At 43.7% G+C, this 72,089-nt stretch overlaps 2 protein-coding genes across 2 annotated transcripts; one reads left to right on the forward strand and one right to left on the reverse strand.

Annotated features, from left to right (window-relative positions):
* Positions 1-20,644: 20,644 nt before the first annotated feature.
* Positions 20,645-39,679, forward strand: LOC124033488 (eukaryotic translation initiation factor 4 gamma 2-like). Its single transcript, XM_046345507.1, has 22 exons — positions 20,645-20,883; positions 22,742-22,762; positions 33,581-33,658; positions 33,823-33,888; positions 33,971-34,096; positions 34,349-34,451; positions 34,549-34,680; positions 34,824-34,890; positions 34,976-35,127; positions 35,210-35,320; positions 35,400-35,582; positions 35,676-35,811; positions 35,898-36,061; positions 36,192-36,278; positions 36,396-36,524; positions 36,626-36,730; positions 36,833-37,048; positions 37,151-37,409; positions 37,505-37,709; positions 37,800-38,008; positions 38,108-38,229; positions 38,380-39,679. The coding sequence occupies exons 1-22, from the start codon at positions 20,645-20,647 to the stop codon at positions 38,443-38,445; spliced, it is 2,976 nt and encodes a 991-aa protein (XP_046201463.1). The 3' UTR covers positions 38,446-39,679.
* Positions 39,680-41,271: 1,592 nt separating this feature from the next.
* Positions 41,272-50,898, reverse strand: LOC124033787 (RNA polymerase-associated protein CTR9 homolog). The gene is made up of 22 exons (XM_046346082.1): positions 50,703-50,898; positions 50,152-50,250; positions 49,090-49,329; positions 48,880-48,997; positions 48,698-48,787; positions 48,218-48,474; positions 48,020-48,127; positions 47,695-47,931; positions 47,327-47,545; positions 45,426-45,609; positions 45,061-45,335; positions 44,872-44,959; positions 44,609-44,757; positions 44,405-44,521; positions 43,697-43,842; positions 43,540-43,611; positions 43,201-43,336; positions 42,850-42,993; positions 42,577-42,704; positions 42,393-42,492; positions 42,178-42,284; positions 41,272-42,080 (listed from the first exon to the last, which is right to left on the reverse strand). Exons 1-22 carry the CDS (start codon positions 50,745-50,747, stop codon positions 41,675-41,677), a joined length of 3,465 nt encoding a protein of 1,154 aa, XP_046202038.1. The 5' UTR covers positions 50,748-50,898; the 3' UTR covers positions 41,272-41,674.
* Positions 50,899-72,089: the final 21,191 nt, after the last annotated feature.

The following is a 72,089-nucleotide window of genomic DNA, read 5'->3' on the forward strand; positions in this document are numbered from 1 at the left end:
GTTGTCAATGCCAGGAGGTTTGTCATTATTGATCAATAACAATAATTTTTCCACCTCTTCCACACTAACTTTACAACTTGCAAACTTACACTGCTTTACTTTCATTATTTGTTTTTTTTTAATGCATAAATACAATTGCTCACTGTTCATTGTGGGCATTTCCTGCTTAAATTTGCCCACTTTGCCACTGAAATAATAATTGAAATAATTGGCAAAAATCAAATGGTTTTGTGATGAATAAGCCATCTGATTCGATGAGAGATGAGTTGAGTTTGTCTTTCTGCCCATAATTTCATTTAAAGTACTCCAAAGTTTTTTTTCCATCATTCTTTATACCATTGATCTTGGCTTCATAATAAAGTTTCTTCTTCTTTTTGTTGAGTTTAGTCACATCATTTCTCAATTTGCAGTAAGTAAGCCAGCCAGACTTATTAGCCGCTAATTTTGCTAATTTTGCTAACTTATTAGCCGCTAATTTAATCTCTTTCAACCATACAGTTTTTCAATTCCTCATCAATCCATGGAGCCTTAACAGTTCTAACAGTCAGTTTCTTAACAGGTGCATGTTTGTCAATAATTGGAAGACGCAATTTCATAAATTCATCAAGTGCAGCATCTGTCTGTTCCTCATTAATCACATTCCTGTGACTCACATCCACATAAGAGTCACTGGAAAATATTTTGTATGATCTTTTATACAGTATTTTAGGCCTAGCTGTTGGAACTTTGGCTTTCCTGGATATAGCAACAATATTGTGATCACTGCATCCAATGGGTAGGGATATAGCTTTAGAACAAAGTTCTACAGCATTAGTAAAGTTCTACAGCATTAGTAAAAATGTGATCAATACATGTGGATGATCTTGTTCCTGTAGTGTTTGTAAACATCCTGATAGGTTGATTAATAACTTGAACCAGATTACAGGCACTGGTTACAGTAAGAAACTTCCTGTTGAGCGGACAGCTTGATGAAAACCAGTCAATATTCAGGCCCCCAAGAAAGTAAACCATCACATACACTATCAAGCATTTCACACATATTATTTAGATACAGACTGTTAGCACTTGGTGGTCTATAGCAACACCCCAAAAGAAAAGGCTTTAGATGTACCAAGTGAACCTGCAACCACAACACTTCAATAACACTTGACATGAGATCAAATCAAATCAAAATCAAATTTATTTATATAGCCCTTTGTACATCAGCTGATATCTCAAAGTGATGTACAGAAACCCAGCCTAAACCCCCAAACAGCAAGCAATGCAGGTGTAGAAGCACGGTGGCTAGGAAAAACTCCCTAGAAAGGCCAAAACCTAGGAAGAAACCTAGAGAGGAACCAGGCTATGTTTTTTTTATTTTATTTTTATTTCACCTTTATTTAACCAGGTAGGCTAGTTGAGAACAAGTTCTCATTTGCAACTGCGACCTGGCCAAGATAAAGCATAGCAGTGTGAACAGACAACACAGAGTTACACATGGAGTAAACAATTAACAAGTCAATAACACAGTAGAAAAAAAGGGAGTCTATATACATTGTGTGCAAAAGGCATGAGAAGGTAGGCGAATAATTACAATTTTGCAGATTAACACTGGAGTGGTAAATGATCAGATGGTCATGTACAGGTAGAGATATTGGTGTGCAAAAGAGCAGAAAAGTAAATAAATAAAAACAGTATGGGGATGAGGTAGGTAAAAATGGGTGGGCTATTTACCGATAGACTATGTACAGCTGCAGCGATCGGTTAGCTGCTCCGATTAGCAGATGTTTGAAGTTGGTGAGGGAGACAAAAGTCTCCAACTTCAGCAATTTTTGCAATTCGTCACAGGCAGCAGAGAACTGGAACGAAAGGCGGCCAAATGAGGTGTTGGCTTTAGGGATGATCAGTGAGATACACCTGCTGGAGCGCGTGCTACGGGTGGGTGTTGCCATCGTGACCAGTGAACTGAGATAAGGCGGAGCTTTACCTAAGCATGGACTTGTAGATGACCTGGAGCCAGTGGGTCTGGCGACGAATATGTAGCGAGGGCCAGCTGACTAGAGCATACAGGTCGCAGTGGTGGGTGGTATAAGGTGCTTTAGTGACAAAACGGATGGCACTGTGATAAACTGCATCCAGTTTGCTGAGTAGAGTGTTGGAAGAAATTTTGCAGATGACATCGCCGAAGTCGAGGAACGGTTTTACTAGGGTAAGTTTGGCGGCGTGAGTGAAGGAGGCTTTGTTGCGGAATAGAAAGCCGACTCTAGATTTGATTTTCGATTGGAGATGTTTGCTATGAGTCTGGAAGGAGAGTTTACAGTCTAGCCAGACACCTAGGTACTTATAGATGTCCACATATTCAAGGTCGGAACCATCCAGGGTACTGATGCTAGTCAGGCGTGCGGGTGCAGGCAGCGAACGGTTGAAAAGCATGCTATTTGGTTTTACTAGCGTTTAAGAGCAGTTGGAGGCCACGGAATGAGTGTTGTATGGCATTGAAGCTCGTTTGGAGGTTAGATAGCACAGTGTCCAAGGACGGGCCGGAAGTATATAGAATGGTGTCGTCTGCGAAGAGGTGGATCAGGGAATCGCCCGCAGCAAGAGCAACATCATTGATATACACAGAAAAAGAGTCGGCCCGAGAATTGAACCCTGTGGCATCCCCATAGAGACTGCCAGAGGACCGGACAGCATGCCCTCCGATTTGACACACTGAACTCTGTCTGCAAAGTAGTTGGTGAACCAGGCAAGACAGTCATCAGAAAACCGAGGCTACTGAGTCTGACAATAATAATATGGTGATTGACAGAGTCGAAAGCCTTGGCAAGGTCGATGAAGATGGCTGCACAGTACTGTCTTTAATCGATGGCGGTTATGATATTGTTTAGTACCTTGAGCGTGGCTGAGGTGCACCCGTGACCGGCTCGGAAACCAGATTGCACAGCGGAGAAGGTACGGTGGGATTCGAGATGGTCAGTGACCTGTTTGTTGACTTGGCTTTCGAAGACCTTAGATAGGCAGGGCAGGATGGATATAGGTCTGTAACAGTTTGGGTCCAGGGTGTCTCCCCCTTTGAAGAGGGGGATGACTGCGGCAGCTTTCCAATTCTTGGGGATCTCAGACGATATGAAAGAGAGATTGAACAAGCTGGTAATAGGGGTTGCAACAATGGCGGCGGATAGTTTCAGAAATAGAGGGTCCAGATTGTCAAGCCCAGCTGATTTGTACGGGTCCAGGTTTTGCAGCTCTTTCAGAACATCTGCTATCTGGATTTGGGTAAAGGAGAACCTGGAGAGGCTTTGGCGAGTAGCTGTGGGTGGGGGGGGCGAAGCTGTTGGCCGAGGTTGGAGTAGCCAGGCGGAAGGCATGGCCAGCCATTGAGAAATGCTTGTTGAAGTTTTCGATAATCATGGATTTATCGGTGGTGACCGTGTTACCTAGCCTCAGTGCAGTGGGCAGCTGGGAGGAGGTGCTCTTGTTCTCCATGGACTTCACAGTGTCCCAGAACTTTTGGAGTTGGAGCTACAGGATGCAAATTTCTGCCTGAAGAAGCTGGCCTTAGCTTTCCTGACTGACTGTGTGTATTGGTTCCTGACTTCCCTGAACAGTTGCATATCGCGGGGACTATTCGATGCTATTGCAGTCCGCCACAGGATGTTTTTGTGCTGGTCGAGGACAGTCAGGTCTGGAGTGAACCAAGGGCTATATCTGTTCTTAGTTCTGCATTTTTTGAACGGAGCATGCTTATCTAAAATGGTGAGGCAGTGATCGCTGAGATCCTGGTTGAAGACAGCGGAGGTGTATTTGGAGGGCCAGTTGGTCAGGATGACGTCTGTGAGGGTGCCCTTGTTTATGTGGGGTGGCCAGTCCTCTTCTGGCTGTGCCGGGTGGAGATTATAACAGAACATGGCCAAGATGTTCAAATGTTCATAAATGACCAGCATGGTCGAATAATAATAAGGCAGAAGAGTTGAAACTGGAGCAGCAGTACGGCCAGGTGGACTGGGGACAGCAAGCAAGCGAGTCATCATGTAAGGTAGTCCTGGGGCATGGTCCTAGGGCTCAGGTCCTCCGAGAGAGAGAAAGAAAGAGAGAAGGAGAGAATTAGAGAACGCACACTTAGATTCGCACAGGACACTGAATAGGACAGGAGAAGTACTCCAGATTTAACAAACTGACCCTAGCCCCCCGACACATAAACTACTGCAGCATAAATACTGGAGGCTGAGACAGGAGGGGTCAGGAGACACTGTGGCCCCATCCGAGGACACCCCCGGACAGGGCCAAAAAAGGAAGGATATAACCCCACCCACTTTGCCAAAGCACAGCCCCCACACCACTAGAGGGATATCTTCAACCACCAACTTACCATCCTGAGACAAGGCTGAGTATAGCCCACAAAGATCTCTGCCATAGCACAACCCAAGGAGGGGGGGCGCCAACCCAGACAGGATGACCACATCAGTGAATCAACCCACTCAGGTGACGCACCCCTTCCAGGGACGGCATGAGAGAGCCCCAGCAAGCCAGTGACTCAGCCCCTGTAATAGGGTTAGAGGCAGAGAATCCCAGTGGAAAGAGGGGAACCGGCCAGGCAGAGACAGCAAGGGCGGTTCGTTGCTCCAGAGCCTTTCCATTCACCTTCCCACTCCTGGGCCAGACTACACTCAATCATATGACCCACTGAAGAGATGAATCTTCAGTAAAGACTTAAAGGTTGAGACCGAGTTTGCGTCTCTGACATGGGTAGGCAGACCGTTCCATAAAAATTGAGCTCTATAGGAGAAAGCCCTGCCTCCAGCTGTTTGCTTAGAAATTCTAGGGCCAATTAGGAGGCCTGCGTCTTGTGACCGTAGCGTACGTGTAGGTATGTACGGAAGGACCAAATCAGAGAGATAAGTAGGAGCAAGCCTATGTAATGCTATGTAGGTTAGCAGTAAAATCTTGAAATCAGCCCTTGCTTTGACAGGAAGCCAGTGTAGAGAGGCTAGCACTGGAGTAATATGATCTATTTTTTTGGTTCTAGTCAGGATTCTAGCAGCAGTATTTAGCACTAACTGAAGTTTATTTAGTGCTTTATCCGGGTAGCCAGAAAGTAGAGCATTGCAGTAGTCTAACCTAGAAGTGACAAAAGCATGGATTAATTTTTCTGCATCATTTTTGGACAGAAAGTTTCTGATTTTTGCAATTTTACGTAGATGGAAAAAAGCTGTCCTTGAAATGGTCTTGATATGTTCTTCAAAAGAGAGATCAGGGTCCAGAGTAACGCCGAGGTCCTTCACAGTTTTATTTGAGACGACTGTACAACCATTAAGATTAATTGTCAGAATCAACAGAAGATCTCTTTGTTTCTTGGGACCTAGAACTGTCACGCCTTGGTCATTGTATTTTGTGTTTTTGTTATATGTTTGGGTAGGCCAGGGTGTGACATGGGTTTATATGTTGTGATTCGTATTGGGGTCTGTATACTTGGGATCGCGGCTGATTAGGGGTGTTGTTAGGCTTGGCTGCCTGAGGCGATTCTCAATCATAGTCAGGTGCTTGTCGTTGTCTCTGATTGGGAACCGTATTTAGGTAGCCTGGGTTCGCTTTGTATTTTGTGGGTGTTTGTTCCTGTCTCTGTGTAGTAGTCACCAGATAGGCTGTAATTAGTTTCACGTTCCGTTCTGTTGTTTTTGTATTTCAGTTATTTCATGTACCGCTATTCTGTTCATTAAAGTCATGAGTAACCTACACGCTGCATTTCGGTCCAACTTTCTTCATTCAACAGACGAACGTCGTTACAAGAACAAGCATCTCTGTTTTGTCCGAGTTTAAAAGTAGAAAGTTTGCAGCCATCCACTTCCTTATGTCTGAAACACATGCTTCTAACAAGGGCAATTTTGGGGCTTCACCATGTTTCATTGAAATGTACAGCTGTGTGTCATCCGCATAGCAGTGAAAGTTAACATTATGTTTTCGTATAACATCCCCAAGAGGTAAAATATATAGTGAAAACAATAGTGGTCCTAAAACGGAACCTTGAGGAACACCGAAATTTACAATTGATTTGTCAGAGGACAAACCATTCACAGAGACAAACTGATATCTTTCCGACAGATAAGATCTAAACCAGGCCAGAACTTGTCCGTGTAGACCAATTTGGGTTTCCAATCTCTCCAAAAGAATGTGGTGATCGATGATATCAAAAGCAGCACTAAGGTCTAGGAGCATGAGGACAGATGCAGAGCCTCGGTCCGATGTCATTAAAATGTAATTTACCACCTTCACAAGTGCCGTCTCAGTGCTATGATGGGGTCTAAAACCAGACTGAAGCATTTCGTATACATTGTTTGTCTTCAGGAAGGCAATGAGTTGCTGCGCAACAGCCTTTTCTAAAATTTTTGAGAGGAATGGAAGATTCGATATAGGCCGATAGTTTTTTATATTTTCTGGGTCAAGGTTTGGCTTTTTCAAGAGAGGCTTTATTACTGCGACTTTATTACTGCCAATAAGATCTTCTTTAAGCGTTATAGGGATCTGGCTCTGAATATATACAGCAACACCTCCCCCATAAGCATTTCTGTCTCTTCTATGAATGTTATATCCTTGTATTCCTACTGATGTATCATCAAATGAATGATCTAAGTGAGTCTCAGAAATGGCTAATATGTGAATGTTATCTGATATTAGCAAGTTACTGATTTCATGAATAATTTCAATGTGGGTGAACGAGGAAGAAATTATCATGTGATTATCATAGGTTTAAATGATTTGCGGGATCTGTATTCTAGAACTAATATGGCATTTTGGCAGACAATAGTCAAGGCAGCTGTAAAGCATTTTATTCCATATCATCATGTTGTTTATTTCTAGCAAACACAACTGAATGACCAATTATGCATTCATAACCATAATGACAGCTGGCCTTTGACAATTATACATTGATATCCATACTGACAGCTGGCCTTTGACAATTATACATTCATAACCATACTGACAGCTGGCCTTTGACAATTATACATTGATATCCATACTGACAGCTGGCCTTTGACAATTATACATTCATAACCATACTGACAGCTGGCCTTTGACAATTATACATTCATAACCATACTGACAGCTGGCCTTTGACAATTATACATTCATAACCATACTGACAGCTGGCCTTTGACAATTATACATTCATAACCATAATGACAGCTGGCCTTTGACAATTATACATTCATAACCATACTGACAGCTGGCCTTTGACAATTATACATTCATAACCATACTGACAGCTGGCCTTTGACAATTATACATTCGTAACCATACTGACAGCTGGCCTTTGACAATTATACATTCATAACCATACTGACAGCTGGCCTTTGACAATTATACATTCATAACCATACTGACAGCTGGCCTTTGACAATTATACATTCATAACCATACTGACAGCTGGCCTTTGACAATTATACATTCATAACCATACTGACAGCTGGCCTTTGACAATTATACATTCGTAACCATAATGACAGCTGGCCTTTGACAATTATACATTCATAACCATACTGACAGCTGGCCTTTGACAATTATACATTCGTAACCATAATGACAGCTGGCCTTTGACAATTATACATTCATAACCATACTGACAGCTGGCCTTTGACAATTATACATTCATAACCATACTGACAGCTGGCCTTTGACAATTATACATTCATAACCATAATGACAGCTGGCCTTTGACAATTATACATTCATAACCATAATGACAGCTGGCCTTTGACAATTATACATTCATAACCATAATGACAGCTGGCCTTTGACAATTATACATTCATAACCATAATGACAGCTGGCCTTTGACAATTATACATTCATAACCATAATGACAGCTGGCCTTTGACAATTATACATTCATAACCATAATGACAGCTGGCCTTTGACAATTATACATTCGTAACCATAATGACAGCTGGCCTTTGACAATTATACATTCGTAACCATAATGACAGCTGGCCTTTGACAATTATACATTCGTAACCATACTGACAGCTGGCCTTTGACAATTATACATTCATAACCATAATGACAGCTGGCCTTTGACAATTATACATTCATAACCATACTGACAGCTGGCCTTTGACAATTATACATTCATAACCATACTGACAGCTGGCCTTTGACAATTATACATTCGTAACCATACTGACAGCTGGCCTTTGACAATTATACATTCATAACCATACTGACAGCTGGCCTTTGACAATTATACATTCGTAACCATACTGACAGCTGGCCTTTGACAATTATACATTCGTAACCATACTGACAGCTGGCCTTTGACAATTATACATTGATATCCATACTGACAGCTGGCCTTTGACAATTATACATTCGTAACCATACTGACAGCTGGCCTTTGACAATTATACATTGATATCCATACTGACAGCTGGCCTTTGACAATTATACATTCGTAACCATAATGACAGCTGGCCTTTGACAATTATACATTCGTAACCATACTCACCGCTGGCCTTTGACAATTATACATTGATATCCATAATGACAGCTGGCCTTTGACAATTATACATTGATATCCATACTGACAGCTGGCCTTTGACAATTATACATTGATAACCATACTGACAGCTGGCCTTTGACAATTATACATTGATATCCATGCTGACAGCTGGCCTTTGACAATTATACATTCGTAACCATACTCACCGCTGGCCTTTGACAATTATACATTGATATCCATAATGACAGCTGGCCTTTGACAATTATACATTGATATCCATACTGACAGCTGGCCTTTGACAATTATACATGCATAACCATACTCACCGCTGGCCTTTGACAATTATACATTGATATCCATACTGACAGCTGGCCTTTGACAATTACACATTCATAATCAAACTCACAGCTGCCCTTTGACAACTTTACAGATGTACCTCATACACCTGGACCTACATTGAACAAAAATATTAACGTAACATGCAACATTTTTGAAGATTTTACTGAGTTACATTTCATAGAAGGAAATCAGTCAATTGAAATGAACTCATTAGGTCCTAATCTATGGATTTCACATGACTGGGAATACAGATATGCATCTGTTGGTCACAGATACCTTAAAAAAGGTAGGGGCGTGGATCAGAAAACCAGTCAGTGTCACCTTCCCATAGAGTTAATCAGGCTGTTGATTGTAGCTTGTGGAAAGTTATCCCGCTCTTCTTCATTGGCTGTGCGAAGTTGCTAGATATTGGTGGGAACTGGAACACGCTTTTATACATGTAAATTCAGAGCATCCCAAACATGCTCAGTGGGTGACATGACTTTTGAGCATGCAGGCCATGGAAGAACTGGGACATTTTCAACTTCCTGGAATTGTGTACAGATCCTTGCAACATGGGACTGTGCATTATCATGCTGAAACATGAGGTGATGGCGCCGGTTGAATGGCACGACAATGGGCCTGAGGATCTCGTCACTGTATCTCTGTGTATTCAAATTGCCATCGATAAAATGCAACTGTGTTCGTTGTCTTTAGCTTATGCCTGCCCATACCATAACCCCACCACCACCACCACCACCACCACCACCATGGGGCACTCTGTTCACAACGTTGACATTAGCAAACCACTTGCCCACACGACACCATGCACACTGTCTGCCCTCTGCCCGGTCCAGTTGAAACCAGGATTCATTTGTGAAAAGCACACTTCTCCAGCATGCCAGTGGGCATCAAAAGTGAGCATTTACCTACTGAAGTCAGTTACGACGTTGAACTGCAGTCAGGTCAGGACCCTGGTGAGGACAACAAGCACTCACATGAGCTTCCCTGAGATGGTTTCAGAAAGTTTGTGCAGAAATTCTTTGGTGGTGCATACCCACAGTTTCATCAGCTGTCCAGGTGGCTGGTCTCAGACGATCCCGCAGGTGAATAAGCCGGATGTGGAGGTCCTGGGCTGGCGTGGTTACATGTGGTCTGCGGTTGTGAGGCCAGTTGGACAAACTGCCAAATTCTCAAAAATTACTTTGGAGGTGGCTTATGGTAGAGAAATTAACATTCAATTATCTGGCAACAGCTGTGTTGGAAATTCCTGCAGTCAGCATGCCAAAACATGAGACATCTGTGGCTTTGTGTTGTGTGACAAAACTGCTAATTTTAGAGTGGTCTTTTAGAGTGGTCCCTAGCACAAGTTGCACCTGTGTAAAGATCATGCTGTTTAATCAGCTTCTTGATATACCACACCTGCCAGATGGATGGATTATCTTTTCATGGCAAAGGAGAAATCCTCACTAACAGGGATGTAAACAAATGTGTGCACAAAATTTGACAGAAATTGTCAAGGCTGTGGGTAACTGGTGAAAGGAGTCAGGCGCAGGAGAGCTGAGATGCGTGGACAAGGTATTTAATTCAAGAAACCACCAGTACAAACACAATACTATGGTGCAGGGAAAATACCGGTACCATGAATAAACGGCCATAACAACAAAACCCGGCAAAAATAATACCAGCCATCAGATACAGCCTAACAATAAAAAAACACGCTCACAAACATGGGGGAAACCAGAGGGTTAAATAATGAACATGTAATGGGGGGAATTGAAACCAGGTGCGTAGAAAACAAAGACAGAACAAATGGAAAATGAAAAGTGGATCGATGATGGCTAGAAGGCCGGTGACGTCGACCGCTGAATGCCGCCCGGACAAGGAGATGGACCGACTTTGGCGGAAGTCGTGACAGAAATAAGCTTTGAGTGTGGAACTTTTCTGGGATCTTTTATTTCAGCTCATGAAACATGGGACCAACACTTTACATGTTGCATTTATATTTTTGTTCCGTATAGTTTAAAATCTAGGTGTCACGCCTTGGTCTTACTATTTTGTGTTTTCGTTAATTATTTGGTCAGGCCAGGGTGTGACATGGGTTTATGTTGTTGTATTTCGTATTGGGGTTTTGTAATTATTGGGATTGCGGCTGAGTAGGGGTGTTGTATGGGCTTGGCTGCCTGAGGCGGTTCTCAATCAGAGTCAGGTGATTCTCGTTGTCTCTGATTGGGAACCGTATTTAGGTAGCCTGGGTTTCGCTTTGTATTTCGTGGGTGATTGTTCCTGTCTCTGTGTAGTTTCACCAGATAGGCTGTAATTAGGTTTCACATTCCGTTTGTTGTTTTTGTATTTATTAGTTATTTAATGTATCGTCATTTCTCTTAATTAAAGACACGAGTAACCACCACGCTGCATTTCGGTCCGACTCTCTTTCGACAAACGAAGAACGCCGTTACACTAGGAAGAATAACAAAAATATATTTTACATTTACACTATATTTTAGTAATTTAGCAGCAAGCGCTCTTGTCCAGAGTGACTTAAAATAATTGCACTTAAAAGTTTTCTGTCTGTACTTGTTCTCTAATAGATTCAGTCTAACTATAAAACATGAACCACTCCGACACCTCTTCCCTCAAATGATACCCCTCTTTTGTATGAGTCACCAGTGTTGGCATTTAAGGAGTTGCCTGGATGGTGAGAAGTGCAACCGGTGGTCATGTGTTCATTTCATAACTCTGAGTCCTATGTATGCAATACCTCCTGCCAATCATCACTGGAGTGCTTTGGTGGGCTCAAAGGATGGAAAGGGGATTTCAGTGAAAGGCAGGTAATGATTTATGTGTCCTTGAAATGAAAAACACCAGCATGAGCTTTAGCACACTGAATACTCACCACTCGCTAAAATGTCTCTCTGGAGAACCACTATAAAAGTGACTGGCACATACAAATGCCATCAAGAGAATGACAGCTTTCCTCCCTTGGACCAAGTGTGGAATTGCATATGAAAGAGTAAATAACACCCGTGGCTTGAAGAGAAATGTGTGTTTGTGTGGCAGTCAGCTGTCATACCATTCCTCTGTTGACTTTATGTTAAATTAAGCTGGGTTAGGCCTGGTGGGTACCTTAATGAGAGATCATCCAAGTGGTGGAGGCCAAGCCAATGCCCAAGGACAATGGCAGGGATGTAAAAAACCCCACTTGCTTCTTTGCATTGGAAGCTGATGTGAGGCTGACATGTATTACCCAGGTGGGTGCTACCCATACAATGTTAAACATTTTGAGACGAGTGAAAGCGTAATAGAAAATGTAATCCATTATTATGATTATTAATGACATTTTGAAAAATGTAGTTCCTCTAAATTACACATATGCAGGCTTTTCAAACGGTTGGGATTGAACGATGAGAATTGTTTTCAAGACATTTGGTTATACACTGAACAAGTTAAATGAGGGGTGGGTTTTCAACAGAGAAAATAATTAACAGCAAGTATTTTTTCATCAATTGAATTCAATGCTACTGAGTTCCATTGCTCAAATACTGTACATATCCAGTCTGCATTGACATAGGGCAGCTGCACAATATCATTCAAGAGCTCTGTTTTGTCTTGATTTGCCCCACTTTGAGACACAGTTCCCATTTAATTTTAAGTAATTTAGCAGACACTCTTATCCAGAGCAATTAAGGTTAAGTGCCTTGCTTAAGGGCACAAAAACAGATTTTAACAGTTGACTCAAACCAGCAACCTTTGGGTTACTGGCCCAACGCTTTTAACCACTAGGCTACCTGCTGTCACACCCTTATCTGTTTCACCTGTCTTTGTCATTGTCTCCACCCCCCTCCAGGTGTCGCCCATCTTCCCCATTATCCCCTTTGTATTTATACCTGAGTTCTCTGTTTGTCTGTTGCCAGTTCGTTTTGTTTCATCATGCCTACCAGCGGTTTTCCCTCTGTTCCTGTCTCTCGATTGTTCCTGTTTTCTAGTTTTCCCGGTTCGGATCTTTTCTGCCTGCCCTGACCCTGAGCTTGCCTGCCGTCCTGTACCTTTGCCCCACATATCTGGATTTACTGACCTCTGCGTACCCTGACCCTGAGCCTGCCTACCGTCTTGTACCTTAACCCCACCTATCTGGATTACTGACCCCTGCCTGCCCTTGACCTGTCTTTTGCCTGCCCCTGTTGGATTAATAAACTGTTGTTAATTCGACGTTGTCTGCATCTGGGTCTTACCTGAAACATGATAGTACGAATTGGTATCTACTTACACAGCAGACCCGGGCCAGCTGTGCAATGCCATCTCCTCTCAAGGAGCCACCATCGGTAGGCACGCTCAGTGTGCCCTCGTCTTCGAGCTTCAGCCTTCCTCCTTCCCCTCGGATCGCTCCAAGATAGCCTACCTCACCACGCTGATGTCCGGGAGGGCTCTCACCTGGGCTACTGTTGTATGGGAACAACAGCCGACCATATGTGTTAGTCTGGAGGGGTTCGTGGGAGAGGTGAAGAAGGTTTTTGATGCCCCATTCTCCGGGAGAGTAGCTGTAAGGAAGCTAACCCAGGAAGCGCTGTTTGATATGTTCCTGCACGGCGTCTCGGAGGAGGTCAAATACGAGCTTGCTGCTCGGGAGTTACCTACCTATCTCGATTCCCTCATCACATTGACCATCCGTATCGATGGGCAATTACAGGAACAATTGAGGGAGAGGAAATTTGATTTTGCTCGCACGTCCAGAGATTCCACCTTGCCTCCAAGTCATCCCGGAACTCCCCGATGGTCTCGTTGCCGAGAGAACCCGAGGATTCCTGACCTTCCCGAGAGTCACCGCTTCCCGAGCCTATGAAACTAGGCAGAACTGGGCTGTCACCAGCGGAATGGCAATACAGAATCAACACGAAGAGTTGTCTGTGTTGCGGGACTCTTGGTCATTTTGTGTCCTCTTGTCCTTTAAAAAGACCAGGCTCACCAGTAGGAGCGAGTACTCTGGTGGGCCATATGGAGAGCTTTTCTGTTTCCCTTGCTCGCACCCCTTTTCATGCTAGTCTAAATCTCTCCGGGTCCTCATTGACTCTGGGGCCGATGAGAGCTTTTTGGACGCTACCCTGGCTTCCTAGCTGAACATCCACACTAAGCACCTCTCCATTAGAGTGCTGGATGGGCTCTCTATAGACTGGGTCACTCATAATACCACTCCCATCAACCTACAGGTGTCAGGGAATCACAGAGAGACTATTCAATTTCTGCTCATCAAGTCTCCTCAGATTCACATGGTTTTGGGATTCTCCTCGCTCCAGCGAACACAATTCCCTCATCAACTGGTCTACAGGTGCCATCATGGGCTGGAGTCCGTTCTGCAACGCCATTGTCTGAAGTCAGCGCAACCTGCCCTGGGACGTCTTCCTGGGTGCTCGGAAGGTGCCCCGGATCTCTTCGCCATCCCTGCAGAGTACCAGGACCTCTGAGAAGTGTTTAGCAAGGCCCAGGCCATGTCGCTTCCGCCGCACCAACCCTATGACTGCGGGATTGACCGTCTCCCTAACACCACACCACCCCGGGGACCTCTGTACTCTCTGTCGGGACCGGACACCAAGGCTATGGAGACCTACATTGGGGACTCCCTAGCTGCAGGATTTATCCGTCCCTCATCCTCTCCCACCTGCGCAGGGTTCTTCTTCGGGAGGTAAAGGACAAGACCCTGTGCCAGTGCATTGACTACCTGGGACTCAATGACATTACTGTTAAGAACCGTTACCCGCTACCACTAATTTCCTCTTCCTTTAAGTCGCTCCAGGGGGCCATTGCATTTTCCAAGCTGGATCTACGGAACGCCTACCACCTGGTGCGGATACGAGAGGGGGACGTGTGGAAGACTGCCTTCAACATGGCCAGTGGCCACTACTGTAACGGCGTTTGTTTGTTGAAAGAAGAGAGTCGGACCGAAATGCAGCGTGTAGGTTACTCATGACTTTAATGAAATTAATCGCGGTACATGAAATAACTGAATACTAAATACAAAAACAACAGAACGGAACGTGAAACTAATTACAGCCTATCTGGTGACTACAACACAGAGACAGGAACAAACACCTACGAAATACAAAGCGAACTCAGGCTGCCTAAATACGGTTCCCAATCAGAGACAACGATAAGCACCTGACTCTAATTGAGAATCGCCTCAGGCAACCAAGCCTATACCACACCCCTAATCAGCCGCGATCCCAAATAATACAAACCCCAATACGAAACCCAACATATAAACCCATGTCACACCCTGGCCTACCCAAACATATAACAAAAACACAAAATACAATGACCAAGGCGTGACAACTACAAGTATCTGGTCATGTCTTTTGGTCTCACCATTTACATTTACATTTAAGTCATTTAGCAGACGCTCTTATCCAGAGCGACTTACAAATTGGTGCATTCACCTTATGACATCCAGTGGGACAGTCACTTAACAATAGTGCATCTAAAACTTAGGGGGGGGGTGGGGTGAGAGGGATTACTTAACCTATCCTAGGTATTCCTTAAAGAGGTGGGGTTTCAGGTGTCTCCGGAAGGTGGTGATTGACTCCGCTGTCCTGGCGTCGTGAGGGAGTTTGTTCCACCATTGGGGGGGCCAGGGCAGCGAACAGTTTTGACTGGGCTGAGCGGGAGCTGTACTTCCTCAGTGGTAGGGAGGCGAGCAGGCCAGAGGTGGATGAACGCAGTGCCCTTGTTTGGGTGTAGGGCCTGATCAGAGCCTGGAGGTACTGAGGTGCCGTTCCCCTCACAGCTCCGTAGGCAAGCACCATGGTCTTGTAGCGGATGCGAGCTTCAACTGGAAGCCAGTGGAGAGAACGGAGGAGCGGGGTGACGTGAGAGAACTTGGGAAGGTTGAACACCAGACGGGCTGCGGCGTTCTGGATGAGTTGAAGGGGTTTAATGGCACAGGTAGGGAGCCCAGCCAACAGCGAGTTGCAGTAATCCAGACGGGAGATGACAAGTGCCTGGATTAGGACCTGCGCCGCTTCCTGTGTGAGGCAGGGTCGTACTCTGCGGATGTTGTAGAGCATGAACCTACAGGAATGGGCCACCGCCTTGATGTTAGTTGAGAACGACAGGGTGTTGTCCAGGATCACACCAAGGTTCTTGGCGCTCTGGGAGGAGGACACAATGGAGTTGTCAACCGTGATGGCGAGATCATGGAACGGGCAGTCCTTCCCCGGGAGGAAGAGCAGCTCCGTCTTGCCGAGGTTCAGCTTGAGGTGGTGATCCGTCATCCACACTGATATGTCTGCCAGACATGCAGAGATGCGATTCGCCACCTGGTCATCAGAAGGGGGAAAGGAGAAGATTAATTGTGTGTCGTCTGAATAGCAATGATAAGAGAGACCATGTGAGGTTATGACAGAGCCAAGTGACTTGGTGTATAGCGAGAATAGGAGAGGGCCAAGAACAGAGCCCTGGGGGACACCAGTGGTGAGAGCGCGTGGTGAGGAGACAGATTCTCGCCACGCCACCTGGTAGGAGCGACCTGTCAGGTAGGACGCAATCCAAGCGTGGGCCGCGCCGGAGATGCCCAACTCGGAGAGGGTGGAGAGGAGGATCTGATGGTTCACAGTATCGAAGGCAGCCAACGCCCCTGCTGTCTTCCAGGCTCTGGTAAATGATGTTCTCCATGACATGTTGAACCGGTTCATCTTCGTCTACATTGATGACATCCTTGTCTTCTCCCGTTCCCCCCAAGAACACGTGCTCCATGTCCAGCAGGTTCTTCAACCCCTTTCTGGAGAATCAGCTGTTTGCGAAGGCGGACAAGTGAGAGTTCCATCACTCCACTATCCCATTTCTGGGTTGCATCATCTCTGCTGGGAGTGTCCAGATGGATCCCAGGAAAGTGAGAGCAGTGGTGGATTGGCCTCAGCCTACGTCCAGGGTGCTCCAGGGTGCAGCTGCAACATTTCCTGGGTTTTCCAACTTTTGTCGCTGCTTTATCCGGGGTTACAGCTCCCTGGCTTCCCCCCTGTCTGCACTCACCTCTACCATGGTTCCGTTCACATGGTCCTCTGCCACTGATCAGGCATTCCGGTACCTCAAACACCGCTTCACCATTTCTCATAGCTTGGTTCATCCTGACCCTTGCCGTCAGTTCGTCGTGGAGGCCGATGCCTTTGATGTCTGAGTGGGGGCTATCCTGTCCAACTTTCTACCCTGGACCTTAAGCTGCATCCCTGCGCCTTCATCTCCCACCGCCTCAACGCCATGGAGAGGAATTACGATGTGGGAAATCGAGAGCTTCTCACGGTGAAGATGGCATTGGAGGAATGGAGGCACTGGCTGGAAGGGGCGGAACATTTGTGCATTGTGTGGACCGACCACATAAACCTGGAGTATCTCCGCACCGCCAAGCATCGCAACTCCAGGCAAGCGAGATGGGCCCTGCTGTTTACCCGGTTCAACTTTTCCCTCTCTTACCGGCCGGGGTCCAAGAACGTCAAGCCGGATGCCCTATCTCACCGCTATTGCCCCATGGTTACCACGCCAGAGCCCAAGACCATCCTTCCCACATCATGCCTGGTGACGACACCAAGCTGGGGTATAGGGAAACAGGTCCAGGAGGCGCAGTGGTCCCAGCCGAACCCTGGAGGGTCTAGGTAACCGTATGTTTGTGCCTGACGCTGTCCGCTCTGCGGTCTTGGAGTGGCTTGCCTGCAGCTTGCCTGTCACCCGAGCTCCCGGCAGACCATGGCCTTCGTGCGACAATGCATTTGGTGGCCTATCATGGTTCCGGATGTCACTGCGTTTGTCGCAGCCTGCCGGTCTGTGCTCAGATCAAGACTCCTCGGCAAGCTCTGGCTGGTCTTCTGCAACTACTGCCTGTCCTACACCATCCCTGGTCCCACATATCCCTGGTTTCGTCACGGGTCAACACTGCCATCCTGACAGTGTTCGACCGGTTTTCCAAAACCGCCCACTTCATTCCTCTCCACAAACTACCCTCGGCCAAGGAGACGGCCCAGCTAGTGGTATAGCACGTCTTCAGGACTGCCCGTGGACATAATAATAATAATAATAATATATGCCATTTAGCAGACGCTTTTATCCAAAGCGACTTACAGTCATGTGTGCATACATTCTACGTATGGGTGGTCCCGGGGATCAAACCCACTACCCTGGCATTACAAGCGCCATGCTCTACCAACTGAGCTACAGAAGGATGGTCTCCGACCAGGGTCCTCAGTTCTCGTCCCGGTTCTGGAAGGCGTTCTGCACCTTCATTGGGTCACTGGCCAGCCTGTCCTCTGGGTTCCACCCCCAGTCCAATGGCCATTTGGAGCGAGCCAACCAGGACCCCGAGACTACTCTGCGCTGCCTGGTCTCCGCCAACTCCACCACCTGGAGCCAGCAGTTTGTGTGTGGAATACGACCGCAGAACCCTTCCCTGCTCTGCCATGGGCCTATCGCCATTTGATTGTCTCCACCCCCCTCCAGGTGTCACCCATCTTCCCCATTGTCCCCTGTGTATTTATACCTGTGTTCTCTGTTTGTCTGTTGCCTGTTTGTTTTGTTTTGTCAAGCCTACCAGCATTTTTTCCTCTGTTCTTGTCTCTCAATTGTTCCTGTTTTCCTGTTTTTTACCTTTTCTTCCTGCCCTGACCCTGAGCCTAAATACCGTCCTGTACCTTTACCCCACCTATCTGGATTAGTGACCTGCTTGCCCTTGACCTGTCTTCTGCCTGCCCCTGTTGGATTAATAAATTGTTGTTAATTCGATGTTGTCTGCATCTGGGTCTTACCTGAAACATGATACCTGCTCCATTTCACTGTGGTCTTCATCTCTACGGTATGTTTCCAATGCTGACCTCTATCGATTTTGCCCATTGCTCATCCTGGTAGACACATTTTCAACACATTGACGAAACAGTGAAGTCTGTAATTGGTGGTTGTACGTATACAAATGTTTTTCTCTTTATGTGGAGCCCAGCTTGCTAATAAAAGGACAACCTCCAAATTACTATTCTATGTATACTGAACAAAAATATTAATGCAACATGCAACAATGTCAAAGATTTTACAGAGTTACAGTTCATATAAGGAAATCAGTAAATTGAAATATATTCATTAAGCCCTAATCTATGGATTTCTCATAACTGGGAATGCAGATATGCATCTGTTGTACCTTTAAAAAAAGGTAGGGTTTTGGATCGGAAAGCCAGTCAGTATCTGGTGTAGCCACCATGCCTTATGCAGAACAACACATCTACTTCACATAGAGTTGATCAGGCTGTTGATTGAGGCCTGTGGAATGTTGTCCCACTCCTCTTCAATGGCTGTGCGAAGCTGCAGGATATTGTCGGGAACTGGACCATGCTGTCATACACGTCAATCCAGAGCACCCAAAGCAGGCTTAATGGGTCTGACAGGTCTGATGAGTATGCAGGCCATGGACGAACTGGGACATTTTCAGCTTCCGGGAATTGTGTACAGATTGTGACATGGGGCTGTGCATTATCATGCTGAAACATGACGTGATGGAGGCGGATGAATGGCACGACAATGGTCCTCAGGATGTCGTGATGGTATAAAATGCTATTGTGTACTTTGTCCAGAGAGAGTGAGGTCATGAGCAGATGAGCTCTCACATTTTTCATCGTGTTTAAAATAAAATAGATCGATTTAGAGTTAGACAAACAAAATATATACAGGATGCTACCCTAAACAACATAACCTTCACTCCAAATCAAAACTCCACACCTACAACTTGATATCAGTCGGAATTACCTGGAATGCTTCTACACCCATGGATTATTATTCCTAAACTATACAGAAAATGCTCTGGCAAACAAGCAGAGACCCGAAAACACCATCCAACCTGGAGCTGAGTGAGTAATGTTTAGTCTGAAGCTATTTTTTAAATTTCAAAAGCCAAGAAGAAAAATACATTACAATGATATATTTGACTTCATAAGGACTGAATGCTAAGGCTACCAAGCTTGCTAGGACAAAGAGATACAACTTCAATTAGCACTGACGTGTGAAGCGAGGGGTGTCGAAGCCTTTGAGCCTAACAAATGGTAGGTTACCTCACTCAAATCCAGAGGCCTTGAAGCCCCCTCCTGCTGTTCAGTCCATCCACTGGCATTTTCTACAAGAAGTCTGTCTCCAGAAATAAAAGCTTCTTCCAAGAGGGTGTGACACCCGTTGCCTGCTGAACTGCTGCTTTGATTCCACCTAGCGATCTGTTCACCATCTGCTCTGGTTGTCTCCCCCAGTCTGGTACAGGAACCCCTACCCCCCCACCCCCAAGCTTTTGCTTGCCTCCAGCACACAGGCACTGTTGGGGCGAGTGATTCTGTACTTAAAATGGCTAGCCCCAAGCCCAAAATATTTCCAGAGGTGGGACCAAGTCATTGTTTTACAAGTCACAAGTAAGTCTCATGTCTTAGCCCAGAAGTCCCAAGTCAAGTCCCAAGTCAAGACCGTCAAGTCCTAAACTTTGAGTTTCGAGTCCTACACAAGTCATATTGTGCTCTTCACCAAATTACATTCACCAAATGTAATACCATTTCATATTTTCAATAGTTAGTATATGACATTTAAGCAAATCATGAATGCTTCTAAAAAATATCTATATATTTATTACTTTCCAAATAAACATTATATTTCCATGGAAATACATGGGTAGCCTCGAATCCCGGATGGAACTAACGAACGAACTGTGTACCACGGGGACCCCTCGATGTCCAAAGGGGGTGGAGGGACCAGCCACCACCGGCCAGAGGAGAGACACACGGAACGAGTGGTTAATACGATAATAAGAGGGAAGTTGTAATCTGTAACATACCTCATTCACCCTCCTCAGAACTTTAAATGGCCCCACAAACTGTGGACCCAAGTTCCGGCAGGGCATGCGGAGGGGCAGGTTACGGGTTGAGAGCCAGAACCAGTCCCCCGGTGCGAACACAGGGGTCTCACTACGGTGACAGTCCCGCTGGTTTTCTGACGACCCGCGGCTCGCTGGAGATGGACACGAGCGGTCTCCCATGTTTCCTCCGCACGCCTAAACCAGTCGTCCACCGCAGGATTATCAGTCTGACCCTGATGCCATGGTGCCAGAACCGGCTGGTACCCCAATACACACTGAAAGGGGGAGAGGTTAGTGGAGGAGTGGCGAAGTGAGTTCTGTGCCATCTTGGCCCAGGGCACGAACGCTGCCCACTCCCCCGGCCGGTCCTGGCAATAGGACCGCAGAAACCTGCCCACATCCTGGTTGACTCTCTCTACCTGCCCGTTACTCTCAGGGTGAAAACCTGAGGTAAGGCTGATCGATACCCCCAGATGTTCCAGGAACGCCCTCCAGACCCTCTACGTGAACTGGGGACCCTGATCCGGCACTATATCCTCAGGCACGCCGTAATGCCGGAAGACAGGTGTAAACAGGGCCTCCGCAGTCTGTAGGGCCGTAGGGAGACGAGGCAGAGGGAGGAGATGACAGGACTTAGAAAAACGATCCACAACGACCAGGATCGTGGCATTTCCCTGTGAGAGAGGAAGATCTGTTAAGAAATCCACTGACAGATGTGACCAAGGTCGTCATGGAACGGGTAAGGGATGCAATTTACCTCTGGGCAGGTGTCTCTGAGCCTTACACTGGGCACACACAGAGCGGGAGGAAACAAACCCTCATGTCCTTTGCCAAAGTGGGCCACCAGTACTTCCCAGTCAGACAGTGCACCGTCCGACCGATCCCCGGATGACCAGAGGAGGGAGACGTGTGGGCCCAAGAGATCAACTGGTCATGGGCAGCAGACGGAACATACTTACGCCCAACAGAGGGGAGCGGGCTCCGTACGCAGCGCCTGCTCAATGTCCGCATCCAGATCGCACACGACTACCAGGCAGGAAGCCGGGAGTATGGAAGTCTGATCCATGGGCTGCTCCTCTGTGTCATACAGTCTGGACATCATCTGCCTTCTTATCCTGGGAACCTGGTCTGTAGGATAAGGTAAATCCAAAATGAGTTTAAAAAACATGGCCCACCTTGCCTGATGAGAATTCAGTCTCCTCTCTGCCCTCAATTACTCCAGGTTGCGGTGATCAGTCCAGATAAGGGTGTTTAGCCCCCTCAAGCCAATGTCTCCATGCGTTCAATGCTTTAACCACAGCCAACAGCTCCCGGTCCCTCACATCATAGTTACCCTCAGCTGGATAAATCTCTGGCTTTACCGTGGTGGGAGTTGGCCATCTCCACCCCTGACGTGTAAATGCAATACCCTAGGAAGGAGACTGCATGCTGAAAGAACAGGCATTTCTCAGCCTTGACATACAGGTTATGCTCCAACAGTCGTCCAAGTACCTTGCGCACCAAGGACACATGCTCGGCGCGTGTAGCGGAGTAAATCAGAATCAGAATCTATATACACAACTACACCCTGCCCGTGCAGGTCCCTGAAAACCTCGTCTACAAAGGATTGAAAAACTGATGGAGCATTCTTCAACCAGTACGGCATGACAAGGAACTCATAATGCCCTGTGGTCGTACTGAACCCTGTCTTCCACTCGTCTCCCTCCTGGATATGTGCGCCTCAATCGCAGTAGCGATAAGAGGTAGCGGGTAACTGTACCCCACCGTGATAGTCAATGCACGGGTGTAAACCACCATCCTTCTTCACAAAAAAAGAAACCCGAGGAGGCAGGTGAAGTAGAGGGCCGGATGTACCCCTGATGCAGGGATTCAGAGACATATGTATCCATAGCCACCATCTCTGCTTGCGACAGGGGATACACGTGAAACCTGGGAAGTGCAGCGTCTGCCAGGAGATTTATCGCACAATCCCCCAGTCGATGGGGGGGATGTGCACAGTGGAGACCTGAACTGGACTTTCCACCCTAGTAGCACCAACGGAAACCCCTACACACCTCCCTGAGCACTCTCACGACCACACCGTGAGAGCCTTCTGTTGCCAGGAAATACCGCAGGAAATGCAGGTGAGTCAATGAGAAAGAGACTGATTCTCTCCTCATGATTCCCCTGCATAACCATGGCCAAGGAGATAGTGGCCTCCCTGATTAGCCCGGACCCTAATGATCGACTATCTAGAGCGTATACCGGGAAGGGAAAAATGGGGACCCCTAACCTAATGGCTCTGTCGATAGATTTTCCCAGCTGCGCCTGAATCGAGGAGCGCCTTATGTGGGGGAGACTCAGGGAAACAAACAGGCACAAACACTCCTCTAACCGGGGTACCTGATCCTGCTGACTCTATTCAATTGGTGTGTAATTCTGTCAAGATGTGTATGAAGTCGAAGTCAGGTGCAGGACAACAGAGTATGATTAAATAAAGCGCACTTTATTGTAGTCCCAAACCGGGAGCACAACAAATGCGCTCAAAAAAACAGAACAATAAAGTAAAGTGCTTAAGGAACACCACTTGACATGAAAACAATTACACACAAAACATGATGGGAAACAGAGGGTTAAATACAAGTAGATTGATTGGGGAAATGAAAGCCAGGTGTATGAAAACAAGACAAGACAAATGGATGTATGAAAAATGGAGCGGTGATGGCTAGAAAGCCGGTGACCAATCACGAACTTCGGAGGAAGTTGTGACACCATGCTAGATTACTGAGAAATTATTTATAGATCGGCAGGTAAGGGTGCTCTCGAGCAGCTAGATGTTCTTTACCATTCGGCCATCAGATTTGCCACAAATGCTCCCTATAGGACACATCACTGCACTCTATACTCAAACTGGATAGTTTTATCTCAATCTCTGCATTCAAAGACTCAATCGTGGACACTCTTAATGACAGTTGTGCCATGTTTGTGCTGTTACCATGTGTTTTTGTCATGTTGTGTTGCTACCATGCTTTGTTGTCATGTGTTGCTGCCTTGCTATGTTTTTGTCTTAGGTCTATTTTTATGTAGTGTTGTGTGTTTTGTCCTATATATATTATTTTTGAATCCCAGCCTCCGTCCCCGCAGGAGGCTTTTTACCTTTTGGTAGGCCGTCATTGTAAATAAGAATGTGTTCTTAACTGACTTACCTAGTTAAATAAAGGTTAAATAAAATAAATATATTATGGCTGTCCATACCATAACCCCACTGCCACCATGGGGCACTCTGTTCACAACATTGACATCAGCAAACCACTTTCCCACACAACGCAATACACGTGGTCTGTGGTCATGTGGCCTGTTGGATGTATTGCCAAATTCTCTAAAACGACAAACAGCTTATAGTAGAAAAATGTACATTCCTGTAGTCAGCATGCCAATTGCACACTCCCTCAAAACATGGGATATCTGTGGCATTGTGTTGTGTGACAAAACTGCAAATTTTAGAGTGGCCTTTTATTGTCCCCAGCACAAGGTGCATCTGTGTAATGATCATGATGTTTAATCAGCTTCTTGATATGACACACCAGTCACTGATGGATTATCTTGGCAAATGATAATTCTCACTAACAGGGATGTAACCAAATGTGTGCACAACATTTGAGAGAAAAAAATGTTTTCTGGGATCTTTTATTTCACCTCATGAAACATGGGATCAACATTTTACATGTTGCATTTATATTTTTGTTCAGTGTACTAAAAAGCCATGCTCTCTTTGACCACACTTGGGATTCATAGAAACCAAGGCTACCATAAAGCCTGGTCGCATCTCCTCATCAAGGAATATTAAATGCAGAAAAGATGGAGATTTTGGCTCTGTGGCACACAGATCAGACATATTTCAGTATATGAGATTCAGGATGCAGGGCAAGGCACCCTGCCCCCGTCAAAACGAGGTCAGTATTGGCTAAACTAATCTGTATTCTGAAATATAAACATGATCAAAGACATGCAGATTGCAGCCTTGCCTTCCTGGAATATTGGCATAGATCCTCCCCCACTGCTGAATACCGCGCAGGTCCGTCATAACAACATACTGAAACCAAGGACCTGAGGATGCTTGCAGGCATGCAAGCAAACACACTCACACACATGCAGTATGAGTAATGAAGAGCACCTTTGGCAGCAAATAGCACGCCAGCACCAAGATAAACAGCACATCTAGGCACATCGCAGTATGAACACTTTCAGGATACTGCCAGGCCTCATCCTGTCTCAATTCTCACATATATGTGTGAGGCACAGAAGTTGTTTACTGTTGGTAAAAACAACTCTGGAGAGAGTGTTTGAGGATGTGATAAATGCTCTGTTCTGGAGGTGTTGCTAACAGCAGAACAAATACCTCACTCATGGAGATCTCGTGGAAAAGGCCACTGATATGGAAAGTGGATGAATATTAGTCCAAAAAAAAATCAATGGATATTATATATATATTACTGTCAATACTTAGATGTATCATATTTGGCAAGGCTAAAATGTTTACATATTGTCCCTGAGGAATCCAATCACAAACAACCATGAAATCATCACATCAAGGATGCACTGTATTTGATGAATCTCCTGAAAGCCCACTTTAAATTCAGCCTTTGCTGAGTGTTGAAAATCTCTGAGCTGACAGCCTTGACACTTCATTCATAACGAGCAACATGGGAACTGAGTGTAACTTTCTACGGACTTTTCCAAAATGATGGAGACACCCAGAATCATCTTTGAGCTGTTCTTCACTTGAAATTGAAAATGGGTGCCATCATACACAGGCATTTCATTTAAATTCTCTACTGTGTGTGCCTGCATTCTTCATGCCTCAGACAATGCCTCACCAAGCCTCGACAGTCCTCTTTAAATCTTCATCCAAGGCCACCTATTGAAAACCCCAGCATAACTCTCTCCAGTGAGGATGCCTCAGACTTCGTTGTGGATTTTGAATTCAGATAAACACCTTTACTTGGTCTGTGCACAAACATTTGTAAATGTTTTCACATCGCATGTTAAACACAAAGCACATAAGATAGTGAGTGTAGCGAGGAAGCATTTATTGAAATAGTGTACTATGAACAGCGGCATTGCTCTCAACAAGAAGAGCATATGCTTTTCTATTCCGAAACACCAAAAAACGGTCAGTAAAAACCCTGAGAACATCACTGCTTCATGACTTCAGTATTCATTTGAATATGAATAATCTGAATATGACTAAAAAATCACACATCACATACAATCAAAATAAAGTACAGTACAGTATAGTCAGTGAGTGAGACTGCTTCCAGTCTCAGTATTCCACACACGGCTGCAAGCCCTCTCTCGATCAATACCTAGAGTTTAGGGTCTGTCATAAGATTCAGTCCACAGCTAATATCCATCAAACACCACTTGATGGCCAAGTATTGAGTTCTGGTGGACAGAGATGGTGGACACATTTCTCTTCATGTCAGCATCTCTATAAGTTCCAAAGACAATGAAGTCCATCTAAACATTGAAAGGGAATCAAGAAACCAGTTCTGTAAATCTACCAATGTAGCCTATAACACATTACTGTATTACAACCCCATTCTATATTTAAATTTGAAATACTCCTTACCCTGTGTCTTTTCTCTTCTTTGGCCAGCTGGCCCAGGTGGCTTGGCCTGTTTAGATAGGCCAGTCCTTTAATCAGACTTTAATTTGTAGTGTGTATCAGAGTGCGAGATAGAGCACCCACATCGCTCAGTCCTGACAGGACACCTCTCTGCATGCCAAAGTCATTTGGCACCACCAATCTGAAGGCCATTTTTCTCACTAAGCCTGAGGGATTTGGTTGGGAATATTATACAGTGACATAACAGTGGCTCATTTGAGCAGGGTCAAGGTTTTTGTCTGTCTGTAACTTTCTTGCTACTCCTGGGTATCAGGACTACAGCTAAACTAACAGTACCTTGCTCTTTACCCATGAAATGAATACATGGGCACTTTCATTATGATTTGATTGAAATTAATCAATATTATGCAACATTTGGAGCTCCGTTTTACATTCCAACACAGCTTGGAATGAACAATTCACATCAGCTGGCTTTACAGTGTATCTAATTCTCGGATACAGTCAACTATACTTAAACAGAAAAAGTTGTTTGCTTATTATTCACAGATCATGGATCATTTCAGAATTTGCAGCGATTCCCTCTGAAATATGATGACAACCTCAAGGGCTATTGAACCTAAATATTGGGAGAAGTGAGTTTTTCACAGATGAATAACTTTAGGGGGATGTAAGTGTAGTGAGACTGGGGTAAGATGGGTCACTCTTTCAGGTGGTTGACAGGCCATTACTGGTGAGGCTGGACCTCCATCTCTCAGAGTGTAGCTTGTCAGAGAACCTGCCTATCAGTCATCAACCAGTGTGCCTCAGTCTTCAAAAGCGGTCCCACACTGCAACACTCAAACACTCCATCCCCAATGAACCACACTGGGGTATCATTTGTTCACTTTACACAGGGATTTAATCAGACCGTTTGTTTAGTCACTTGCCTAAACAACCAGTAAAAAACAGACAATTCTATAAATAGGTGATCTACTTAGTCACTCAAAGAGTTAGGCTGGATTCCTGGCACATCATGCAGCTTGTTATGAACACTCTGTGTGCATGTGAGGTAGAGAAGAGAAACGAGCAGAGGCTCCAAATTATAAAGAGCTCGTCACTACCATCTACTGGTCATTTGTAATAGAGCAAGTAAATAATATGAGTCCACAGAAATATTGAGTACTGATAGCCTATCAGAAATATTGGGTACTGATAGCAAATCAGAAATATTGGGTACGGATAGCCTAACATTCTAACAGACATAGAAGCTCAGATAAATATTACTACGGGTACCTATCATTTATGATTCATAAATATTTCTACATTTCTAGAGTCACCTTTGCTATGCTTATGCTGTATTCTTCATTGAAGATATGCATTGAAAAGACTTCCATTTGTCTCTCTTTTTTCTCTATCCCATTTATATTTGGTAAATGTTGCTAGGACATTTGCATTTGTGAGATTCATATCATATTGCTAGTCAGGATTCATGTATGAAAGTCTTATGCACTGCATCTCAGTGCTTGAGGTGTCACTACAGACACCCTGGTTCGAATCTAGGCTGTATCACAACTGCCTGTGATTGGGAGTCCCATGAGGAGGTGCGTAAATTGGCTCAGCTTCGTCCAGTTTTGTAAATAACAATTTGTTCTTAACTGACTTGCCTAGTTAAATAAAGGTTCAATTAAATATCATGAATAACTTGTTTAAATTGGGGGTATTGCAATGATAGTATATAATGTGAAAACATAAATACACTGTATGACCATATAAATCTCCCTTTAGGATCCAAAACCGTCAAGGCAGCAATGTGTGAGTGATATTATTAGAGCTACTAAGTGCTGAGCCCTGGCCTTTCTGCATGGGGAGTATTGCAATGATAGTCTATAATGTGAAAACATAAATACACTGTAGGATCATATAAGTCTCCCATTAGGATCCAAAACCGTCAAGGCAGCCATGTGTGAGTGAAATTATTAGAGCTACTAAGTGCTGAGCCCTTTTTTATTCAACCTTTATTTCACTAGGCAAGTCCGTATAATGTGGGAGGTTACATATGAAACTGAAATGACAACGCACCAGGAAAAGTCACAGAGTGTAATATATTTTATGATACGTAAGCACTGTTAAAATGACAAATGCATAAAAAGAGGGCAGCAAGGCAGTTCTCGTACTGTAAATAGCTACTGTATATTGAAGACCCCAAACTAAAACCTGCTGCTACTCACACACATTATCACAGGCGCACACAAACACTACATACATAGGGCCTACTGCAAACTTGCTTACAACAAGCTCATACAAATGGCTTTCTGATGGCATCACTTTGGGCCTTATTAGCAGCAGTGGGCGCTGAAAGCCAGACAGCTGGTCTATTTCTCTTAATGATTTAAGAAAGCCTTACAGTCACACAGCTGCCTGTAGAAATGTGAGGGAAAGTCTATACAACCTCCACAATGAGAGATAAAGCAAAGGATTTGAGTGTGTAATAAAAACTGACTATGAACCAGCCAGCTTCCACATTGACAAAGGAATCTCGGGCCTATTGACCATAGAATTTGTTAAGGTACTCTAAGTGTTCATGTGGTGTTCATTGGTCATTGTCTTGAATTTAAAAAAAATAAAGTACAAGAATTCCTTCAAAATAGCATTAGCTCACAATGCTCACATGTAATCTGATTACAAAAAACTGTAACTGTAATCAGTTACGTTACCACCAAAAATATTGTAATCAGATTACAGATACTTTTGAAAAACTAAATGATTACTTATTGGATTACTTTTAAATTCAGAAAGGATGTTTTCAACAAAGTAAAAACATTATGATGCCTTTCTGTTTTCTTAATGGAATTCAATTCAGCATTGAAAACAGATGCAAGTTTGGTTGTTCCACCTGAGCAAGTCTGACCACAAGTCAGAAATGATCCTTTTTGTCTTCTTCCAATGCCTCTTAAGGGGAAAGTAATCCAAAATATTATATTGCTGATTATAGGTAATCCAAAAGTTACCTCGTTAATTACCATTTTGGACAGGTAACGAGTAACTATAACGGATTACATTTAGAAAGTAACCTACCCAACCCTGACGGCACCATTGTGCTTCCATTGAGGAATCCATCAAGACTGGAGATAATGGGCTTTTCATCAGAGAGGGAAATAGAAAAACTTGTCAGATGTCAAGCAAGTCTGTCAGCGTGGATATAATTCATAGACAATCTCTGATTAAACTGATTTCATTTCCCCAGAGCCTCCAGGTACTGTGTCAAGGTCTTCTGGTCCACCATACATTTCAGATGTGTTTTTAATTGTACCTTTATTTGACTAGCTTCAATGCCATACAACACTCCTTCCGTGGCCTCCAACTGCTCTTAAACGCTAGTAAAACCCAATGCATGCTTTTACATTTACATTTATGTCATTTAGCTTTTCAACCGATCGCTGCCTGCACCCGCATGCCCGACTAGCATCACCACACTGGATGGCTCCGACCTTGAATATGTGGACACCTATAAGTACCTAGGTGTCTGGCTAGACTGCAAACTCTCCTTCCAGACCCATATCAAACATCTCCAATCGAAAATCAAATCAAGAATCGGCTTTCTATTCCGCAACAAAGCCTCCTTCACTCACGCTGCCAAGCTTACCCTAGTAAAACTGACTATCCTACCGATCCTCGACTTCGGCGACGTCATCTACAAAATTGCTTCCAACACTCTACTCAGCAAACTGGATGCAGTTTATCACAGTGCCATCCGTTTTGTCACTAAAGCACCTTATACTACCCACCACTGCGACTTGTATGCTCTAGTCGGCTGGCCCTCGCTACATATTCGTCGCCAGACCCACTGGCTTCAGGTCATCTACAAGGCCATGCTAGGCAAAGCTCCGCCTTATCTCAGCTCACTGGTCACGATGGCAACACCCATCCGTAGCACGCGCTCCAGCAGGTGTATCTCATTGATCATCCCTAAAGCCAACACCTCATTCGGCCGCCTTTCGTTCCAGTACTCTGCTGCCTGTGACTGGAACGAATTGCAAAAATCGCTGAAGTTGGGGACTTTTATCTCCCTCACCAACTTCAAACATCAGCTAGCTGAGCAGCTAACCGATCGCTGCAGCTGTACATAATCTATTGGTAAATAGCACACCCATTTTCACCTACCTCATCCCCACAGTTTTTATTTATTTACTTTTCTGCTCTTTTGCACACCAATATCTCTACCTGTACATGATCATCTGATCATTTATCACTCCAGTGTTATTCTGCAATATTGTAATTATTCACCTACCTCCTCATGCCTTTTGCACACATTGTATATAGACTCCCCTTTTTTCTCTGTGTTATTGACTTGTTAATTGTTTACTCCATGTGTAACTCTGTGTTGTCTGTTCACACTGCTATGCTTTATCTTGGCCAGGTCGCAGTTGCAAATGAGAACCTGTTCTCAACTAGCCTACCTGGTTAAATAAATGTGAAATAAAAATAAAATAAAAACTAGGCAAGTCATTTAAGAACCTATTTGTATTTACAATTTAAAGGCAATGCTACCAAATACGATTTGGGTGCATGTAAACTTCTGACCCACTGGGAATGTGATGAAAAAAATAAAATCTGAAATAAATTATTCTCTCTATTATTATTCTGACATTTCACATTCTTAAAATAAAGTTGTGATCCTAACTGACCTAAGACAGGGCATTTTTACGAGGATTAAATGTCAGGAATTGTGAAAAACTGAGTTTAAATGTATTTGGCTAAAGTGTATGTCAACTTCCGACTTCAACTGTATGTAGTAAAAACAGCTTCCTGTTCAATGTTAATGGTTGCCAGTAAGCATAAGAAAACTTAAATGTATCTATCATTGTCTTTGTATTCCATCCTGGCATTTCCTAATGTCTACTGTGGCAGACAATGGGCTGGGCTGATGACACACTTCAAGAGAGACAGACAGGTACAGACTGGCAGAATGGAATGTGTCTAGCCTTGAGCCATGCCGGCCTCAAGAACCTCATCTTCCAAACAGAAATATACTTGGGAGAAACACAATGTTCACTTCCTTGATAATTCAACCATTATTTAGGGCTATGCTCCATCTCACTGGGCACACACTGGTTGAATCAACATTGTTTCAATGTCATTTCAATGAAATTACATGGAACCAAGGTGAAATGGCCGTTGAATTGACGTCTCTGCCCAGTTGTTTAGAAAACAGTGCTTACATATAGTGCTTAAAATTCTAACCGACCATGATGTAATCTAATGAACCTTGACAAACACAAACAGTACATAAAACCAATAGACACATAGACAAGAGAAAGATTGATTAAAGTTTCAGCCGCTGGTGGAGGGCCTTGAGGTACAACCAGTGAATAAGTCAGGAACTGTATTGTATGTATGGTGTGGGTGGTAGAAAAAGATACCTGAGCACTGGTAGCCATTTACCAGAGGCATGAGGATCTGACTTAACATGACCTTATGAACATTTTGATCAATAGTGTCAACAAGCAATAGTGTCACAACAAGCACGTTCCAGGAACTTCTTTCAGCAACATAGTCTTGGCCCCCATCTCAGTTCATCATGACCATGTGAAATCTCAGAGCAGAACGTTTTGTACACTACACTTAACTGTAAATCAAATAGTGTTCATGTTTTGAAATCACTGAATGAGAATACTGAAAGTCATGACAATTGTAAAATAGCCCACTGAATCAAGTTTAATCCCTAAGAACTCACAACAATAGGCTACATGAAACCAATATTCTCTTTCACTTATATCAGAGATGTGTCAGTGAGCCTCCTATACCTAAACATACTGCCTGGAGGCACCGAACCCCCGTCAATCAATGTACTGCACTGGCAAATTACCACATTGTCTGAGTCCACATCCTGTGCACTTTGGCTCTCTGATAATCGTGCCAATGAGACACATACTACCCATGGCTTTACAGAAACTGAATGAAGAGGGGTTTTACCATTGGAGAACACCACATATGTTTTGTTTTAAAATATAGATATGCAACTAATAATGATATAAAAACACAAACTCACATTTACAATAGCTCAGACAAATAAATAGAATGGAAAAAACCGACAGTAACCTCTGATATAATGGATTAAAATAATTAGATAAAAGGCTTTATAACAATTGAGAGAGAATGCAGTTTATGCATTCCGTCCAGGAATACAACACATAAATACACCTTGCGTTTATTTCCCCCAGTAAACTGACGTTACATTTTTTATTTCGTTTTAAAAATATTTTTATGTAGGGGCGCTTGGAGAGGGGGGTATTTGATTCTGTTTTATGTGTGATACAAAGGCTGGAAGTCCCATCAACGCATGACGTAGATTACAGTCAGCGTTCTTTTCACCGGTGCTCGGTCTCGTCCTGGAACGCACTGCTTTTTATTTCAGTATTTCCAGTTAATTAATCACGACCAAACAGGGTCCTTCCTTCTTTATTTTTATTTCTCACATTTGGAACCACACAACCTACAAAACTGACGCTCCTTCGGTGAAGGTATGATCGTTACATCTAGTCTGTGTTTAACTTTAGGTTTGGCTAGTTGGCCGTTTAACTGTTCTAAAATGGCTTCCGATTGTTAGCCTAGCTACTTGGCTAGCTTTCCAATGTGGCGTTTCCTGCGTCTGCTAACTGGATAGCAGTCTATAACCTAACTAGCAGTTGAACTACAATTTATCACGACACATTAGCAAAAAAATTAGTCTAGCCATTGGTAAAATGCTACTAATATTAAGCGCTTGCCACACAGAACCGGTATATTGTTATTTTCATTTAACTGTTAATTGTGACAGCTACCTGGTTAACTAATAAGCTTTGTAAATATTGATATCGTATCACAAGACCGCTGACAACAATAATGTTGAAAGTGACTGCTTACTAACTAATTAGCCAGCTAACGTAGCTGACTAGTCCACCTCAACCAACAGGCAGAGAGGAAATGATGAGCTAGTTACCGGTAGCATTAATTATCTAGCTTGTTAGCTAACGTTATCATTAGTAAATTGAGACCACTTTTGATCAAAACAGACATGGATGGCTACGCATGCCATGGATTCGGAATCTCAGCATTACAACGTTCTTGCCATGTTGTTTAGTTGGTTAAATCGGTCAAACATGGCTAACTACTGTAGTAGCCTAACGTTAGCTACTAGGCATTTACAACAAAGGATGTGTAACGTTAGCTGCGAGTGAAACTAGATAACGTTAGCTAGCTCTGTGCTTTAGCAGGAAGTGTATGCCATGCGTCAAATGTATTCATTTACTTTGTACTCTAAAAAAGGCTTTTCTTTCTAAAGGTCGCTTTTGCCTACCCCCACCCTTTGAATATTAATATTTTCGGGAATTCATCGTTGTCAAGCCGCCAAAGTGGAGAGTGTGATTGCAGAAGGGGGTGCTTCTCGTTTCAGGTAAGATTGTAACTTGTTTCAGTCTAAATGCAATTTAGTCCTCAGGTCGTTGTTTCACTTCCTTCTGATATCCCTCACAGTGTAGAATAGATTATAGCTTTAATAGTCCTAGCTATGTTCTTTTGTTCACGTTATTCTGCAAGTAAATCATATTTATTACACAGTGCTTCTTCTGGTGGGGGAGGAGGTAGGGGTGCCTCTCAGTACCATCCCAAGACTGTCGGCAACAGGTACTATTCAAGCCATTTTACTAAAAATAAATGTTACTCCAAACAATCTTACTTAAGATGCCACTAATGCTGTTAATTGCAGCGAGTTCCTGGGGAAAGCCCCAGGATCTAGCGTTCAGAGATGGGTTCCTTCACGAAGCACTAGACGAGATGCCAATGCCTCCAATGAAAAAGAACGACATGATGCAATCTTCAGGAAAGTGAGAGGGTATGTATCCCCTAATAAATTGTGGCTACACAAATTAGATTCAAATAAAAAGGTAATCTTGTATGCTGTTTGACAACTTGAATCTGGTTGCATCCCATTGCTTAAAAAAAAAATCCATCAGAAATGACTGGCACATTTGCAAGTCAGCAGATTTCAGTGAATGTGTGTTAGTGGTGCTATTTCCTAAATCCAGATAATGCCTTGTCTTCAGAATGCAGTATTTTTCATGTTTCCTATTCTTTCTATCCTCAGCATACTTAATAAACTGACCCCTGAGAAGTTTGACAAGCTATGCCTTGAGCTCCTGAATGTGGGCGTAGATTCAAAACTCGTCCTAAAAGGAGTGATCTTGCTGGTAATTTAAATTCTATTAGCGCTGTGTACATTAATGTTTATTGATTGAGTAGAAAACGGCTATATTGTTAAGTGTACGGTCACCCCATTTCAAACAGATTGTTGACAAAGCCCTCGAAGAGCCCAAGTATAGCTCGCTTTATGCTCAGCTATGTCTGCGCTTGGCAGAGGACGCACCAAACTTTGACGGCCCATCGCCAGAGATCCAAACGCCACAAAAACAAAGCACCGTAAGCATCGTCATCCTCATCACAGATTGATTACTACCATAATAGACAATGGTATCATGTGGGTTAAAACAACATTGTGATGAATCTCGTTTTGTCGTTTTTGCCCTTCTAATCATCTCATTTGGCAACAATGTGTGTTGCAGACATTCAGGAGACTTTTGATTTCTAAGCTCCAAGATGAATTTGAGAACCGCGCCAAAAATGTTGAAAGTAAGTGAACGTTTGAAAAATGTGCATATTTTCTGTGCCCTGTGTGGTTTGTTGTGTTAACCTTTCCTCTTTTCTATTCCCTCAGTCTATGACAAACATGACAACCCTCTTACCTCTGAGGAAGAGGAGCAGCACGCCATTGCCAAGTTTAAGATGCTGGGCAATATCAAATTCATCGGGGAACTTGGCAAACTTGATCTTATCCATGAATCTATCCTTCATAAGTGCATCAAAACAGTAAGTTGAATATATTAGCGCTGTTTTTGTGTTGTTAAACCATATGAAATACATGTTAACTAATCTTTCGTCTTTATTTCAGCTTTTGGAAAAGAAGAAGAGAGTCCAACTTAAGGATATGGGGGAAGATTTGGAGTGCCTCTGTCAGATAATGAGAACAGTGGGGCCTAGACTCGATCATGAAAAGGCTAGGGTAAGCATATACTCGAGTCATTTTTATTTTGTTTCTTAATATTTTCCATTTGGGCGTGGCTAATTTGTTTCTCTTGCAGTCTTTAATGGATCAGTACTTTGGCCGTATGAAATCCTTAATGAACAACAAGGACTTGCCGGCAAGGATTCGTTTCCTGGTGCAGGATTCAGTGGAGTTGCGAGAGAACAATTGGGTGGCTCGCAAAGCTTTTATCGATAATGGACCAAAGACGATTAACCAGATTCGTCAGGAAGCAGTAAAAGTTAGTTAACCATTTTTTATTAAGTGCAGCCAAATCTTATGAAAACGTATTGCCACGGCTTGTCTTTTAATACACGTATGGTTTGTCTTGCAGGATTTGGGTGTTTTTATTCCACCAATGGCCCAGGGAATGAGGACTGACTTCTTTTTGGAGGGGCCCTTCATGCCTAGGATGAAACTTGACAGGGAAACTCTTGGAGGGTTGGCGGATATGTTTGGACAGATGCCAGGTACATCCATGACTGACTCTTAAGTAGTTTGAGTTTATTGCTGTCCATCTCGAGTCCTGTTGTTTAACGTGTGTCCTGGCTACTAGGGAGTGGGATCGGCACAGGCCCTGGAGTGATTCAGGACCGGTATTCACCCACCATGGGCCGTCACCGCACTAACCCACTCTTCAATGGCCACAGTGGGCACACAGCCCCTGCTACCCAGTCTCAGTTCGAGATGGGAGGCAAGCCCTTAATCAAATCTAACCAGGTGAAAGTTGCACCCTTTACTAAAAGCAGCAGCTTTTTAGTATTCTTTAACTGCTCAAATCTTGATGGATTTGACATTGCATCCAAAGTAATTTCAAACATTTTCTAAGGGGCAGAATCAAATTTTCCAGAACCAGAATCACTCGCAGCAACAGCAGGCTCAGTCTAAGGACATGGCACCGCGTTTCATCAAGAAAGGATCGCTCAACGCTGATGAGGTACAACACCTGGTAGATACCCACTCTTTTAAACCACCGTTTGCACAGGCAATAAGCCAAAACGCTTTAGTGCAATAGATGAAAATGATGCATAATACCCTATATTTCCCTTCTTAGATCAGTCTAAGGCCGGCACAGTCATTCCTTCTCAACACAAACCAAGTCCCAAAGTTGCAGCCACAGATACCAACAATGATTCCGCTAAGTGCTCAACCTCCACACACTCAAACACCACCACTGGGACAGGTAAAGACAAACACGCATACTGCTTTTTTTTATAGCATTAAGCTGGAGATGATGCTTATCTACAGTCTGTGCCCGCTCTAAACAGTCTTATCATTTCTCAGCCTCCTCTGCTTGGTCTGAAAACCAACCCTCCTCCAATTCAGGAAAAACCTCCAAAGACCACCAAGAAACCGCCTCCTGCAAAGGAAGAGTTGCTTAAGATGACCGTAAGTAAAGTGGAACAATCTCAGGCACTCGCTCAAGTTGTACTTTTTGCCCCATAGAAGAAATGGTGAAAGCTAACAGTATTCTTCCATATATATTATCAGGAGACCATAGTGACGGATTACCTGAACAGCAAAAACATTGATGAAGCTGTGAACTGTGTAAGAGAGATGAAGGCTCCCAAACACTTCCTGCCTGAGATGTTGAGCAAGATCGTGATCTGTTCTCTTGACTGCCCAGATGAAGACAAGGAGCATGCCAGCACCTTGATCCACACACTCCGCACAGAGGGCCTTGTTACTGGGGAGAGCTTCATGCGGGTCAGTCTTCCAGTCATGGCAAAGAGCTTTTGTTGTAAGATATCAAAGGTTCTACTGTTCAGGGAATTTACTCACCACATGCCTGTGTTTTTTTTTTTACAGGCTTTTCTCAGTGTTCTGGACCAGTGTCCCAAGATCGAAGTGGACGTTCCTCTGGTGAAGTCCTACCTGGCCCAGTTTGCGGCTCGAGCCATCATCGCAGACCTGGTGAGCATGGATGAGCTGGCCCACCCTCTGGAGAATGGCACCCATTTTCCCCTCTTCCTGCTTTGTCTGCAACAGACTGCCAAGCTGAAGGATCGAGAGTGGCTCACTGATCTATTCCAGCAAAGCAAGGTCAACATGCAGAAGATGCTGCCTGGTATGTTAACATCTCCTAAACCCTTATCCTAGAACGTTTTCACATTTAAACATGATTGTTGTGATTTTGACATTTGCCAAAACTTACATCTGCAGAAATTGACCAAAACAAAGATCGCATGCTAGAGATCTTGGGGGGCAAAGGCCTGAGCTTCTTATTCCCACTCATGAAGCTGGAAAAGGAACTGCTGAAGCAGATCAAAACAGACCCCTCTCCCCAGTCCATCTACAAGTGGATCAAGGACAACATCTCCCCTAAGCTCCACACTGACAAGGGCTTCGTCAACATCCTCATGACCAGGTATGGGAAAAGGGCTAATGCCCACATAGCAGAGTTCTGTGGTTATGCATCTTGAAATTACTGTCTGAATTCTGCTCTCCCCCACCCCAGTTTCTTGCAGTACATTGCCATAGAGATAAATGCCAATGAGGAAGAAGACCAGTTATCAGCCCCCACTAAAGAACAGCTGGACCAGGAGAAGCAGCTGCTGCTGGCCTTCAAGCCAGTGATGCAGAAGTTCCTGCATGATCACCAGGACCTGCAAGTCAGTGCCCTCTACGCACTGCAGGTCCACTGCAACGCTAAAGCTTTCCCTAAAGGTATGTATAGGTCACGGGGTGAAATTATTACTATGCAAACCCATTTGCCTCATGGTTTTTGTTTAAAGTTTTTTTTAAATACAGATTTGTCTTCTCTAGGCATGTTACTGCGCTATTTTGTCCACTTCTACGATATGGAAATCATTGAAGAAGAAGCCTTCCTTGCATGGAAAGAAGACATAACTCAAGAGTTTCCTGGAAAGGGAAAAGCATTATTCCAGGTAATTCGATTCGTACTCCCAGACAATTTGTATTGCAACTCACACCATTGCAGGTGCATACAAAACTGGCTTTTTTTATTAGACCAGAAATGTATTACCCATGTCTGTGGTGTATCTCTGTTTTGGGCTCATGGTATGTTCCCTGTGAAGGTGAACCAGTGGCTGACCTGGCTGGAGACTGCTGAGGAAGAGGAGTCTGAGGAGGAAGCTGACTGAAAATCCAGCCAAAAGCCTTATGGTGCAAAAAATGCTATTGATACTGTTTTTTTTGTTGTTGTTCCCGTCCCAATATGATATGCATACCTAACCACTGCAACACTTCATTCCGCTATCAAGTTTTTGGCCAATGCATTTTTTTTGGGGGGGGCTCTTTTCTAGCGCTTAAGCATAATAATGGTTTGCCATCTGTTTTTAAGAGCTCCTTTTTAAGATCAGTGGTATTAGCTGCTTTGAATAGACCTTTGTTATTCTTCAAGACAATTGCAAGGGCCTTGTTCCTGCTGCTGAATTCTATGCTTTTTTTTTTTGTTAACCAATTAACAACACTGTAGAGATGCACTTTGCTCAACGTCATACATGAGTCGTTGCAATATTCACTCATCCGTTGATTGTTACAAAGAATCCTCAACTGTAATCATTGGTTACCATAACATTTAATGGTTTTATTTGCTTGTGTTTCTACCTCCTCCTTATGGGCTTCATGTGCTGGGTTTGAATTACATAATGGCTCCATTTCAAATGTAAACATTTCTGGACTAATGCACAAGTCTCTAATAAAATAAAAGGTTTTACTTGCACAATATCCTGATTGTAAGAGTTCAAATTCAGACCTTTTTAAAGTGGTTTTGTGGATGTATGTATGGCACATCACCTGGGAGAGATGAAATTATGCGGCCTTGTTAATTTATCAACCCTCGTTGCTGTGTTCCCCCCTTCGGTATCTGTCAAACATTGTGATACTTAAATTCTGATTTTCTTTACAGGGAACAACCAAACAATGGGTGAGTTGGTTTTGCATGGCTCGGTGCCCACTGGAATGGTCTAAAAATGTGCAAGTTACCCATCCAGGGCATTTGGCCATGCAAAACCAACTCACTTGGTCTGTTCTTATGCAACAATTTTCAAACTACACAGAAGTGCAACATGTTTTATTGGTGAATAATGTTAACATGAGAAATGATTTAGATTTTGTTACACTTTCTCTGTCCCCCCCCCCATGTGAAAATTTGAAGCCTGTTTGCCATAATGTCTGATCCAGATATTTATTGATTTTTATCATGATTTTAAAAATAATAATCTCAACTTATGATCTGATGAAATTACGCGGTATACATCAGTACTGTACAACTTTCTATAAAAGTGTTACTGTAATGTTCTGTAAGTGCTAAGAATGTTCTTGTGTACCAATATTGCTTAACTTTCAAATAAAGTTAAACACTGTTCACTTAGACTTGTCCTGGGTAATATTTATTGAGTTTCAGGCATGTAAATGTGAGGCCAAGAGCAGCAACATGGCCACTTAATATGGTTTATAACGTCCTTCAACTACTGTATTAGTGCATGGTTGCTATGTATAACTCCCCAGTGACCAAGGCAAGCTCTCAAACACTTCCTGTGTTTCTTAGTAGGCCTCTGAGGAATGCCCAACAATTACAGAAATTACTGTTAACTTCCATGGTAACTTTGTTTAGATTTTTAAGGAATTCTTGCCTTAATATAGCACATTGTCACACCATTATTTGTCCATTCCCATACTGAAAGTTTTATTGCAATGGACTGATCCTTTTGGAGAACACGTCAAAGATCATCAGTGCCCACACGTGGTATGCATTTTGTAAGAAATTATGGTTAGAGAGAAACGTACTTATTGAAGTAGGTTGCAAAGGACAGATGTGACGCAGCATTAAGTCGGTGGTTCGAGCCCTGAATGCTGATTGGCCGACAGATTATCAGATCGTATACCACTGGTATGACATTTTTACTGCTCTAATTACATTGGTAACCAGTTTATGGTATATGGTCAATATACCACAGCCAAGGGCTGTATCCAGGCACTCCGTGTTGCATCAGTGCTTAGCCGTGGTATATTGGCTATATACCACACCCACTCGGCCCTTATTGCTTAAATATAGTACTGTAGCAATTTTGCACGCCAGTAAGTGGTTGCAAGGGGAAGATGAGGCCCATTAGTAGCAGTTGTACAGCATGTCCACAGCTAAATAAGGCAATGGATCAGTGTATTTCGTGGGGTGGGAGTATTCACCAGAATTGTGTTGAGCATTTGCAATGCACTTTAGACTATTGCCAAGGCCTAGTTGTTCACTTTACTTCTATAGTCCCATTTCCTTATGAGCTTTTATTCTTAGATTAAGCATCCCATCTGCACTTTGAACAGAACTACACTGGTACACATATTTAGAACCATGTTTAGGCTACCAACACAGTGACAACTCTGAGAAAACTTCTACAAACAGGTGTCAAACTCATTCCATGGACGGCCTAGTTTGTTTTTTCCTTCAATTAAGACCTAGACAACCAGGTGAGGGGAGTTCCTTACTAATCAAGTACAAGAGTGAAAACCTGCAAATACTCTGCCCTCCGTGGAACGAGTTTGACACATGCTTTACAACATACGTTATTCAGCCCCGTCAGACATACCATGATCTGGTGTTGTCAGTTCCAGAGGCTGGCCACAGACAGGACCCACAGAGGTACCTCTGGAATGGGGCCATGTATTTGGAGTCTCGATGTGTCAACTCTATAATTACATTTACAACTGCATCACCTAGGTCTGCTGCCAGATTACTTAGCACTTCTTGTCTCCATATAGAGGATGTCATTTTTTTAAATGGCACATATATTCTGAACTTGTAATCTGGCATTTTATTCACCTCGACATGACTAACAATGTTTCTGAATGGCAGAGGGCATGTTGATACACAAACAAGGCCAATGCAGCCAAAACAATTATGACACATTACCCCATAATCAGAAGTGTCAAGTTGTTTTCCAATGTCATACAAGCAGCTTCATCATCAGAAATAGAAAAAAAACTAAATATTTATTTTGTGTTTGTTTATTATCTACATAGAATTTGTCCCAAATTTGGGCCAATTTACTAATTTTCCATGACATCACCTCTTCCAATCATTTTAAGATATAAAATATATGGGTTACAGCTGTCAGAATACTTACAAGTCACATTTCCCATCAATCATCAACAAAACAAAAGGACACGAGGTACAGCATCAATGCAAAAGTCTTAACAGTCTGGTGACAAAAAACGATTAAAGACAACCCACATTATGGGCCACAAAGCTACACTGCATGTGCTCATTTCAATTTCATGATACAAACCAAGACGGAACAAAAAAGCCTCTACAAAAATCAATGTCAAAATAACTTTTTTTTGTTGTTGAAAAAAGTCCGTTCTGAGTTTGAAGCCTCAGTCGCTGTCAGAGCCAGAGCCGTGGTTGGAGGCCTCGTTGGCAGAGCCCCCTGGTTCTGATCCATTGTCGGAGCGGCGCGGGGAGCCTGCCGGGGAGCCCACCGGAGAGCCCGCTTCAGAGCCAGAGGCTGCGGCCGGTGAGCCAGGTCGGGACTCGTTCTCCGACCCAGAGCGGCTCCTCTTGCTCTCGTTATCAGACTGCTCTGAGTCAGACTGCTGCTGCACTCTCTTCCTCTTCACTGGACGGTCGCTGCCTGAGTCGCTACCCGAGTTTTCGGAGCGTTGGGGGCTTCCAGCGTCGCTGCCAGAGCGGTTCCGGCCCCCGTCGGACTCACTGTCGGAGGCGATGCGCTTCTTGTGGCTGCCCTCATTATCAGAGCCTGAACCACTGTCTCTGGGGTTTCTGGGTGGTCAACAGATATGACATATTAGTGGCACAAAACTCTTCGGAGTTGTATTTTCATGTAGCATTTTATGTACGAATGAGTTTATGCCCTTACCGGTCTTCAGCAATTTTCAGTCCATCCTCATCTGATGAAGAGTCAGAGGATGAGATGATGGCCTTTGACTTGATCTTGCCTTTAAGAGACGGTGGCACAGGCTCGGCCTAGACAAAAACAGAACTGTTACAACTCTGGGCCTAAGGCCGGCATTTGGGAGAAAAAAAAGCCCATTAGAAAGACAAAAAGACAGTAACAAACTAGATTTAACTGACCCTTTGGAACTTCTTGCCGCCCGCTCTGGGTTTGCGTTGCTTTTTGGGCCGTGAGCCTCCTTCCTCGTCATCGCTGCCATCGTCACCCCCTTTGTTGGGTCTGAAATACAGTCACAGTGCCACTCACACCAGGCTATTTTCCTACCGGTCACTACAAATAAAACACTTTCCACAGCGGTCTCACCTCCTCCTCTTCTTGCGGCCCTCCTCCTCACTTCCGCTGCCACCCTTCCTCTTCTTCCTCCTTCTCACTGGCAGGTCCTCATCAGAGCCATCGTTGACAAACTCATCAAAGTCACCCCCTTTCTTGCGCTGGGGAGAACAAAAACAACAATATGGTCACACTGCACCCTAGAGCCTTTGTTTGAGATTCATATCAATCTGATGTGCCATGAGCTAATCATTGATCAACCCAAACCTCTGCGTTGCACTAGCCGTTCAACACATTTACACTCACTCGGCCGCCACCTTTCTTCTTCTCTTTCCTTTCATCCTTCATTCCATCGGCGAAGGAGAGCAGACCCTTGGTCTTCTCCACATACATGGCTCTCTGCTCCAGCAGCTTCTTCTGATCCTCTTCCTGCTTGGTTCTCTTCTCCTCCTGGTGGGGCAGGAGGAAGACAAGGTCAGTGGGTTAGTCAAACTGTTATAAAGGAATACATTTACAGTGGACCAAAGAAACGTGTTACTCAAGACATCACAGGCTCAAGTAAGGTCTGTTTACTTAAATGTCTTATCCATTATGGTTTACAAGTACAACATAGAAGGGATGAGGGACTTGTGGAGATGTGACATTCCATAGACAGACCTGTTCTTTATGCATCTGTTGGCGCAGGAAGTCCCTCTCCTGATCCTGTTTGGCCCGGATCTCCTTCTCCTCCTCATCCTGCTTCCTGGCCCGAGCCACGTGGTACTGGGCCTGACTCAGCAGGTCAGAGCATTGCCTGCAACGGCCCCCACACAAACACAGCTCACAATCCAGGCTTAGCCCGACATCTGATGGCTGGGCTCAGCTGTCATTCCTCTAATTTCCTCTGAGATATGATCTGAATTTTGGCTAAGAGTGGTTTATTGATTTACTGAAGGCTATGAAGTAAGTACTGGCCTGAATTTGGATTTTAGAGGGGAGATATTTGTTCAAACTGACCTGGCCTCAGTGGAAGCAAGCACTAGGTCGAACCTCATCTTGTCACCAGCCTTGGCAAGGTAGCTGAAATACCTGAAACAAAAAGAGAAGACAGAATTAGGCTGAGAAAAGTGAAGCATAATTTTAGGAGAGGTGTTAAGGTGAGTTTAGGGTGTACCGGTGGGCCAGCTCCAGCTCTTTGACAGCACTGAGTACAGCCTTTAGGTTACTCTTCTCGTCCTTCAGCACCAGAGTGGCCAGCCTCTGCAGCACCAGGGCCACGTTGAACATCAGCACCGTGTCACTGGGGGCCACGTGACGCGCCTGGGGACACAGCCAGCCACTTTTGTTTTCTTCCATTTAACCTTTATTTAACTAGGCAAGTCAGTTTCGAACAAATTCTTATTTACAGTGACGGCCTACCCCGGCCAAACCCTAACGATGCTGGGCCAATTGTGCGCCACCATATGAGACTCCCAGTCACGGCCGGTTGTGATACAGCTTGGAATCGAACCAGGGTCAGTAGTGATGCCTCTAGCACTGAGATGGAGTGCGTTAGACCGCTGCGCAACTCGGGAGCCATCAGTGAGTAAAAAGCAGGGTTGCAAAATTCCATGAACTTTCAATAAATTCCCTGGTTTCCCAGAAATCCTGGTTGGAGGATATTGAATTTCCTGTTTATTCCCATCTGATTCCGGGAATCCTCCAACCGGGATTTCAGGAAAACCCTGGAATTTATAGAAAGTTCTCAGAATTTTGCAACCCTAGTAACAGAACACTCACACAAGGGTCACCCTGCTCTCACGTAAACAAGCTCAGGCAAATGAAGCCCAGCCATAGGGTTACTAAAAGGAATGCGAGACGCTTCGTTTCACACAAATCTCACCTTCAGCAGAGTCTGTTTGCACTCCTGGAGTTTCCCGCATTTGAAGAGTGCCCGAGCCAGGTACAGCACCACCTCAGTGTTCTGATGCTTGTAGAATTTCTTCAGACAGTTCTCGTACTAAACGGCACAATGAGTGGATAAGATATTTTAATAGAACTCAAGTAAACCCTGCAGTGTGTACTATGAGCCAGTACAGAGCCTTACCATCTGCACAGCGCTGATGTACTGTTTCTGCTCCACATAGATGTGGGCCAGGTTGAGCCAGACGTCGCTGATATCAGCTGTGGCTTCTCTCACCTGGGCAAACACGTCACGGGCCTCTCGGTAATAGCCCTTATGGGCCAGGACGGCACCTGGACAGAAAAGATGGCAAACTCTGAGGTATTTACATGCTAATAGTTCATACTCAGACTTGACTGTGCTTAAGCATCTATGTTAATACAATGAGTGAGTGAAGGCCAACAAACCTATGCCGTTGGCAGCGTAAAGGTTCTTGGAGTCGTTTCGTAGGACCTGTTTGTAAATGGCCAGGGCTCGATCCTGATGTCTCTTTTCCTGGAGGGACACAACCACAGACACAGACAAATGATGAAGGCAATGTTTCTGACAGTGATGATTAATGGCTCCACATCAAAACAACTGATATTCTGCCGTACCTTCTCCCGGTCCCTGGTGGGCTGGTGCAGGGTCTGGAGCCACACGTTGCCCAGGGCCAGCATGGAGTAGGTGTCGTTCTGAGTGGACGGCTGCTTGAGGATACGCTCAAACTTCTTCTGACCTGGACCCCACTCCTGCTTGGCCAAGTGGAGATTCCCGATCAGGGACCAGGCGTCTGGGTGATCCTGATTGATCTGCAGAGCCTCTTTGAACCAGTCGGAAGCTTCATAGAAGTTTCCTTTGTCACGAGCCATTGCGCCAAGACGCAGGTAACCTGCAAGCAACAACAATGGACCAATTGATACGCACACAACCTAAGGAGACAGCCATTAACCAAAACATACAGTGTGTCTTCAGTGCTTACAGTCAACGTAGTTGGGATGTTCCCTCAGGATGTTCTTGTAGAGTTTCTCCGCCTCGTGGAATTCGCACATGGCCTCGTAGAGCCTGGCTAGGTTGTAAGAGGTGGTGACAGAGATGGCGTTGTAGTAATGCTCGTCATGCTCTCCCTCAGCTTTGGCCCGCTCCAAAGAAGCCAGGAAGTATTTCTAAACATGGACAGACAGAACAAAGCCCTGAAAACTATTTATAGCTCTGTTGTGTCTACTAGGGTTGGGCGATGCTTGGAATGACACATCATCCTGTCCAAACATCATTGATATACGGTTGTATAGTAAAAAAAATATATATATATTTTAAAAATCTGGGGAGGGTGCAAGTTGCACAGAAGGGGTCAGTCGATTGGCGGGAAAAACACACTATAAAGGACACATTTCTAGGCCTGAACAGTGTAAAGCCTAGTTATTTATCTAGTTGAGGCTGTAAAATGATATACAAAATTGGTAGAGCGGTTTCTCTTGTTTATTAAAAAAATGCTCCGATATCAGTTAAAAACTAATATTATAGCCGTATCAAGTGTAGTCTACTGTCATTTCATTAGGCTACTTTCCAACAGTATCAGACAACAAAAAAAAGGCGTGATGGGATTTCACTATAGTAGTCTGCCTTATGCCATAACAGAAAAAAACTATGGCTCCTTGGTCTTTGCCTGTTTGGCGGCTCTTTGGTTTCAGGCTGAATGATAAAGGTGAGCCAGCAGACCTGAATAAAGGTGAGCCAGCAGACCAGAATAAAGGTGAGCCAGCAGACCTGAATAAAGGTGAGCCAGCAGACCTGAATAAAGGTGAGCCAGCAGACCTGAATAAAGGTGAGCCAGCAGACCAGAATAAAGGCGAGCCAGCAGACCAGAATAAAGGCGAGCCAGCAGACCTGAATAAAGGTGAGCCAGCAGACCTGAATAAAGGCGAGCCAGCAGACCTGAATAAAGGTGAGCCAGCAGACCTGAATAAAGGTGAGCCAGCAGACCTGACCCAAGTCACTTTCAGAACGTGTAAAAAGACATTCAGGGCAAAGGATCGACAGACTACAAACCTCCGTCAACATTTACAAGTCCATCATCCTGCTGAGTTCGCTACTCTGGGGCAGAAAAGTTGAACATGCTGGTGTTCCTTGCCAGAAACCATTAGGTAGGCCTAAGACATGGTTTAAATAAAAAATTAAAAAATAGACCTAAAAGGTTCAGGGCCATTCCCCTCAGAAATGTCCGGGAACTTGCAGGTGCCTTGGTGGAAGAGTGTGGTAACATCTCACAGCAAGAACTGGCAAATCTGGTGCAGTCCATGAGGAGATGCACTGCAGTACTTAACGCAGTTGGTGGCCACACCAGATACTGGCTGTTACTTTTGACCCCCCCTTTGTTCAGGAACACATTATTCAATTTATGTTAGTCACATGTCTGTGGAACTTGTTCAGTTTCTGTTTCAGTTGTTGAATCTTGTTATGTTCATACAAATATTTGTATGTTAAGTTTGCTGAAAATAAACAGTTGACAGTGAGAGAACGTTTCTTTTTTTGCTGAGTTTACATTGTTCTCTTGCATTATGTTAACAGTCTAACAACCTCATATGAATTGAACATTTAGGCTATGGCAAATAGGGAATAGACCATTTGGCATGTTGCCCTGCTGTGTGCTCTGCACAGCACTGTTGTTCGCTGCCAGACTCCAGAGGTGCAGTAAAATTCAATGGCTGTCAAACATCGTCGATAGACGACACAATCGAAAATCACCCAACCCTAGTGTCTACCATCACCACAAAGGCAAGTTACGAAACTACAAATAACCATTCAAGTAGTTAATTAATTAATTGCTACAATATGTAATGACTAATTCTAGTCAGGCAGCTCTGCCATCCTCCTAAACTGTACCTTGGCCTCTCCCAGGTTCCCCAGTCTGAAGTGGAGAGCCCCCAGGTTGTTGAGGATCTCAGGGGGGACGTCGGCCTGGACCTTCTCCTGCAGAATGCGGGTGGCCGTGCCGTAGGCAGAGAGGGCGCCCTGGATGTCGGTCTGCTCCAGGATCTGGGCCAGCTCAATCCAGGCCTCCACGTCATCAGGGTACTGCTCGGTAACCTTCTTCAGATGACCCTGCAGAACACAAAGACATTACATCTTATTGATTTTAGCAATAGTGCTGATTGACATTTACAGAGTTACAAGTTAAGAGATAATGCCACAAAGATCAGACAAACACATACTTCATGTGAGGTTCACCTTCACATTGCAGTTTTACTTACTTTGGCAATGTCTCTCTTTTCCTGATCATCTGAAGTAGCATAAAGAGATCCCAGGATCTTCATGGTTTCATAGTTGTTGGGGTAGGCCTTTAGGACCTTCTCAAAGCACTGGGCTGCATTCTCCTTGTCTCTACGGTACACGTACATCTGCCCCAGGCCAAAGAAAGGCAGCACAAAGGTAGACGAGGCAAACTGGGTGGCCTGGTAGTAGTACTGGAAGGCCTGGTCATAGTCCTCCTGAAACACACAAGCAAGAGAGATGTAATGCCAATTCAATTAGAAAAGCAAAAGTTTCCCAAAAATAAACTGAGGCCTTAGCGCTTACCTGTACATGAAAGGAGCGGGCCAACTGGTAGCAGCTCTCAGCCTGCATAGCTTCCACCTCTGTGTTGTGAAAGGCATGGAGAGCCAGGTGCTGCACTTTACTGTAGTCCTGAAAATAAGTACATCAATGTGAATGATAAACGATGCTCAGGTCAAGACATGCTACTATATACCAGGAATAAGATGACAACCCTCTCACCTTTTTGAAGAAGAAGTGGTTAGCCAGGTGGTTGAGCACCATGGGGTTGCTGGGGTCGATGGTGTAGGCTCTGGATAAGAGCTGCACTCCATTCTTGATGGAGTCAGGCTCCTTGCTGTTGAGCTCCAGCACAGCCAAGCCCACAAGGGCTCCCACACACTTGGAGTTGAGCTCCAGGGCCCGGCCAAAGGCCAGACGGGCCTTCTCCAGCTTACTGAGCTTGACGAAGCAGTGGCCCATCCCCAGCCTCACTTCGGCTGGAAAGATAAATAGTGACAGTATATTAGGAGACACCAGGGATATTATTTATAATATAATAAATAATAATAATATATGCCATTTAGCAGACGCTTTTATCCAAAGCGACTTACAGTCATGTGTGCATACATTCTACGTATGGGTGGTCCCGGGGATCGAACCCACTACCCTGGCGTTACAAGCGCCATGCTATAATATGACAGGTGCAAGTGAAATGCTTACCAGGACATCCAGGGTTTGTGCGTAGAGCCTTCTTGTAGTAGGCCAGTGCTCCCCTGTAATCCTTCTTATTGAAGGAGATGCAAGCTTTACCTGTTGAAATAAAATGTATAATGGTTAGGCCCCATTTCAAAGTGAACCTTTGTGGTTGTAATGGTCGAGATTTCCCTTTGTGATTTACTTACCAAGTAGAGCAGGGATGTTATTGGTGGACTGATTCAAGACAAAGTGGAACTGAGCGTCAGCCTGGTCCATTTTGTCCCCCTCCAGCAGACAGAAACAGGCTCTTCCCAACAAGTGGTTCTGTTACAAACAAATAGATTACATTTATGATTTTTTATGATGGGGAAATTAACTTTCACATTATCCAATAATTGTTAAGCAGATTTTCTTACCTGGTCGTACATGATGATCTTGTCTGCCATGGTGTATAGCAGGGTGGCCTGAGTGATGAGCTCCTTCTTGGCATCTTTGTTCTTCTCTTTACGTGCCTGCTGGACATAGTAGGCTGCCAAGGTGTCCAGACAGGTCATCTGGTCCTTCTCATGGTCTCTGTAGTCCAGGTTCCCATCGATACGGGCCGCCTCCAGCAGCTTGACAAAGTCCTCTGTCTTCGTCTGTTTGTAATACTCCAGCTAAAAGAAAAATGATTTTTTTGTTTATTTTGGTGACAAACAATCCCTGAACAAACCCTCAGTCAGTGGGAATGCAACTACATAACTCACCAGGGAGGATAGCCCATTTCCTGGACCAGAGTTCTGTGTGACACCTTGGGAGATATTTGCCGACCTGTACCTGTTTGGTAACGCTTTTCCCACGTCTGAGAATATATCAGCGGTTGGTGGACAGTTCTGATAAGGAAATTGTTGTTCACGTCACCGGGCTGTGCCCAGGAAATTATTACATTAAATTGTTAGATGCTACCACCCCCCCACCCCACAATCAAAACATTCCATGTTGTGTCTCGCTTGTGAGTTTCACACTTGTTTGTCTAGCTAATCAACCTTACAATTGCTGCTGCTGCAGACGGTTAGTAGAACAGAGCGTGTTCGCGCAAACATTGACATCCGTGTTTGGTTTTGATTTGGGGATGGTATCCTCTAACAAATGGATTAAATTATTTCCTTCAGCGATGCAGACGACAATTTCCTTAACAGAACTGTCCACGGATATACTCTCCAACATGGGAAAAGTGTCTCCAAACAGGCACAGGTCAGCAAATATCTCACACGTCTCTCCAATGGTATGCCCTAAGACGGAATGTTACTGTAAAATAACTGTACATGGCGGCAAGCCTGCAGGGCTACAGGGAGGAGTTACAGGTAACAGTACAAATTACAATCTAACTGTATTTGATGCACCACTCACACAGAGTAAAATGTACAACTATCAATTCAACCATTACATTTTTTAAGGCTTAAATGAATTCTCATACCAGTCTGTGTTTTCATACTTACAGCAAGAGCAATCCATATGTGCAACTGTGTATGCTCCTGTTTCAGGATACTGATGACCTCATCTCCTTCTGGCAGCTGGTCGAAATCAAGCTCAATGACCTGCAGAACAAATCATTGATTCACTAACAAGACACAGGTCTACGTGAACACCAGTTTGTACACATGCAACCTGACCTTTAACCTATGGCTAAAAAAGCTTGATCAGAGGCCAAGTTATTTTATTAAATATTTTGACTGGGGACAAGAAGTGGCTGCATTTTATTGGTTCCCGAGACTTGTATCTCACGCTAATTAACTACCTTTACTAGTTCGCTTACTGAATGATCTGAACGACAATATCAACTGTAGACAACTTACAAGTCGAACCTGGGTTATGACTTATAATTTTCATGACTGATAGTAAAAAATGTTTTTTTACAAAATCTCAGAAGTTGTTAGCGATCTGGCTGACGTTAGTCAACAAACACAGGGCAATGCTACGTTAATAGCTGACGTTAGTAGGCTAGCTGTAGCAATCCACGGTCAAACAAAGCCGCGTAACTAGTCATTACCTCGTCGGTGTCCCTTAAGGGGATTTCAATTGAACCTCGAGACATATTGGCTGATGGAAATCCACGTCCCTACTCCAATATATTCCCAAAATGTGTTCAGCTGTCCCCGTGGTCTCAAAGATCTGGCTCCACTTCCGCGCTAGAACAAATACATAGGTGTTCACAAAACAATGTCCGGGTAGTACAGCGAGCGACTAGTGGAATAATATGACCCACTGGTGTAATACCGGTAGCAAATGTTTTATCTCTCTTCTTGGCAGCCTAAACGTCTTTCGACTGAAAGAGAAACATTCTGTATTTTCACAGTAGTATTTGTTGTATTTTCAAAAGTTGTAGGTATACTAGTTGTTTAGAAATCTGTAAATGTTTGTTAATAATAAATGGTGTTGTTTTCACTATTTTACCATGCGCAAAGTAGGGAACTTGAATTTGTTCATTATACAGTGTGCCTTTCCATTCGAGCTCCATAGTGGTCGTGTTCGAGAGCATCAAAACCGTGATGTATCATGGGTACATTATGACTGACTGATCTACAAATAATAAAAGACAAGAAAGGGAAATAAATATTTGATTGATGATTGCTTAAGGGAGGGGAAAAATAAGACAATAATAAAAGTTGTTATAATTGTGATAATCCTCTGTGATGTGTTTCTGTGACCTGTGCCCAGTTAAGGTCTTCATTGATCCTGTCCTATCCAAAAGATTCTGATCGCTACTGTATGAACAAAAGAAACCTGGTGATGTCCTATTGGTTTAAGCGTGAGATGTTATGCAAATGATCTAGAATAATTTGATATGTTAAACTGACTAATGTTAATTCAAAAAGTCCATTAACTGTGTTATTGTTTGCTGGCTTGGGCCAGCAATCGGTGGAGCTGAGGGGAGGGGGTGGAGGTGTCAGCTGGTTTTGATGTGTGTCAGTGAATGATCAGAACAGGCAAAGGCTACACTCACTGAAGAGCATCTTGAGGGTTTCCCACTGCAAACTGGCAGCAATAGAGCTGTCTAAAATTAGGGTGCATGAGGGTGCATGTGATGAGATGTAGCTAGTTATTATATGTTTTCGAATGAACATTTTCTGCAGCTTTCAAAGGAATATTCCCAACTGGGAGGTAAGACCTTATTTGTATGTATTCTCACCCTTTTCTAATATATCTAACATGGTTAGGTTAAGTATATATGTCTTGTATAACTTCATAATGCAATCTTGATTAATTAATAACTGTAAGCATCTAATGTAGACTACTTGACATCTAGTAAGCTTAGACAACCTCTCTCTGTTTTATTTTGTAATGTTTCCACAGTCTTTCTTTGCTTCGTGTGCTGTTGACTGACCTGCAGTTTCAGTTACATGACTGTCACAAATCTAGTCTCTGGTTAGGTTAAAGTTCTGAGGGGTCATTCCTTTCTCTTGCCCAGGGACCCAAAAGGAAAAAACACCTGAGTTCAGGAAACACAAGTTAACAAAAGAACATTCCCATTCTAACTGGATCTTTATACATTACCATGCATGTAAGTATGGTATTATATGCAGATAATGCACTTCTACAGCGATGGCTTGTTAAGGACTATTCTAACTCAGACTTTCCCCCCACAATCAAATATCACATATTTGATATTTTACTTACAAAAACAACAATATGATTCTAACAATTTCTTCAAACTCAAACTTCCGACTTTTTCAGACTCATTTGTAAACCAGTATGACAAGTATTTTATATGCAATGTCATATTTTTCTTTATACAGAGAGATGTTATGGCCTCGGAGAACTTAATGAATGGAGGTCAGAGTTTTCATTATGAAAAATCTGAGTTTAATCTTCTGAGCAGCCACGGTGAGAACCATGAAAGCAGCCGGCCATCAACTCAGACCAGGCCGATGAGAGATGACAGAAGGGGATACATAGCACGAGCACTCTCAAGGGACTCTGGAGTTAGCTCCATAGAGCATTGCCTGGTACCGGACAGCAATGAAAGTAAGCATTGATGTTAATATTTACATATTGTCAATGGCACTAAACATTATTATAATACAGAACATCTTGATAACCAGGCATTTATTTTCTCAGATCAGGAAACAGAATGCTTACGTTTAGACATTTAAGTTTAAAACTACTTTCACCACTGCATTTTGACTTCTGCATTCGCTAATTTTTAAATTGTACATGACATAGCCAAATGGATGTTTTAGTGTGGAGCAGCTATGGATCAGAGGATTCTACTGAAGAATCCATGGACACAAGTACATTTTCTGAGGAAGAGCTTCTTGATATAACATTTGAGGCATGCAAAACCACTGACACAGGTACAGATCATCTCTTGTAATAACAGCTGTACATCAGTGTTCTTTTTGTATACTCGCATGCTTCCTAAGTCTTTGTTCTCAATAGGAGAGGTTCTGGCCTCCACGATCATGCAGTACCTGCAGACTATGACTAGCCAGAGCCCAGAACAGGACAGGCTGAATGCTTTGAATTGTATGCTGGACCCTGAGTGCCGGGACCCCGCTATTAGCAGGGCCAAATTCCAATCCCACCATGAGGGAGTGGATTGCCCAGTGCCACCAGGATGGGTAAAGAAAAAACCTTCAGACAGCTAACTGCTATAGAATGTTCATCTGCAGCAGCCTTATAATCAACAACATGCCTCAGAAATTCTGCCACTAAAAATGACTGACATTTTTAGTTGATTACATCTGTTTGTGTGATTTATTTTGATATAACATTGGTTAACCTGCTAATCCGCTTTGTATCTATAATTGGAGAAAAATGATTGTTTGTATCTTTCAGCATGCATGAGGACGACAAACATCTTTCAGGGGAAAACCCTTGTAAAGTGTCTATAAATGGTAAGGTTTTGCTTTTGTAGGCAGCCTGGGAATCTGTCTCAGATATCAGTGTAATTCACTCATTGTGTTGTTCTTTCACGGATGGATTTCTCAGGTCCTGAAACTGCCTTCTCAGAGAGAGAACAGTGTTATTGGTAAGTTATTCAGCTTTCTCAGTCACTCATGATTTGACTCTTTCTATGCAGTACTTTTTCTGTATTCTACTGTATTCAACTGGTTTCCAGTTGAAGCTCGCATTGGCCCTCCCACCCCTACGGGAGGGCATCTCCCGCTCAGCCCAGTCCAAGCTATTCTCCGTCCTGGCACCCCAGGGGTGGAACCAGCTTCCCCCTGAAGCTAGTACAGCAGAGTCCCTGCCCATTTTTCGAAATAATCTGAAACCCTTCCTCTTCAAACAGTATCTTAAATAATCGTCCTCCTCACCTCCCCTTTTTAAATACACTTACCCCCCCACACACACCCACACACCCTTCTAGCTCTGAACCTACTGACAGCTACGTTGTTGAGGAAAATGTTACTTTCTATGCCTGTGAGATGTGGTTGTCCCACTTAGCCATCTCAAGATGAATGCACTAACTGCAAGTCGCTCTGGATAAGAGCATCAGCTAAATTACTAAAATGTAAAATGTAAATGTATTAATGCTGTAAATCTGACTACTCATTTGGCTCTAGTGACTCCAGGGAGCTGTCGGCCACTGTGTCTGAGCTGAAGCATGCGCACAGTAGAATGAGTAAGCAGAACAACAGCCTGTTGAGGACTGTATATCAGGGTGAGGACACCAACCTGCAGCTCACAGTAGAGATCACTGGACTAAGTGCCAAGCTGGCCAGGTACTGTCTGTGAGGATGAAGCAATATGATGTTGTGATATGGTGGAACATTATATGGATTCATTATTGCAAGGCGTGGTAGTTCTGATGATTTACTGTTGTAAAACTGTCTGTGTGACATCCCCAGTGCCCAGCGGTCAGCAAGGAGAACCAGGTCCCTTGTGGAGGAGCTGGAGGAGGCCAGGAGATCCCTGATGGAGGTACAGGAGAGAGCCAGCCAGGCCCAGGCTAGCAGCTGCAAACTGGTACCGCACTCAGCTCTTAGCAGGAAATTACATATAAGGAAATGGTATACAAATATCTTAGACCTGAGGGTGGATGATTTTTATTGGAATGCATACATTTCCATATACATTTTTTTTCTTCAATTTTAGAGCAAAGAATGTGACTGTCTGAAAGCACACATTAAATTGCTTGAAGACAAGGTAAATTTGATCTTTATTATTATTTCATAATAAATGTACAAAGTGTGTGATGTCACATACTGTATATTATATGTGCAGATGATTTGAAGATTGTCTCAACAAATTGAGAAAGGTCAATGCTGAGATGAGGGTAAGAACTGTTGGCCAGAACAGCTCTGTCTGTCACTGAGATAAGAGTGCAGTAATGGAGATCCTCTCATTTGTTTTGCAGGAGGAACTTGAAGAAACCCTTGTCATGCTGGCTGTAAGAGACAGGGAACTCACTAAGGTTAGTATACCATACCTTCACACATAGAGGGTTCATTCTCTGTGTTACAATGACTGCATTGGTAGATTTGTATTTTTTGATTGTTTCTTTCCAGAAAGACATACTGATGGATAAGCTGAAGAACTCTCATCTGGAGAACCACAGAATCATTGAGGTATCTTCATAATAACATTCATCATTTCAAGTTCCTGTAGTTATGCCTGTGCACTAGCAGAACAGAAAGTAGCTCTGATTGTTTTTTCCTTGTCGTTGAAGGGGCTACAGTCAGAGTTTATACATTTATCAGAGCATTCCCAGCAAGCTTTTTTGAGGTAAGTGCTGTCAATCATTTCTATGTCCATATGCTACTCGTCATTATTTTTGTTGCCAACATCTCACCCAACAGCTGTTCAGGTGCCATATTTGTTGGGGCTCATTCGTTACTGAGAATGTGCTGTATGTGAGTGACATAATCACAAAGGGACATGCTAGGGGTCAGTGGGGTCAGTGTGTTTAACCTGGTGCTGTGTTGCTGTAATTCCTAGGTTTGACAGGCACTGTGGTAGTCCAACAGGTTTCCAGGGAAGGAGTGGAGGGGTTCCTAACCACCGCTCTCTGCATGCTGAGATCCAGGACACTCAGCAGGTGTGACAAAGGCTTTAGTCCTGCAGTTGGTTATCAAAAGCCCTATCGTGTTACTATAGGTTTACTATAATGATGTATTTCCCTCAGCAACGTGGGGTTCTGGAGGAGATGACTGGTCCAATATGTGGGGTTTGGTCCTCTCACACTCAGAGGGAAGATATCCAAAACACAATTCACAGGATCAAGTCTACTGAACTGGCCCACCTTCTGGTCCTTCTGTAGCTCAGTTGGTAGAGCATGGCGCTTGTAACGCCAGGGTAGTGGGTTCGATCCCCGGGACCACCCATACGTAGAATGTATGCACACATGACTGTAAGTCGCTTTGGATAAAAGCGTCTGCTAAATGGCATATGTTATATGTTATGTTCTCCACGCACACTACCCAGAGAGGGTGAGAACACACACACACACACACACACACACACACACACACACACACACACACACACACACACACACACACACACACACACACACACACACACACACACTTGTGTCTGATGAATGATAAAAGTGTAGAAAGCTGTTTTTAGGGTCTGATGTCTGTTCAATCACTCAGGATTCTGTTGGTGGTTGTGCTGTTGAGACCCTGGAGAGGCCATATCCCCACAGCCAACAGCCACAGCCTAGCATCAAGCAGCAGCTGGTTAATGTGTATGTGAGTTTTTATCCCCTTCTCTCTTCTGTTGTGATTACTGACATAATAAAAGTATGACAATGGTTGCTATTTATTGAAATGCATTCTGACAATAAAAAGAAAGTCTGGTGTTGCTACTTGCCAGAGCAATTATAAGGACTACCATTATATCATCAGCAGTAATTACTGGCTTTCTGTCTAATATAAGTGCAGATAAGTACAGTTTTAGAATCCTTGGTTGCTTCAAGATGTAACAATGTGTGAGTGAGTTGTTTATAAAGTCCAGGCTGTTCTTCCAGACTGAAGGAACTGGAGCAGCAGACGACTCTGTGGGAGGAGAGAGAGGAGAAGGTGGCGGAACAACGGAGGCTACAGGAGCAGCAGGAGCAGAGGCAGAAGCCCCAGGCAAAGAGGGCAGCTGTGGTGAACTGGTGGAGAACCCTAAAGGTGGAGGGGGGTAGGACCAACGTCAAGCCGGAAGACACCCGACCCAGCCCAGCAAGGCCCTCACTGACACAGATTCCAAGCTCCAACAGGCAAAGCACACCATCACAAAGATTAGGGAGCAGGTATGCCACCTTGAGTCGGCTCTGAGAACTGCCCAGGAGGACGTAGCTGAGCACAAAAACATTCAGGACAGGGTGGGTGTTCTTCACAAAGACAAGGAGACAAACACGGTGAGAGAGGGACCTGGCCAGACTGGGGAGGAGGCATCAAAGGAGCGTAAGGACGTGGCTGTGGCTACAGACCCTGTGGAGCACCCAGGTAGATCAGAGAAGGTAGCAGGCCAGTTTGTGACCTCAGAGGGTCTGCTGGTGACCCTCAGGAGGATGGAGGCCATGGTCAGCAGTGCCCTGGAGGCAGCTGAGCTGGTCAGGGAGAGTCAGCGAAGGGTCAGCCAGGTCAAGGAGAGGATGGAAAGTATCACTCAGAAGATGGAGGAAGCTCTGACCAGAGCAGCGCACACAGAAGGTCAGCTCAGTGCCCTGGAGGCCAGGGTCACAGCCAAACCTCAGGTCAGTTTGCATAGTCTATTCTGTGTATTACAAGAATAGTGAGCTCAAATAAGCCCTGACTGTAAAAGTTTAGAATTTTCTTTAATCTAGTATCTGCATGTTTAATATGCAGCCCCACATCTATGTTCACATATCTGCTTTTGCAATGATGACCAATGACCTTTTATACTAGGTTGTTTTCCTCCGGTAAAATTCTTACAATTTATTTACAGCCGTTTCTTTTACATTTCCTCTCTCTCTTCTGTTCCGAAGTTGCCAGGTCCTGTAGGGCAGACAGCCCAGCCTGATGTTGAAGCTATAGGCAGAGACAGATCCAGGAACCCCTCTCCTCCAGGTCCTATAGGGCAGACAGCCCAGCCTGGTGTTGAAGCTATAGGCAGAGACAGATCCAGGAACCCCTCTCCTCCAGGTCCTATAGGGCAGAAAGCCCAGCCTGGTGTTGAAGCTATAGGCAGAGGCAGATCCAGGAACCCCTCTCCTCCAGGTCCTATAGGGCAGACAGCCCAGCCTGGTATTGAAGCTATAGGCAGAGACAGATCCAGGAACCCCTCTCCTCCAGGTCCTATAGGGCAGACTGCCCAGCCTGGTGTTGAAGCTATAGGCAGAGACAGATCCAGGAACCCCTCTCCTCCAGGTCCTATAGGGCAGACAGCCCAGCCTGGTGTTGAAGCTATAGGCAGAGACAGACCCAGGAACCCCTCTCCTCCAGGTCCTATAGGGCAGACAGCCCAGCCTGGTGTTGAAGCTATAGGCAGAGACAGATCCAGGAACCCCTCTCCTCCAGGTCCTGTAGGGCAGACAGCTCAGCCTGGTGTTGAAGCTATAGGCAGAGATAGACCCAGGAATCCCTCTCCACCAGAGCCTATGACCGAAAGCTACAGCAAGTCTAGATGGCCCCTTATAAGCGGTATGATGAGACTACGACTACTGAAATACAGGGCAAACACAGCATTTGTATGTCACTGAATGTAGCAGTATTAATGAGCCTATTCTATTGTAAGAGGAGAAACACAGAAAGAAACAAATGAGTCAGCCACTTTCTTTTTGATTAGTAATCCCTTTGGACGCTACTGAAATAGGCCCAGCAGACTGTAACGTACACAAAGCAGTTGGCGCAGATTGTCTGAAGGCCCCTTGGTGAGTGTCACTGATCATGAAGGTTTTACTGTGGCCATCATGGGCCTTGCCCTTGTTTTCTGTGTCTCGGGAGCCCAAGCCTTATTATCTGGGGAGGAATAGACGAAGCCCCTCAGTAGAAACACCAGGATGTGAACATTTGGTGTGGTTTGCTCTCACAGCTAGAGGGAAGACCAGCTTTTTTTGGTTCATACGAAAGGGAGTCATGCTCATGTGACTTCCGTGACGAGAGTCCATCTAAGCAAGGTCACAGCCTTATTGTTTATTTGTTCCCTAGCCTTCTTCACGGTCAAGTTGATGAGTTTGAAACATCTTGATAATGCTGGAGATCAGTGGAAGTTGTTTGGTATGAACAGGCCAACTGGTCAGTGTTTGTAGTGTGTTGGTGATCAGATCACTACATTAGTTCTACAGTACAGTGTAGTTTATCACCTGACCCTTGCCCCTGTTCTGCCAGGCTATTTGTGGTGATGAGAAGTCTTCTATTTGCTTAACAAATGAAGCATCTGCCATGAGAACAGCAATATGCCAGAAGCATCCTCTGATGCTCAAATAACATCATGACACTTACCTTACGCATTCTCACCTGGCAGGCATTCTCACACAACCATAGAATATGGCACATACTGCATGTAGGTACTGCAGGCACTGCAGGTGGGATATGTGATATGTGGACTACTAAAAGCCAGCACCAGGCTAATGTAGTATCTCTAGATGTGGGCTGTGTGTAATCTAGCCCAATTGATGTGACTCCTGGCTGCTTTCACTTTAGAAGGAACTCCCCATAAAAGGAGCTCTGGATGCCAGCATCGACTCTAGCTTGATATTCAAAATCAAATGCATTCCATCCAGTAAGACAGGATGTAGGCCTGTTAAGGTGTTAGTAAAAGGCCAGTATTCCAACACACTGACTGTAACATCTCCTGAAATAAGCTTGTTGGATACTAGCCTTCGTCACACACAAAACAAAAGACGGAAGCCAGAGGGTTAAATAAGGAACATGATTATGGAATGGAAACCAGGTGTGTACAATGAAGACAAAACGAAAATGAAACATGAATCGGCGGTGACTAGAAAGCCGGTGACGTCGACCGCCGAACGCCGCCCGAACAAGGAGAGGGACCAACTTCGGCGGAAGTCGTAACAATCTGTTTACCTTGGTATCTATACTCTACTAAGTCCCTCTACTCCAATTTACCGGTAAAACCTTAAAAACAATTTTATATCCCCTGCACATCAGTTTCATACCAACCAGGACTTAAGGACAAGTAATATGTGCTTGTGTTTATTAGAACATATTAACTAGAATTCAAGTATGTTTTGTTCATACTGAACTTTTTGTGCCAAAACATTTGTATTTAGTAGTACGGTAAACTGAAGCAATATTGAACATTCAGTACTGTAGGCCTTATCATTATGTACAGTATCACTTGTACAGGTGCGTATGGGGTTTTTTTCACGTGAGAAATACCTATAGGACTCCAGCAAAGACTTGTGGAGTAGGTGTATGTCACTATCAAGAGAATGGCTCAATTCACATCCACACGTAACAAATCAGCAGTTGCAGGGGCAAATGTGACATTTCGACTAGAGTCAGAAAGCAAAAGGGCTCTTATGACCGTTTATGCTTTCCTGAGGCCGAGAGCTCTTGGTGGCGACGTTGTAAAATAAATACTACACAAGAATGAATTGCTTCGGAGATGTTTTGCCAACGTGAGGTGTGAACGGATGTTTTCCTGTCTGTCCACTGTTGGAGTTGAGTAGCTGAGATGTGGTTTCTTTTCTCAACCTGCCACTGACCCCAGTATGAATGAATTATAGATCCTTGTGATCATTCTATTTCCCTCTGTAAATAGATCTCAAAGCCATGAGGACTTGTTCAGTGATAAGGATGCTTCAAGTAGCATGTAGCATTGGTGTCATTTAGATTTTTGTTTGTTAGCAATGACGGAACGACACTGTCTTTCAGGAGAGATTCAAAAGGATATGACACAATAGGTATGCCATGGGCCAAGTGCTTTCAACCAGAGGATCAAGCTTCCCATGAAACTGGTTGCCAGGTTATTGTTGCCCCTAGAAATGGAGGTAGGGGATGAGGTAGAGGACTTCCTGAAATACTGTCCGGTCCACCAATTAGACAGACAGCTCACTCTGTGCGTCATCCTCAGAGGAATACTGCCCAATTTAGTGCATTTTAATGGAATTCATTTACATGACATACAGTACAGTACCAGTAACATGCAAATTGAGCCCTCCTCACTTTCTCTGGTTCAAACAGGTGCCATTTATTCACGAACTGGAGGAGGCAACAACAGTGGCAGAAAGGTAAGAAATATATATATTATTTTGTTGGTACTTTTGGTGTTGTATAGGATAAAATAACAAATAAGAAAAAAAATTGCAAGTTCATATTTTACTGTGGCTTGCAAAAGTATTCACCCCCTTGGCATTTTTCCTATTTTGTTGCCTCACAACCTGGAATTCAAATGGATTTCTAGGGGGTTTGTAATCATTTGATTTACACAACATGCCTACCAGTTTGAAGAACTTTAAACATCCTCAACTGGGGGAACATATTAGGTGTATGCTATTAAGCTGTAAAAAATAATTTTTCAATTTGTTGACTTGTTTATAGAGGAAAATGTGTTCATAAGAAGGGCCTGAGATCAAAGTCAATATTCAGACCAATAAGGGTCAATGTTTTTAGATAGGATCTCCAGTAAGCCTCTCTTTGTAGTAGTAGGATCTCGTTGTTACCTCCTCTCCTTGGTAGAACAACATGATCAATGCCTGTGTATTTGAGGGAGGAGATGGGATGGTTAGCTTCAACAAAGTGAGCTGCTACTGGATAGTCAATGTTCTTACACCTGATTTTGCTGCGGTGTTCAGCTATGTGTTGTTTTAATTGTCTTTTCGTTTGTCCTACGTTGACTTTTCCACGTGAACAGGTGATGAGATGGATTCCTCCCTTGGTCTTGCATGAGATGATACCCCTAACAGGGATCTTTAGACCTGTATGTGGGTGTCTGAAGAAATATGTTTATTATTTTTACAGCTTATTAGCGTACACTTAATACAGTATGTTTCCCCAGTTGATGATGTTCCTTATATATTAAGGTTGAACCAAAAGATTGCAGGTAACAAAAATGAAATTCGAAATTATTATGTGAAACTGAATGAAACAATAATGTATGTTGATGCACAATATTTCATTATGTTTCTATATGATAACAATAGCGTAATATATTTAATATGCCATATACTATTGTTTAACAGTTTCACTAATTAATTTGAATTAACTTAATCATTCTGACACACCCCTCACTACTGTCATTGGTTACACTAATTGCACTGTGTGTCTACATAACCTGGTTCAAGTATTCATGACATTACCCCGAGGAAGGCACAGTGATGCCGAAACATTGGTAAATACCCATTCAATTACTGGGAGATTATACATGGAGTGTGCGACTTTCTTTATTTTGATAGTTTATCATGTATTCGTCGTTAGTCAGCACCTTCACACAAACTATTAGTCGGGGTGTGCGCTAGCTCATGTTTTTTTTTAATCGCCCTTTATTTAACTAGGCAAGTCAGTTAAGAACACATTCTTATTTTCAATAACGGCCTAGGAACAGTGGGTTAACTGCCCTTTTCAGGCTAAGGGATTTGATCTTGCAACCTTTCAGTTACTTGTCCAACACTCTAACCACTAGGCTACCTGCCACCCTTTAATCGAGTTAAATACGAGAGGAATATCTAGAATGTTTTCTACAGCCCTTTCTCCTTTCCTCTCTAATCCTTTCTGGGCTTCAAACACCCAAACCTGAGATAAACAATTATCCTCACACTGTAGCAGAGGCATGTCAGCCCATATTAGAGCAAACTGTACCGCTGCTCCCAGAACAGTGAGATACAGGCTAGCTGTGTCATTATTGGATCATTGAATAATCACACACTAACAGAAGGCCTTTTCTCTTTGTTGAGATCTGATTCCAAATGTAAATAGGTTCCATAATGTGTCTGCTGTTACTGGTTCCACCTTCCACTTACTTTATGTGATATGTAGTGTCCCCTGTTTCTCATACTGTCTCTTATGGTCTTAAGGTCTATTAATTACCTGCAAAAAAAAAAAGCTTAGAACCTCAGATAATCCATAATATTTGAGAAGTTTATCAGAAGAGCTTTTTTAGTCTGTTTGCCTCTGTATGTACAGAACAGAGGATGCACATGTGTGCATGAGTATGAATGTTTGTTTGTCTGTGTGTTTATTTTAGGGGCTCAGTAGGAGCTACCCACCCACTCTTCATTTCTTGAGGTTATGTGACTGCCTGGAAGACTGTTTCCACCCTAAACCATGTCCTAGACTCCGATCTGGTGGGGGATGGAGGAATGATAGTTTGAGTTATACAGTGTTTTGATCAAACTCTATCATTCCCTGGTCAGACCTCTGCCCCCACAAGAATGATCACAGAGAGAAAAAAAATAGTGACTTGGCGCTCCCAGGCAGAGTACGAGCTCAGAGTTGGAGCTCAGAGTTGGAGTGTAATTCAGGAGATGTGATCAGTCAGGGCTGAGTGGAGTGGAGCGGCAGCCTCAGAGAAAAGCTGTACACATACACAGCAGCAGCAGCCCAGAGAGGCACACAGAGCCTTCTCCTTAAATGGTCAAAGCTCCCAGGAGTGAAAGAGAGGCTGGTGCTGGGGAAAAAAAGACAGGGAAAAGAAAGGAAAAGAGACAGCTAGGAATAGTTAGGTTTTCTGTGAAAAAAATCTGGGAATTACAGTTTGACTGAGGGAAAGTTCTGTCGGGTGTTTTATGTGGAGTTTATGTGGAGCTAAGCAGTGGAGGTTGTATCTCTCACAGGAGGTTACAGGTACAGCTATTGATCTATTCTCTGCTCTGTGGACAGGTAGAGATGATGTATTGCATGCACGTTTTATTTGTTTAGAGATTAGAGTCTGCAGCTGCATGACATGCACTTTATCATTAGTATCTTTGGCTATGTGCATCGAGTTGACAGCCATGTTAAACAGTTGCGCAGTTCATCATCATTTTGGGATTATGTTGGAATATGTATATCTCTTGTGAGGGTTTACAGGCTGTCACTTATTGGGAAGATAGTAATGGTTTGCTAAGGGAGAACAATAATTACAAGACTTGGTTGAAAGTTGCAGATACTGGGATTCTATGCATGGACCAGCAGATGCTAATGATTTATTTGTTTTATTGCGATACTGTATATAGCCATGATCGTCTAAATGGCATTGGTGTTTTAAGCAAGCTCACTTGCATCCCCCTCTATCGCTCACCATCCATCTCTCATCTTTCTCACATTCCCACCATATCCTGTTATCTGGGATGGTGGCTGTGTAACCACCACTTCCTCTGCCGGTTCTGTACTCCCTGTGCTTCACACAACCACATTTTAAACTAATCTGGCAACAGGCAGAGAGCTTACGTAACAGGTGAGAAGGGAGTCGGAAAACGCTCTGCTCAGCTCATTTTATCATGAGAGAGCAGCGAGGCCAGCCCTCTGCCTTGCCGTGAGGTAACTCTGTGGCCCTCAGCTCAGCTTGGCCCCCTCGACTCTGTTTGCTTTGAAATTTACTCTCACTGTGGACTCCCAGAAACTATCTCAGTCCAGGACATTGCTTCTAGATTCCAGTGTTGCACTGTAACTGGGTCCACAACATTTTTTGTTTCCTCAACTTGTTTACTCAAGTGTTACCTGAACAAATAAACGGGTTGATCCAAACTTAGTTTCAACTTGAGAAAACTTTGGCAACAATTCTAACAACTTAAAATGATGTGTGCTAAACTTTCTCATGTGTTCATTCAACAACAAAAATATTATTTGGGCATCTTACCTAAAAAAAGGCTGTGGAATTAGTTACACACACAGTGCTGTTAACATACAAGGTTTTCAACTTATATATTTGACACACATTGGCATACATGATTACATTGTGCATGTATACAGTCCTTATTATTCAACATGTCCTCACCTGGGATTTGAACTCACAACCTCTTGGTTCAAGGCCTTCTGGTCTTCCTGCTACGCCACCCAAATAATAATTTATAGTTGAATGAACATATGAGACAATTTAAGCAAACATTGTTTAAAGTTGACTGAAATTTTGCCTACTTTTTCAAATGTTAGAGCTAAGTTTGGGCCAACACGTTTTTAAGTTCAGGTAAAACTGAACGAAAAGTTGAGTAAACAAAACAAAAAGCTGTGGAACCAATTAATAATAATAATATGATATTGAAAGAAATAAAAAATGCTTTACAGTGTCTCAAAACCCTTGCAATGTTGCACAGTCACAGTACAGCAGTCTTTCTGGACTGCCTTTGTATGTCACTGTGTGACTGTTCTTTAGTTTGTGTTTATCAGTATCTGAAAGGGTTCTCTCTATGTCATCTCTATGTCATCTCTATGTCATCTCCTTCATCATGTACAGATATAGAAGTGTGTAGGAGTAAATACGCAGGCTTGATAAGGAGGAGACCTTCGGTACTGAACCTGACCTCACTATACCCTCACACTAATGAAAATAGCATTCTCTGATGTTTGATAATGCACTAGAGATTTATAACAGCTGGTTATAAACGTTCATGACAAATCAATGATATGTTTATTGTAGTGTGTTAGACAGGAGATCCGGGTGCATTTTGTGTTGTATGTGAGTGGTTCAACACAGCTCCAGTTGTAGGAAGTTGGCCTATCTGGACATTGTGTTTTGTGAAGGCCATAACAGGATAGTGATTTAAGACCAGCATCCCGGAGTCACCTCTTCACTGTTGACGTTGAGACTGGGGTTTTGCGGGTACTATTTAATGAACCTGCCAGTTGAGGACTTGTGAGGTATCTATTTCTCAAACTAGACACTCTAATGTACTTGTCCTCTTGCTCAGTTGTGCACCGGGGCCTCGTCATTGTAAATAAGAATTTGTTCTTAACTGACTTGCCTAGTTAAATGAAGGTAAAAATACATTTAAAAAATCTTCCTGAGGCTTTGTCTAAATATCCCTCTTGTTCCTAGGAGACCGCTAAACAGTCTACTTCCTCCCTTGTGAGGGATAGGTCTATTAGCCTCACGTTCCCAGCATCCTCTAGCCACGTTAGCCATGTTTGTCATGACATTTACCAGCATACACTGTTACTGTACTGTGTCTGGACTCAGGAAGCCATTCCTCATTGAAATGTGCACTCTGGATTACTTATGAGCAAAGATAAGAGGGTGAATGTGTTCTGTTCTACAGCTTATTGTTTTTCCCTTCTGTTTAGTGTATACTGAACACATGACACGGAATTCCTCATTGCCGGCATGTCAGAAATCCATTGATGCATTCTCTCTTTTTTTATTACGTCAAAATCGTCTAGATCTGTTACAGCTAACAGCCCCATAAAATATTATTAAACATAGGTAGGGGCTAGGAGATATTGAGTGTGGATGACACATCATAGTTCATGAATGGATTAATGGAAGATGTTGTTTTCGCTCTGTCAGAGCTGTGACGATTCAGAGGCACCCTGCACTGATGACAACAAAACAAGCCAAGCCCAATGTCCTGACTTTGTCCCAGACCAAAAGCACAATAGTACCAGCAGTGATGGTCCTGCACCTGCATTTTTAGGTAATAGATCCACTGTCGTCTTCAAATCAAAATCCAATGTATTCGTCACATACACAGTTTACAGAAGGTAAAATAGGTACAGTGAAATGCTCATGTGCACCTCACATATCTTCCACTTCCTTTTGGCAGGTTATACAGTGCCACCATTCATCTGCCTGTCATTTCTGCTCCTATCTCCTGTCGATCTGCTTGTTTAATGCGTTTTGTTTTCAAATGTCTGCTACTGCCTATACTGCCATGTTGTTAGTGTGAATGGGACCTCCCTGTCTGACCGTGTTGGTTCCTCCCTCTCATAGGTTCCATCCCAGTGTCAGAGACACAAACACCCCCAGTGTCCCCATCACAAGTCTTCCTCCAGTACGAGTGTGCCCCTTCACTTACCGTCCCAACGGATACACCCCCCCCCCCCCCCCAGTCTGCCTGTGTCAGTCACGCTGCCGCTCGCACTGAGGAGAATGTAGAAGGGTTAGTGTTTATATTCTCTCTCTTTTACAGGAAGAGGATATTGCATGTGTTTAGATGAACATCCTTCCACAACTGAAGAGCTAGGCTAAGGTGAGACTGTGCAGGGATGCCACACCAGCTCCCGATAAGTTACAGGGGCACTCAGTACATTCCTAGGAGGAAGCGGGAACTGTCAGAGGATTGCATAAAGTGTGTTAGGAAAGGCCCACCTCTCCGGGTTTAGAATGAGGAGGTGGTGGTATTTCACATAGCAGGAAGCTGTGGAAGTTATTACACATATTCAAGCTGATATACTGGTTATAATTGTGTTTGATATGATTTTGGAGAGATTTAACTGTTGATTATGGATAAAGAACAGTGTGTTGATGTGTTTGATCAGTCTCAGATCGGAGGATCCTAGTTGCCGTGACCACTGTCAGCCAGAGGCCCGCGACTGTGGGAGTGGCCAAGCATTGCCACCTGGAGACTGTGGGAGGAGTCAGCCATCAAACCCAGAAGACAGTGCTGGTAGTAAAGCCTCTGAACCAGAAGATAGTGGGAGGAGCAATGCATTACAACCAACAGATATTGGGTGTGATCTAGAGCATTGTGGGAGTTTCCATTCTCGAGCTCTACCGACTGTTTTAATAACAGGCTCAGATAAGGTAAGTTAGGACTGAACACTTTTTAATGATTACTTTAATGAGGATAGCCTCTTTTATTATTAAATACTCCCAAATTATTGTAGTTCAAAAATAAACACACACACACTATTCTAAATGGGCAGAGACAGAAACATAAGCAAGTTATTTTACCCATTTAAGGTGTCCACATCCTTCCAAAGCCATGGTTTCCTACACAAAAACCCCCTCCCATACCGAGAAGCGGAGTGAATGGTGCTTGAGTGCTGGCTGTGGGGGGCACGGGTTGGCTGATGGATAGAGAGGCAGGGCAGGATGAGGGAGGACGGCCTGGGCTGGGCGGGGTTGGAATGGAGGCAGGGAGTCCTGGAGTGAGCACTGGCAAAGACCATTAGGCTCAGAGAGGGAGACTCCGGTAAGAATGTGACCTCCGTCAACCCCGACAGAGCTCTGACTGATGGCATGTCTGATTTAGATGATTCTGGCTCTGCTGAATAACATTTTCCGAGTGTATTATTTCCATGGGCATGTTGAAATGGACAGGATAAGCATAACTGCGATTGTGATTGCGATTGTGATTGCGATATAACTGCGACTGTGATTGCAATTGTGTGGTTAGATATGCTCGTTTTAGTGTAAATATGGTAGTTCAAACTAATCTTGCTCTAACCTTGATTTAATTGCGACACTGCTAACCTTTCATCCTCCATTGTGCTACCTCGCTGCCCTCCCAGTTTGATTTGCCTGTCATAGATGTTCAGATTCGTTGCAAGGCAACGGTATCTTGTTTTTCTTTGTTCATTCTCAGAATTAAACAAGTATAACTTTAATAGCTGGAAGAATGCGTTCCTCTGGGATTCCCGTTCTCCCAGATTAATTTGGCTCATCCGCCCCCGCCTCTGGGGAGACAAAGGTCACATTTGTTTATGCACAGTGCTGGAAGCTGCAGGACTTGCTAGTCAGGTTTAACACTAGAGAGAAGCAGCTGACATGTCTGTGTGATGGTTTGTCTGAGACGTTATTACAGTAATATGCCGCTAGAGATTTGTGCTGGATCTGGAATATTGCAATGATAATTCATTGCATCATAACCAAGTTATTTGAGAGAAGGGCAAATCCATTGTAACAGAGTGACGCTGAGACTCTCTCTTTCACTTTACAATGTTTGCGAAGTTTAAAGGCCCAATCCAGCCATTCCTATCTTAATATCCAATCATTTCTGGATAGCAATTAAGTATCTTATTAACCACGTTTTCATGCAACCATTTCATGCGGATTAATTAACGCATGACAAAATTCACGACCGGGCTGATGGAAACATAAAATGCCGGTACAATTGTATAAATGCCAACAAACAATTTGTTTGTTCGTCATGGTGGGATCTTTGTGTCGGTTAAATTAATAATCTGAGAAATAGCGCTGGAAATGCCTTCATGGGCAAATATTTATATACTAACTATCATATCATGATGATATGTTGTGTGGTCCTCCAACTACAACTCGGGAAAGCATGCAGTTTATTAACCTTTTTAGGGCAGGCATTCCGCTAGCAGAACCCCTCGACAATATTCCACTGAAAAGGCAGCGCACTAAATTCAAAAATATATTTTTTTGAAATATGTAACTTTCACACATTAACAAGTCCAATACAGCAAATAAAAGATAAACTTTTTGTTAATCTACCCATCATGTCCGATTTAAAAAAGGCTTTACAGCGAAAGCACAACATATGATTATGTTAGGTCAGAGCCAAGTCAAAAAAGACAGGAGTCACAAAAAGCAGAAATATAGATAAAATGAATCACTAACCTTTGATGATCTTCATCAGATGACACTCATAGGACATCATGTTACACAATACATGTATGTTTTGTTCGATAATGTGCATATTTATATCCAAAAATCTTAGTTTACATTGGCGCGTTACATGCAGTAATGTTTTGATTCCAAAACATCCAGTGATTTTGCAGATAGCCACAACAAATCCCAGAAATACTCATAATAAACATTGATAAAAGATAGAAGTGTTATTCACAGAATTAAAGATAGACTTCTCCTTAATGCAACCGCTGTGTCAGATTTTTTTTAAACCTTACGGAAAAAGCATAATACGGCGCTCAGAGCCCAATCCAGCCAAAGAAATATCCGCCATGTTGGAGTCAACAGAAGTTCGAAATAACATTATAAATATTCACTTACCTTCGATGATCTTCATCAGAATGCACTCCCAGGAATCCCAGTTCAACAATCAACAACAATAATTACTGATTTGTTCCATAAAGTCCATCATTTATGACCAAATTGCCACTTGTTGTTAGTGTTCAGCCCAGTAATCCATCTTCATGAGGCGCGAGCACTACGTCCAGACAAAACCTCAATGTTCCGTTACAGGTCATAGAAACATGTCAAACGATGTATGGAATCAATCTTTAGGATGTTCTTAACATAAAACTTCAATAATGTTCCAACCGGAGAATTCCATTGTCTGTAGAAAAGCACTGTAACGAAAGCTAACTCTGTCAGGACCGCGCGTCACGAGTCAGAGACACTCTGCCAGACACCTGACTTATTCAGCTCCCATTCCCCCCTCCTTTATAGCAGAAGCCTGAAACATGTTTCTAAAGACGGTTGACATCTAGTGGAAGCATTAGGAAGTGCAACTTGACCCCATAGACACTGTGTATTCGCCAGTTCACCAGCCCTATACAACTTCTGTGATTGTTTTCAATCAAAATGGTAAAAAATAAAATAAATAAAAGCTTCTCAGCAAGAGCAATTTCTCAAGCTAAAATTTTGCTAGGACTGTCTGGAAGTGGTCTGAGTGGGGATGGGAAATCTGAATACTAGCTGTTATTGGCAGAGAGGTTTGGAACTCTCTTTCTTATTGGTCTATTATTAACAAATTTACAGCCTAGTGATGTCACCAGGCAGACCAAAACTCCATCCCACAAAAACAGGCTGAAAGTACAGTTCAAACAGCTCTTACACTGAAAGAGCATTATTATAATTTCCACAATTTCACAGTATTAGGCCAACCTCATAGTGTGGAGATATATGTCAAAACACAGACAATCTCGTTTTTGACTGCACTGAGCCTTTACCAAACCACACCCCTATACACAGAAGTCTACATTTAACAACTGCCACTGAAAATGTTACTAATACACATTTATTAGTTGAACAGTGGAGATGCAAAGTTTGTTAACAGAATGACAGTAAAATATCTCTCAGTTTTTTATTTGACCACCTTTTCCAAAAACTCAAAAATAATTAAAAGATGTCTGCAGAAAGAATTGGGTGTTAGCTCTGATATGGCATTTTGAGTTAGAAAAAAATCTACACTGAACAAAAATAGAAATGCAAAATGCAACAATTTTAAAGATTTTACTAATCCAATGTTTCCCAACCCTGCTCCTCGAGTACCCCCAACAATACACATGTTTATTGTAATCCTGGACAAGCACACCTGATTCAACTTGTCAACTAATCATCAAGCCCTCAATGATTTGAACAAGGTGTGGTTGTCAAGGGCTACAACGAAACTGTGCTGTTGGGGATACTGAAGGACCAGGGTTGGGAAACACTGCTCTAATCTATGGATTTCACATGGCTGGGAATACAGATATGCATCTGTCATCATAGATAACTTAAAAATGGTAGGGGGTGTAGATCAGAAAACCAGTCGGTATCTGTTGTGACCACCATTTGCCTCATGCAGCGCGACACATCTCCTTCGCATAGAGTTAATCAGGCTATTTATTGTGGCCTGTGGAATGTTGGTCCCACTCCTTTTCAATGGCTATGTGAGGTTGATCGATATTGGCGGGAACGCTGTCATATACGTCGATCCAGAGCATGCCAAAGCTGCTCAATGAGTGACATGTCTGGTGAGTATGTAGGCCATGGAAGAATTGGGACATTTTCAGCTTCCAGGAATTGTGTACAGATCCTTGCGACATGAAGCCATGCATTATCATGCTGAAACATGAGGTGATGGAGGCGGATGAATGGCACGACAATGGGCCTCAGGATCTCGTCACGTTATCTCTGTGCATTAAAATTGCAGTCTGTAAAATGCAATTGTGTTTGTTGTCCGTACCACCATGGGGCACTCTGTTCAGCAAACCACTCGCCCACACAACGCCATACACGCTGTCTGCCATCTGCACGGTACAGTTCAAACCGAGATTCATCCATGAAGAGCACACTTCTCCAGCGTGCCAGTGGCCATTGAAGGTGCCGAACTACGATGCCGAATTGCAGTCAGGTAAAGACCCTGGTGAGGACGGCGAGCACGCAGACGAGCTTCCCCGAGACGGTTTCTGACAGTTTGTGCAGAAATTATTTGGTTGTACAAACTCACAGTTTCATCAGCTGTCCGGGTGGCTGCTCTCAAATGATCCTGCAGGTGAAAAAGCCAGATGTGGAAGTCCTGGGCTGGCATGGTTGCATGTGGTCTGAGGTTATGAGGCCGGTTGGACGTACTGACAAATTCTCTAACATTACGTTAGGGGCGGCTTATGGTAGAGAAATTAACATAAGATTATTTAGCAACAGCTCTGGTGGACATTCCTGCAGTCAGCATGCCAATTGTATGCTCCCTCAAACCTTGAGACATCTGTGGCATTGCGTTGTGTGACAAAACTGAACATTTATTGTCCTCAGCACAAGGTGCACCTGTGTAATTATCATGCTGTTTAATCAGCTTTTTGAGATTCCACAACTGTCAGGTGGATGGATTATCTTGGCAAAGGAGAAATGCTCACTAACAGGGATATAAACACACAATTTGAGAGAAATACGATTTTGGTTCATATGGATAATTTCTGGGATCTTTTATTTCAGCTCATGAAACATGGGACCTACACTTTACCTG

This window comes from Oncorhynchus gorbuscha, linkage group LG04 (assembly GCF_021184085.1).
Source record: "Oncorhynchus gorbuscha isolate QuinsamMale2020 ecotype Even-year linkage group LG04, OgorEven_v1.0, whole genome shotgun sequence".
NCBI lineage: Eukaryota > Metazoa > Chordata > Actinopteri > Salmoniformes > Salmonidae > Oncorhynchus > Oncorhynchus gorbuscha.

What these genes read in the sequence shown, in the direction of transcription:
- LOC124033787 (XM_046346082.1), bottom strand. Translation starts at nt 50,747, where the DNA reads ATGTCTCGAGGTTCAATTGAAATCCCCTTAAGGGACACCGACGAG. An exon ending in AAAAGAGAGACATTGCCAAA is followed by an intron (nt 47,546 to 47,694) that starts GTAAGTAAAACT and finishes TGTGTTCTGCAG; the next exon opens with GGTCATCTGAAGAAGGTTAC. An exon ending in ACATCAGCGCTGTGCAGATG is followed by an intron (nt 44,522 to 44,608) that starts GTAAGGCTCTGT and finishes TGTGCCGTTTAG; the next exon opens with TACGAGAACTGTCTGAAGAA.
- LOC124033488 (XM_046345507.1), top strand. Translation starts at nt 20,645, where the DNA reads ATGGCCCCACAAACTGTGGACCCAAGTTCCGGCAGGGCATGCGGAGGG. An exon ending in TAAAAGGAGTGATCTTGCTG is followed by an intron (nt 34,452 to 34,548) that starts GTAATTTAAATT and finishes CATTTCAAACAG; the next exon opens with ATTGTTGACAAAGCCCTCGA. An exon ending in TTCATAAGTGCATCAAAACA is followed by an intron (nt 35,128 to 35,209) that starts GTAAGTTGAATA and finishes TCTTTATTTCAG; the next exon opens with CTTTTGGAAAAGAAGAAGAG.